The following is a 60,948-nucleotide window of genomic DNA, read 5'->3' on the forward strand; positions in this document are numbered from 1 at the left end:
CGAATGCAACATATACATTTCTCCTCCCATATTCTCCCTAGAGAATGCCTAGCCTCGATTGCATGTCACTGTACCTGTGACATGATGCAGAAAATATAACTGTCTTACAACATCGAGCTCCTCTAGACTATCAAATAACTCTCAGAAACTGTTACTTGAAGAGGTCGGACATTAAAGAGGCCATGCGATCATTGACAACAATAAACAAACCAAATTAATAAGTGAATAAATAAATAACAAATATTTATACTTACTTACAAATGGCTTTTAAGGAACCCGCAGGTTCATTGCCGCCCTCACATAAGCCCACCGTCGGTCCCTATCCTGTGCAAGATCAATCCAGTCTCTATCATTATATCCCACCTTCCTCAATTCCATTTTAATATTATCGTCCCATCTACGTCTCAGCCTCCCCAAAAATCTTTTCCCTCTGGTCTTCCAACTGATATTCTATATGCATTTCTGGATTCGTCCATACGTGCTACATGCCCTGCCCATCTCAAACGTCTGGATTTAATGTTCCTAATTATGTCAGGCGAAGAATACAATGCATGCAGTTCTGCGTTGTGTAACAAATAAGTATACAAGTAAATAAATAAATAAATATGTAAGTGGGTAAATGAGTAAATGAATAAATGAATAAGTAATTGAAGGGTTCAGAGCCATAGTGAGCCAAGCGCCATTTATTGAAAGCGGAGAAAACAAGGGTTAAGGTTAAGTGAATGCCATAGTTTAATGAAGATTGACATATCATTTAGTTTTAATGTGTATATTTTATATTACGTGCTATATGTTTCCATTGAATTATGGTAATAACTTCGTTTTAACTCTTTTTTTCTACGGTTTTAGTAAATGACGCTTGGCCAACTATGGTTCTGAACCCTTTAATTAACTAAGTAAATAAATAAATAAACAAATAATTAAATAAGCTAACAGGTAGATAAATAAGTAAATAGATAAATAAACAAATAAATAAAGATTAATGAATGAATAAATAAACTGCGAATAAGTGTATAAATATATATAAACTAATTAATTAAACAAACAGACAATTCACAAGAAAATGTAAATCCTGAACATTTAGTTAAATTTGACTAGTCAATTGGATTTTGATGTGAAGAACGTTTTTTATGTAATGGCATCACCTCATGTCGAAATCACGAGGCAATAATGAATTTCAGAACAGGAAAATGGGTCTGGAAATGACCTGCAATGGCTGAATGGTCTAGACCAGTGTTTCTCAACCTTTCTGATGATGAAGCCCCTCTTTTCCTCACATTACTTCAATTCGGCCTCCTGGCCTAAGGTGTAGAATTTAGAGCATAATAATGTGAAATTTGAATCAGACGACAATGGCCAATCCTCAACCGGGTGAGTAAATCTTCTTCGTGTCGTGACGCTCTGTGGACGAATCCCAAGCCGGACTGTAGGGTGTCCACACCTGTGGAGTAACAGTTAGCGCGTCTGGCCGCGAAACTAGGTGGCCTGGGTTCGATTCTCGGTTGGGGCAAGTTACATGGTTGAGGTTTTTCCGGGGCTTTCCTTCAACCCTATATGAGCAAATGCTGGATAACTTTCGGTGCTGGACCCCGGACTCATTTCACCGGCATTATCACCTTCATCTCATTCAGACGCTAAATAACCTGGGATGTTGATAAAGCGTCGTAAAATAATCTACAAAAAAACCCGGACTGTAGGTATTCTTTATGCTGCGCAATTTATTTCTCTCTTGTGCATACCATTCTCCTTCCCATTGCCATCATATTCTATATTTCAAATAATTTTTAATGTCCTGCCACCTGTCGCGCCAAAACACCAGAGAGCCATTCATAGCACCATCCCTGGCTGCAGCATCCGCGGCCTCATTAACTGGAATTCCTACATGACCAGGAATCCACACTACTCCAATCTCATAATCAGAGCTAAAGAGAGTGTGGAACAGCTCCTGAGTTCTTAACACAAGCGGATCATCTGAATGGAAACACTGCAGACATTTGAGAGCACTTAAAGAGTCGGAGAAGATAATATATCTGCCCTGAGGTTGTCTAATTAAAAACAATAATGCTCTGTAAAAAGCATAGAGCTCTTCTGTAAAAACTCTAGTATATTGGCTTAGTCTGTATTTAAATATCTGTTTATTTGCAACGAAGGAACAACCAACACAATAATTTACCCGGGATCCATGAGTAAAAACTGAAGAATAATTTGAAAACCGTGATAAAAGTTCACTAAAACGAAGTTTACAAACAAAAGCTGGTGTGAAATTCTTAAAACTTCGGCTCAAACTTAAATTAAACATGGGACATCACATAATCCATGGTGGAGTGGTGGTATATTCCAGTGTGCGAACTGGTGGCAGGTGGATGTCTAGCTCAGAGAGCAGTTCACGAAACAGGACGCCTGCTGGACGAAGTCTCCATGGAATTTCACAGTATCGACCGTAAAGAGACGAATTGTGAAATGAGTCATAAGATGACGGTGTTCTTACAAAACATATTCATTCAGGTATATAGAGTGTGACAAAAGATTTTTGAAGTGGCATCGTATATTAATTTTTACTTATTTTAAATCTCCATTGAATTTTACATATGGATACATAAAAATGTCACTCATGCCATTGAAATTAATAATTAAATTGGAAATGAGATCAAACTTTCATCCCTGAAACTGTGAGAAGGAAAATGGACTGTTTTCGTGCAAGACTAGGACATTGTTTGACTCTCATGTCGAAGATATAGTTTTTAGTGTTTTCATAAAATGCTCCTTTCTATGTTAGAAATTTAATATATATTCAAAATAATCAGGAATTAATGCCTGCGCGAAACTTGACTACTAAACGAGCCGTAGTATAGTCAGCTAGTGTGAGTTAGGAATGCGCTCAACTTGGAGTCAATGTAAACTTTCTTTCAGATGAACGTAGCGTTGGGGTTCGCCATCCTCTTTCAGGATAACTGGTCTGGAAATGTCTCAATTAAGAGTTATCCGCAATAATTAATAAAATACCAGAAACTCAGATGAACCATCTTACAACTATGTACATTGTACTGGTTGTACATTTACACTGATGGATCTCTCATGGATCAAAATGAAGGAGCTGGAGCAGGAGCTACTTGTCAATACTTTTCTCTTTATAAAAATTGTTGGCAAGTACACAACAAATTTTGATGGCGAAGTTGAAGCCATTTATACATCACTTCAAAATGTGTTTGGCTAAACCAGTGCAAAAACATAGTCATCCTGTCTGACTCCAAAGCTGCAATCCAGTCCGTCAGTTCAACTACATCCCTTAAATGGAAAAAGTAAAAGAAATTCATTGCATGGTAAAACAAATTCAAATGCTAAATAAAAAAGTGGTCTTCCAATGGATCCCGGCCCACTGCGGACTGAACGGTAACGAGAAAGCAGATATGTTAGCAAAGAAAGGAACTTATATCAACTTAAAAACAAATTTCAAGTTTCCATATGAATCAATAAAGCGAGTCATAAAAAGAATAAGTTACAGCGAACAGGCAAAACATCAAAATTCAAAATGGAAAGAATCATTCAAAGATCCAAAACTAATTCCTGATCTACCTCGAAAATCTGCCGTGGCCATGTTTAGATTGATTACTGGTCATGATTGCCTCAGTAAACACCTCCATCGTATTGGAGTACTGAATTCACCTAAATGCTTACTGTGCACCAGAGAAGAGGACATGGAGATGGAGCACCTGGCTAATTGTGTAACTCTTAGGACATTTGTGGACCTTCCATCAAAATATTGGGAAGCAAGAAGGATGATGACTTCATTGTTAAATCCAGAGCATTAGACACACACACACACACACAACTATGTACATTGGATTGCCTATCTTGAAGGGAAACTTTACCAGCACAGCCACAAATTATATGCAAGTTATGAGTTCACTCTAATTGTGCGCTCTACTGTAATGTCAGTATTATGATTCAGTTAATCACGGAACATAATTGCACGAATTTATGACACACGAGGCAAATAACACAGATCTCTCTACTTACACATCGCTTAATCTTAATATGACTTCTCTTTCTGTAATGACGCTGTTGCGTAATTTTAATAAACGTGCAATATAACAATTCTCCGTCATTACATGGTAATTCGTTTCTTGTTATGAAACAATGTCTTATGAGGAGAGAGTGCAAAGTTGGCTGCCTAATCTGGAAAATCCAGGTCACTATTTACTGCTGCCAGGGGCGGCTCGTCCATAAGAGCTGCGTAGCTGCAGCACTCCCTGCTTTAACAGGAAAATAAAAATAATATTTATTTTAATTTGTAGAAGAATTGTTACAGATTTTATTGGTAAATTACTTTATATTTCATCTGGCCGGGAATATGTACTATTATCTTATGCATAAGCTTTTTGCGCGTCGACTGTACTGGAATTGACACTGCATTCAAAGTCGTCCTGGGATCTGCAGGGTGGTCAGCTCATAGAGAGTGTGTCTTGCTTGGTCAGGGGGTAGAGAGGTGAAGGGAAGCAGAGGGAAACTGCCGTTGTTTAAAACCCATATCTCGCTGCAGTGACTTGCAGAGCCAGGCCACAAGGGATCTTTCCTCTCCTCCCACACCACTATTGTAATGCTGCGTCAAATGGATTCTCCATTCCCTTGAAACTTAATGACAAAATTTTTATTTTCTCTTCACATACTTATTGTTGCAGAATCTTATCGAGTTAATATAACGAAATTAATATTCTCCTTTGTCTTATTATTACGTATATATCCAGCAGAATCTAATATTTGCCTTAACTCAAAATGATTGCACGAGTATAATCCTTTTGATATAGCACGTAAAATACGAAAGAGACTTCTTTTCCAGTTTTAGAAAATTGTTGATCATCAGTATATCTGAGTGTTGCTTTGGTGTGACGTTTTAGTACCGTAATTTAACCAGTGCAAATGTGCAAGCATGAGTGTGTGTGTGAATTACAGAATATTAATTTTATTTTTCTCAACTTTCCCTTGCGAAGAAAATTGATGTAATGAAGTGAAATTAAAGGGTCGTTCGTTACCTGACTTAAATCTTACTCGAGCTTCATCCAGCCGAAATAGTGCATATATGTAAGAAAGTATAACAATGAAATTTACGCAGAGCATTTGTGGTTGCCTCCTCTTCGATGGTGATACTGCGTGGACTAGGAGTGGTGTAACAGATTTAGGACATTTGCCCCTAAAAATTAAAAAGCACGAATCTTCGCAATCTCACCTGAAAAATGTTGTCTCATTGGCTATGTTAGGCAAAACTAATATTGCTGCGCAATTAAGTGAAACGAACAGAACAAACATTCTCAAACATAATCAAGAAGTGAGAAAAAATCGTGAAATTGTTTTTAAAAATATTGATTGTACCAAATTTTGTGGCCAATATGAACTTCCCCTTAGGAGACATGATGAAAAAACGATTCGAAGGACTCTGGTGTATTTCGTGGGTTGCTACAGTCCGTGACTAATCTAAACGAGCCTCTCAGAATTCATTTGGAACATGCCACTGTTTAAAAGTAATTCTAAGACAATTCAGAATGAACTGGTAGATTGCAAGTTGAGTGTGTGCCGATCATAAATTCAGGCTGATATCGATGGTATTAGTTTTTTTCATTATAGCAAATGACGCCACAGACATCTCCCAACTAAGTTAGAAAGTTTTGGTTTTTCGATATGTAGTGCATTTATTTTTGTCCTATACTTATTAGTAATGGTATCAAGAAGTGAAATTTGTATGTACCGAAATCTACTGCAGCTCTCCCAATCCACAAGTTCACGAGCCGCCACTGACTACTGCCATGGCGTGCAAGCTGACTGGGTGATTTTTAAACGAAACTGATGAATTTCACTTAATAAGATAGAGACACTCAAAGAAATCAATAGACAATGAGTACAAATTTTTCCATTCATTTCAACTGCTTCGTACTTATTACTACGGACTAGATTATTATGCGCTAAATGTAAATGATTTATTTGCATGTGCTAAGAAAACATAAGTCCATAATCGTACCTATCTTTAAGAAGGGGGAAAGACTAACTGTAGTGACTTTCGAGGAATATCACTTTTGTTGACGTCGTACAAAATTTTGTCCAATATTCTTTTGAGAAGATTAACTCCATATGTTGATGAAATTATTGCGGATCATCAGTGTGGCTTTAGGCATAATAGATCGACTATTGATCAGATATTTTGTATTCGACAGATAATGGAGAAAAAATGGGAGTATAAGGGTACAGTGCATCAGTTATTCATAGATTTCAAAAAGATATATGGCTCGGTTAAGAGGGACGTTTTATATATTCTTATTGAATTTGATATTCCCAAGAAACTAGTTCGATTAATTAAAATGTGTCTCAGTGAAACTTACAGCAGAGTCCGTATAGGTTAGTTTCTGTCAGATGCGTTTCCAATTCACTGTGGGCTAAAGCAAGGAGATGCACTATCACTTTTACTTTTTAACTTTGCTCTAGAGCAGCGGTTCCCAAACTTTTTCAGTCACGGAGCCCTTTTTGAAGCAAAAGTTTCTCGTGGAGCCCCAAGAAATTTTTACTTTTTAGTTTTATCTACCAACGTTCTATGAAGCATATTTCACACGATACATAAACGGAAGTATGAATATATATATATATATATATATATATATATATATATATATATATATATATATATATATATATATATATATATATTAATAAAGGAAACAATAGTAAAAAAAGTACTGGATATAATTTATTTAAATCTACAAAATTATATTAACAAGTAGTCAAGATATTAAAAAAATGTTACAATATTACATGTACACCCGAAGTTGAATGGATTATTTATGAAAGGACTTAAGTCGCTAATTTTGTGAAAATTAGTTTTCAATGGAAAACTGCTCTTTGGGTGTAGCTACATCGATTTAGATATGAAGCGAACTATAACCTAGGATTTGTCGTTTGATTTTGAAAGAAACTAAGTCAATAACTTAGATCGTTTCATAACTAAATATAAGTTTTCAGCATTTGCAACACTGAATGTTAAATTTTCGATTTTTTTTTCTCTCTTAAATTGCTGTTTTGTCATTGTTGGGTAAGTGAATTGGCATTCCGTATTGCAGGTTAGAGTTTGTTATATATTGTGCGGAATATTAATTCACAATGAATATTGAGATTAGTAAAAAGAGAAAGAAAGGTGTAACGAGCATTTGTGTTTATGAAGGTGAAAAAATCAATCGTGCAAGGCTGCTGGGTATGGAATATGAGAACTACAAGGGAATCGTTGTGCCTACGAAACGAACTGGAGAATCTTACAGGTTAGAATCTTCATTTTATGTTAATTTTTAATAATAATTTCAACATTAATATTTGGTGAAGAGTAATTATTTATTTTTACAAGAATTTGAGTGAACTTTGAACTAAAATATCTGAAAAATTAAGTTGTGTGTTACAGATGTAAGATCGACTGCTTCTAAACTGTCGACGTGTCATCCCAGGGTAGAATCTTAGACTACTTGCACAGTTTTCACTCAAAAAATGAGCAGGATATATTTCTGAAAGGTCTAATCGAGGTTTCAAAGATTAAAGAAAGGCGACCAAGGAAAGGTAGTAATTCTGGGCAGAGATCAAATTCTTACAAGTTTCATGTTTTGGTAATGAAAAGGTACAATCACTGCTTCACTGTTTATTGGAGGATTTCAACAAGCATTTTTACTTGGTTCACGAAACTGTAAAGCAGTGGTCGGCATTTCGTGATTCGCGAATCAGCTCCTTAATACACAAGCAGGGCGGAGAGGTAAGATATTATCTCCCTACCCTTAGCCATCACCTGTTCATTCAATGTTAAGTAGTCTTGGTATAGCTCGCATAAGGAACGATTATCGAAAAGCAGTGGTGGCGTTACTGTCTGTTTTGAAGTGTGTATGTAGACACGCCGAAGGAGCGACAGGTGCGCCCGATGGAAGTACTGCCTCTTCCAAGAATATAAACAGATGGGGATATCTTCTGTGGAAATAAAGAGCGTAACCAGAGAACAATCAGATGCGAATTAAACGCGCAACATTATGTTTACGAATAAGATAATGATACTCTGCGAGGGGAACGCTCCATCACTACATAATAAAATAAACACACTTGGAACAAGACACGTATTCACATGCAGTGGAACTGAAACTAAAACCGTAACGTAATTATCTCAATGCAAGACTGATTCTATCGATGTCGTTTCTCTTCCGACTGTACTCTTGAATATCATTCAAGTTATCTCGTGACTCTTCTTTATCGAATTGTTTCGTTCGCATTCCTGTCGTCGGTAATCCCTGCTGGCGAGACCTTTTATATCCTCTCCCTACTACCTTCCCCTTAGCTGTGCATTGCAAAATGCATTTTATATGAAGTAATCATGCCGATCGTAACGTTGCCCATTCGGAATGCGTGGGCATTTCAAATGCAAGAAGAGAAGATAGGAGACATAAAGAAGACAGTGAGGTATATAGATGACGAAAACAAGGAATGGTATGAAGAAATAATTGCCTGGAAGCGGTCTTAAGACTGGCCTCATTTCCATCGCAGTATAGATGTACAGATGTACGGAATTAACGTTTAAATTGACACCTTGAGAGAATAAAATTAATTTAATTTGCACAAAAATAGTACATATGTGTGTTTTCCTTTGAAAAAATAAAGTATATTTAAAAAAAAACTTGGTCATTAAATATTTGCTTTTGAAAGGGCCTATGTTTTCAGATTTCAAAAAAAATATAGTCAGCGAAATATTAATATCTGGCTGGTCTAATTCGTTTCGAAGTAGAATTTATGAAAACATTTTTATTTGAGCCTTCATTTGAAATTTTCGGCCTATAAGTAGTTTTTCTTAAATTGCCAAGAATTTAGTATTCAAGACTTAGACCCTTTCATAAATAGCCCATTCAGTTAATGTGAAGAATGTGCCTGTTTCTTGCGACAGAGTTTGTAAATGTGCGGTGTCATAGAAGTCAGTTGAAGCTGTATATCGTCTTCTGTGTCCAACAAGTTCGATATTTTGTTTTTGTAGCCGTGTACCTCGAAAAGGTCGTTTCACTGATGTACACAGTACCAAAAGGCAGTGAGAGAAATTTAGCTTTTGAACTTAATATCAAAAGATCCTCCCCTAACTTAGCCCAAAATTTGGTAAATGGTTTGCTTTTAAATTATGCCTGACAGTGGCTGTTCGAAACCATGTCTATAAGGACCTATATCTGAAGCAGTGAGGACTGCTGGTTTTGGCATTACTGGAAATGAATCTAGAATCCACTCATATTTCTTTAGAATCGATTCCTGAGTGTCCCTTGGAAAGTATGAATTGATATTTTGAAGCAAATTGTCAAGGTGTTCTTTCATTATTGCTATGAATGAGACATTCATTGTTATGTTATTTCCTTCTCTAAAGTTTGAAGTAAATGAGAAACGTAAGATCCTTGCTGTCGACGCTTTCTATGTAGAACGCTATCTTTTTCTTCAGTGCGACAATTTCGTCATCAGCATCGAATATAGTCTTCCATTTACCTTGTATGTAGGGCCTATGTGCTGAATTCATTTTTGAAAAATTTCTGCCAAGTAACATAATTTGTACAACCATTCCTGATCATTCAAATAATCTGCTAGCAAACTGTTCTGGTAATTCAAAAGTGAAGAAACTTACGTTCGAAGTTCATGTATTAATAATCGGAATAATATTACCGCGCGACAACCATCGCACTTCTGTGTGTAATATTACTAACAATGACTTGTGTATACTACCCATATCTTCACACAGGATTTTAAGTAGCCTACACTGCGAAGGTCGTGCTTTAACAAAGTTGATAATTTTGACGGAGTTGTCTAGTACCTGCTTTAATAACGCTGGCATTTTTTCGTTGCGAGGGCGTGTTGGTGTAGTACACAGTGACTACTTGTTCAGTTTTTAAAACTTCCTTGATCCTTGTAACAACGCCAGCAACAGGACCTACCATGGCCTTTTACGCCATATGTGCACACGTCAATGCAATTGTCCCACGGTATCGAGTTTTCAATGAAGAAAAAAAATTCAGCACTGCTTGTAGAGGATGGCAATGGCTATAGAACAAAATATTTCATGAAAGAACCTGGAAATTCATACCGCACAAACATCATTAACATAACTAATCCGGCAACGCCCGTGCATTTGTTAAGTTGTATCGAAAATTTCGTTTAACTGATACGGGAAATCATGATATTTTTTTTACGTTTTTTCATATATTCTGGATTCCATTATGCATAGTGTTATTTGATAAGGGCACACTGGAAATCAAGTTTTCAGTTTTCTCGTCCACCATGCACTTCACTACCTTCACTAATAGTGGTTTCATAAGAGTTTCAGCAAGGGTGAGGTTTACCAGCAAGAGCCTGGTCATGACTAACCAAGTACGACGTTTCAAGTGCTTTCTCGTTGTTTGTAAAATTTTGTCTGAACTGCATGGAGTTCGTCACTTTTTCTTTCGAAGTAGTCTGGAGTTTTATTTGTGAATTTTTGAATTGAGAAACGCCGTCTAAGCTTAGCAGGGAACATAGAACTATTGGGAAAAACTTTGTTACATATCACACACTGTGGACGTTCATCAGCAAACTCAGTGAATCCCATGTCCAAATATAAATCACAATATTTTCGTTTATCACTTTCAATACCTCTACACTAGGCATCGTAGACTCTGAGACAGGATCATGTTCAACATATCCCGAACTCAATTCTCAGGAATTCGCACTATCTTCTTTGAAGTAAGGTTATAGCTGCTGTTATCTCCCTTTGACTGAGCACTGGTTGATGGCTAATGACTCTTAGGTCTTAGGGAGCCCGTCTTAAGCCACAGTTCCGGTTCAATTAAAGTTCAGCTAACACATCTGCTATCAAATTAACATGCAGGTATACAGTAGGCATATATATATATATATAGGTAACGTAACAGTCAATAGATTGTAGATTCCACGTACCACGAATAACAAACGCTGCCTGCCCAGTATATAACAAAAATAAAATAAATTTCGAGAATCAATGAGTACTTGGCAAGCAAGAAAGATCGAGATGTTCCAGTGACGAGTAGATCTAATATTAATGCTTCCGTGTAGCAAGAAGAACGCAAACTACTTTCTCAGAAAGTATTTTTCGCTCGATGGAAGTAGTTTCCATTTTCCCGCTAGAGACTAGATGGAATTAGCAATTTTTGTCATCTTCATAACTTCCGCGGACGGAGCCCCTGAGAATCATTCGCGGAGCCCTAAGGACTCCGCGGAGCACACTTTGGGAACCGCTCCTCTAGAGTATGCCATTAGGAAAGTCCAGGATAACAGAGAGGGTTTGGAATTGAACGGGTTACATCAGCTGCTTGTCTATGCGGATGACGTGAATATGTTAGGAGAAAATCCACAAACGATTAGGGAAAATACGGGAATTTTACTGGAAACAAGTAAAGAGATAGGTTTGGAAGTAAATCCCGAAAAGACAAAGTATATGATTATGTCTCGTGACGGGAATATTGTACGAAATGGAAATATAAAAATTGGAAATTTATCCTTTGAAGAGGTGGAAAAATTCAAATACCTGGGAGCAACAGTAACAAATATAAATGATACTCGGGAGGAAATTAAACGCAGAATAAATATGGGAAATGCGTGTTATTATTCGGTTGAGAAGCTTTTATCATCCAGTCTGCTGTCAAAAAATCTGAAAGTTAGAATTTATAAAACAGTTATATTACCGGTTGTTCTTTATGGTTGTGAAACTTGGACTCTCACTTTGAGAGAGGAACATAGGTTAAGGGTGTTTGAGAATAAGGTGCTTAGGAAAATATTTGGGGGTAAGAGGGATGAAGTTACAGGAGAATGGAGAAAGTTACACAACACAGAACTGCACGCATTGTATTCTTCACCTGACATAATTAGGAACATTAAATCCAGACGTTTGAGATGGGCAGGGCATGTAGCACGTATGGGCGAATCCAGAAATGCATATAGAGTGTTAGTTGGGAGGTCGGAGGAAAAAAGATCTATGGGGAGGCCGAGACGTAGATGGGAAGATATTAAAATGGATTTGAGGGAGGTGGGATATGATGGTAGAGACTGGATTAATCTTCCCCAGGATAGGGGCCAATGACGGGCTTATGTGAGGGCGGCAATGAACCTCCGGGTTCCTTAAAAGCCATAAGGAAGACTCAATTGTATTATTGTATTATTCGAAAACATTTCATTGTATTCTTGGTTTAAATAACATGAAAAATTATTCAAATTCAGAAGAAAATTTATTATGTGTTCTTTTGTGTTAAGATCCAATGTATTATTTCTTCAGTAATTATAACAGCATCATTGCATTGTTGGTGTAATAAACATCAAGAGACATGATGCCATAGAAATAATATTTTCATTATTGTCTGTTCAAAATAGAAGGTAAAAGGTTGTTCAAAATACGTGGGCATAAAGTGCCCATCCTTGGTCCAACATGGAACGGAACAAGGCATGAACTGCTAGGATTAATGGGACTCAATCAAAATAATCCTTTTCTGAAACGGCTGGTGACAGAAGATGAAAAGTGGACTGTATACAACGTCCGAAAGAGAAAATCATGGTGCAAGGAAAGGGAGCCACAACTATCAGTTCCTAAACCAGGACTTCATCCAAGAAAGTTCATGCTATTCATTTGGTGGGATCGGAAAGGAATTCTGTATTACGAATTTCTTGCTACTAGTGAAACCATCACTTAAGAGAAATACTGTTCTTAGTTGGATCGTCTGAAGGCAGATATTGAAGAGAAAAGGCCGGAATTGACAAACGGTGGTGCAGTTGTCTTTCAGCACGATAACGCCAGACCCCAAACTTCTATGGTGACCCATCAAAAGTTGTACAATTTCGATTGGGAGTCCTAACCCACCGCCCTACTGTCCTGACATTGCCCCCTTCCGACTTCTATCTATTCAGATTCCTGCAGAATTTCCTTTACAGCAAACTTCTTGGAGGGATGCAGACTCAACATGGAGCAGCTCAACAGCCAGAAAACCCGCCAGATTTTGGTAAAATGGAATTTAGAAGCTTCCAGAGAAATGGCAATATATTGTCGATAATAATGGTTCATGCTGTACAAACTAAAGTTTGTTTACAAAACCTTACTGTCTTTGAATAACTTTTTATTTAATGTTTAGTAAGGGCAGAAGGGTAAATAGATTCCATATCGTAGCCTACGCCAGATTGTTCGGCAACTTCTCTATCGTCGCTGTGCTGGGGGTAAGCAGTATTCTCAGGCGTTGTTAGTGATTGAAACATAACTAAGAAACGAATTTAGTATAACACAACTACTGTATTAGAAGCTACATGGACGCATGCTGTTCATGTTTAAATTCAATGGCAATTATTGCAATTTGAAAATCAAAATATTACAACTGTGATTCCTTTCATCTCTGGTCTGGCCAGAAACGATATCCATGTCCATGTCCGGGAGTATCAGAGCTATACTCTCTTATTCATGTGCTCTGTAGTAGACGCATGAACGTCTGTTTGAACTGCAAACCAGATCATGATGAAGTGGCCAAGAGTGAAAAAATTCCGCAATTGAATTGCTTAAATGAAGGTACATTAATATGGACATTTAACATATGTTACTTGAAAACCAGGAAATACCGTATATCTAGACATGCTACAACTGTTCCTGGAACCTCAGCTTCAAGATGATATTCTGGACACTATTGTCTTGTAACAAGATGGAGCTCTTCATTTTGCTCATTCTGTCAGTGACTACCTGAACAGAACCCTTCCAGGGCGCTGGATAGTTGAAGGTCACCTTGGCTGTGGGCTTCCCGCTGATTGGACCTTAACCCTTTTATACATTTTTCATGGGGCGTCTTCAAATCCAAGATTTACACTAGCAAAGTGAATTGTTTACCTCATTTGTATGACCATACAGGGCAGCAGCAGCCCTTATTAGTCTGTTGACATTCTACATTTTATTCCATTATGAACGCTGGGGTTTGTGTCTTGACATGGATTACAGTTCATGTATGGTAAAAATAAAGTAGGATGAATGTAGAACTTCACAATATTTTTTTCAGTAAGTGTCTTCGTTGAAATGGATAGGGACTTTAGAGACGTCCTCTAATGGATGGGTCAGAATTACAAGTGATCATTCTGCTATCTCGGCAGTACAACAAATGTAGGCATGAAGAACCACATTAATGAAGTCAAAGGAGCCTTGGCCCAGCTGCGTCCAATTTGGCTCCCAAAAGAAAATTTCAGACGCACTAAATTAAGAATTTTCGAGATTAAAGTAAAATCAGTCTTGCTGTATGGACGCAAAACATGGAAGCTGAGTAAGGATACCATAAGGAACCTGCAGACATTCGTGAATCGACACCTTAGATACACTGTAAGAGTACAGTGGCCAAAAGTCATTTGAAATGAACTACGAAGAATTACAAACCAGAGGCTTAACATATGACTAAGGTCTGGATACTTAAGTTTTACCCTACACTATTTTGTCCCTTGCTAGTTGTGATGTTTTAACATAATAATTATCCATTTCATTATCATGGGAGTCAGTTAGTTGAATCTCACAAAACCTCAAAAAGGCTAAATAAGTCATTAAAACCTAAAAAATGGCTCAAATTTTATTTAAAAATAAATAAAAAAAGTTAGATATACAATAAAAATACCTAACAAATTAAAAGAATACGTACGTTTTACTAAAAATTAGTTTTAAAAATATGGTTTATTTAACGACGCTCGCAACTGCAGAGGTTATATCAGTGTCGCCAGTGTGCCGGAATTTTGTCCCGCAGGAGTTCTTTTACATGCCAGTAAATCTACTGATATAAGCCTATCACATTCAAACACATCTAAATGCAATCGACCTGGGCCGGGATCGAACCTGCAATCTAGAGCATAGAAGGCCAGCGCTATACCGTCTACACTACTGAGGCCGATCATTAGTTAATTTTAAAACAGTAGCAAACATTTGCACCTTCTCCAATGTTAAGGGTGAATTACTCAGTGCTGGTTTTGATGCTAGTCATTAGCTTCTTTTGTCGCCACCTTAACATTTTCCAGTAGCAAATATCTGGCTACAAAATTCACAACACATCCAATGGCCAGCATAAAAGCGAGATGAGAAGATTCTACTTCTTGCAACTGACAGTGGCGGGAATGATATTGAAAAGTTTCTACCCTGACATGCTTCATATCACGGTTTACACCGATTGGCTGAAGAGATTTGGAAGAGTTTCCCAGGAGTGACATTATTCATCCAAGAAGAAAATCTTTTTGAAATTTCCAAGCAGCATTCATATTTTCAAAGAAATGCTATCACAAACATCCCTTTCACTAAATCCATCATCACCCACTAGGAAACTTGACTGATGACTAACACATGAAGAGTGTTGTATAGACGTTTCAACATCAACAATGCAGCCTGCAAAACCACTCGTCTTTATTAAGGCCAATTTCAGTGACTTTCCTGCAGCTATTCAGTGGTTCAAATCCTCATCTTCATCACTAAAAGACGCAATGGAAGTCACTGACACAATCTCAAAGAAAGAAATACCAGGACCAGTGGAAGCAGACTGTTCACCGAAGTTCACCAAAATTCTGCAGCGAAGCCCAGGATTTGCAACGATGACAAATGTATCTGTAGTCGTCCAAAGAGAACAAGTTAAAGATGCAAATCCAGTCTTTCAGGTAAAGCTTCCTGTAAAGCAGATTTGAATAATTTCAAGGGAAAAATTGTTCCGGGGCTGGGTATCCCTTGAAATTATTCAAATCTGCTTTACAGAGAGCTTTACCTGAAAGACTGGATTTGCATAATATATACGTCACTGTGTACGTTAACAGAAAAACCACAATTCCAAGTCACACAGAGTTTGTGTGCACTCGATGTGGGTCTCTGGCGTTTCGTCAGCCCATGCGAGTTGTGTGGATATAAAGGGAAAAGTTGCGACGGTGTCGGGTGAAGTTCCCGGGTAGCTCAGTTGGGAGAGTGCTGGTACGTTCAACCAGAGGTCCCGGGATCGATACCCGGCCCCGGAACAATTTTTCCCTTGAAATTATTCAAGTTAAAGATGACTTACCATGGGGACCAGTAGCAATGGCTTCATTGAAATTTGCTCTGATAACTTCATGTTGTGCAGAGAAAACATTTTCTTCTATGTTTTAAAAGACAATAGAAATAGTTGTTCCAATTTTTACATAGGACAGACAGGAAGATCCTTTCACACAAGATATAATGAACATATTAAAGTTATAATCAAACCCTACATCACATCAAATTATGCACACCACATTATCAACAATAATCATGACTACAATAATATAGAAACAGATATGGAAATTTTACACATCACACCAAAACGTTCACAGTTAAACATCCTAGAACAGTACGAAATATATAAGAATACAATAGCATACCCACAACATATACTTTATACACAATTACAGTTCAATATCCACACATTATTCGATGTCATGATACGTCATAACACACAAACAACCATAAGAGCAACACATCCCCACCCCTACAACCGACAAATGCACATCGCAGAATTCAAGATCACCCGTAGTTCAGGATACAATGATGAAGACGTGACATCACGTCGAAACGGGCCGTCTGTCCAAGGTATATACCTTTTTTAAAAATGTTAACACTTTTCAACGTGTGACTAAACAATTTTATGTTTTTAACAATAGAAAAAGTTTCACCATACAAAACCTAGCAATGTATTTAATACTACAGTGCAACAGTGATTAACTGATTAATTGAAAAATGTTCTAGTTGAGTTTAGTGCTCTATAACTAACTTTTTAAAAAAGTTCAATGAATTGGCATTATAAAGGCTTGGAAATGACAGGGGTAATTCTAAAATTAATTGTTCTATAAACTGTTAAAAATGAAGCAAAAAGTGTTCATATAATTCTGTGGTTCAGGGCCATGGAAAATGTACGTAAAATTACGATAAATTAATTTATTTGTTTCAATGTGTTTATTCTACTTTAGTAAAGAGGAGCCACCATGGTGGTCTAATGACTAGATCCCTGGTGTACCCCCAGTTTATAACTTGTGTTGGGAAAGCCCGTAGTCCAGGTAACTTAGGGTGCTATCCATAGACATTTCGCAGCACGCGCTACGAGCGTACTAAGCTAGCCCCGGCTATCGACTGGTTACTTGTACAGAATTCAAATCATATCCTATCGCTAACACTGGTTTATGAATACGAAAAACGCTGATCATCCACCGGAAACCCGCGCCAAAAATGTCTATGAATACGGCCCATAAGGATTTTCTCCGGGAGCTCCGGTTCCCCTGTGGCATCCCAACAAATCTCCATCATCATCCCTCTCACTGCAGGTATAGTGTAGACCAGCCTGCTATGGTGCAATCTGAGCAACGACTATCGATAAATTGGTCTACACAATTGGCTTTCATAGGGGTGAATGACGAAAAGTCAAGTACCCGCAATTAGCAAAAAAAAAAAAAAAAACTTCAGTAAAGAGAGACTTTAAAAGAAACTATCTGACAATCTTAAAAAAAGAACTTTTTAACATGTTTGAAAAACTAATACTCGCTTTACAAAAACCTAAAAATCTGGACTCTATATAGAACAGAACAAGAGATGGAAGTGGAAGTGGATTGGCCACGCTCTATGCCAATCACAGGAACACATAGAAATGCAGACTTTGAAATAGAACCCACAGGGAAGTAGAAGATGCAGACCGAAATTACGTGGAGACTGACTGTTGAGAAAGAATTGGAAGAAGTGAAAAAGATCTAGAGAGTAGTAAAAGCAATGGCAAAGGTTGAAGTCCATTGGAGGAATTTCGTTGATGTCCTGGCACAGTTTTTATTGTCTGACAGCCTTGCAGAATCCGCTGAGAGTTCCCTCATTATCCACAGGAGTCGAATACAAAGAACGGCTTTAAGAGCCCTCACAGAAAGAAGTGCAATGGGTTGAAATCTGGTGAGCGTGGGGGCCAAGCACGTTTGAATCTCGATGAGATGTCGAGCTGCGGCCTGTATTCAAGGAGGAGGTCAACTTTTTGAGCAGTTCAACTAAGGAAATGTAAACAGAATACATCATAAATCCAGCAAACAAACCTAGTGTAGTGCATTATGATCATACTTGCAAGCCCTACTCAGAAGCCTACTCAGACCCATATTGATGTAACCATTTATTCTTCTATTGGAAAGAAAGAAGGCTGTTCAGTAATCTTATATGAAACTAGTGAAAGTCAGGATAGGAGAAGAAATGTCAGAAGGAAGTGAAATAGGGAGAGGAGTACGTCAAGGATGTCCTTTATCACCTACCCTGTTCAACATCTACTGGAAGGATTTAGTAAAGAACTGTTTTCAGAACATGGAAGGAGTGATAGTAGGTGGAAGAAGAATACACTGCGTAAGATTTGCTGATGGTATGGCGTTGTTAGCAGAAGATGAAATGATACTGAAGGATATGAGCCGTTCAGAGCTAAAGTGGTGTAAATCAAAATTGGGTAATGAGGTTTAAAGTAAAAATTCTGTAAAATACGGCACAAAGAAGCATTTAATATGTCCTTCGTGCTATCCACTGACTATTAATTGTTGAAATAAATTGAATATTAATTATACTTTGCGCTGTATTTTACAGAATGTTTACTTTAACCCATTTTTGGCTTACACCTGCTCTGAACGGGTCATATGCTACTGGAACTAAATGACAGCTGTGAACAGTATGGGATGAAGATAAATGAAGAGTTCGCGGGAAAAACGATGAATGTCACATTTCTGTTAAGGATTAGATAATAATCTAATTGAGTCTGTAACTGCAAGATGTAGTGCTGTTTCTTTAGAAAATAAAGGAAAGGATTACTGTATTCGTGGTGATAATTCTCCTTTTTACCATTTTTCATAAAAACAACATTAAATTTCGCAGTGATCCATTGAATTAGATAATGACATCAACCTTAAGAAAACTGTGATATTCATCGTTTTTCCCGCGAACTCTTCAAATGCAAATAAGACGAAGAGCATGGTCATAAGAAGAAAAATAAAGAAAGTAAACTTGCGAATTCTAAATGAGGCAGTAGAGCAAGTGGACAGCTTCAAATACTTGGAGTATACTATAAGCAGTAACATGAGCTGCTGCCAGGAAGTCAAAAAGAGGATAGCAATGGGCAAGGAAGCTTTTAATAGAAAAAGTAGTATCTACTACGGATCTTTGGAAAAAAAAAACTAAGGAAGACACTAGTGAAGTGCTTTGTGTGTCACTGTAGGGGGCAGAAACATGGACATTAAGACGACGTGAAGAGAAGCGAATAAAAGCATTTGAAATGTGGATATGGAGAAGAAGTGGACAGAGTAAGAAATGAAACTGTGTTGGAAAGAGTGGATGTAGAAAGGATAATGCTGAAAGTGATCAAAAGGGGAAAAGAAATTGGTTAGGTCACTGGCTGAGAAGGAACTGCCTACTGAAGGATGCACAGGAAAGGAATGGTGACCGGGAGAAGAGTTCAGGGTAGAAGAAGATATCAGATGATAGACGACATTACGATATATGGATCATATGAGGAAACAAAGGGGAAGGCAGAAAATAGGAAAAACTTGAAAAAGCTGGGTTTGCAGTGAAAGACCTGCCCTTGGGCAGAACACTAAATGACAACATATGAGGAATCCATACCAGAAGTTTTGCCCACTCTTTTCGTAACACCTTGTATATTAAACCCTACTGTAACATTTGAGTCTCACATAACAACCTGAATAAATTCAACAGGATGAAATACTAACATAGGCTTATACTGTACACCCACACATCCATACTACAAAAAAAAAAAAAATACAGCCCTGCAAAAATCGAGATTCTTGGCATTACTGTACCCAAAAAGTGCGTCGCCATCCTACAAGATCTAGAGTTAAGACATCAGAATTTCAAACATTGGCTCTTCAAGCTTTAACATTTTCAGTTTATATTTTACGACATCACTCATATACTAGAACAAAGATTAATTTTCTTTTATGATTTACTCATTCTATTGTATCTAGTTTTGCTGCACTCTATTTTTATTATTCTTTGTCTATATACAGGCTCTCTATACGGAGAAGGTTTTTAAATACATAGCTATCGTAACATAAAACATTTGAATTTTTTATTAAGTCTTATTTCAGTATTCTGACTACCTATTTATCACCGCCCTAATTGCTAATAGTTCATTTTGTCTCATGTTGGTATTTATGAATTTCCAAATTTTAATACCATGACCTCCAGTTGATGTGTATAGATGTGAAATTATAGCATTAATTTTTTGTATTTGTGGCAAAAATGCTTTTAAAAGTAGCACTTTATGGCATTATTTGAAGAAATAGTGTTTATTAGCTAAATCCTGTTTTATTTTATGTACATCTGAGAGGCATAAATGAAAATAAGGCAAAATGGTAATGGACATGCCCAATCAAAGTTACAATTTTTGATTAAGAAACAATAGTTTCAATTATGTTGTCAAAAAAAAAGACAAAAATAAACAAATAGAAACTGCAACAAAAAAAAAAACCAGTGAAGTTATACATTGAGAAAGATCCATTTTGCTATAACAGTGTATGACCTTGAATGTTCATGTTTAAATTGAATGGCAATTATTGCAATTTGAAAATCAAAATATTACAACTGTGATTCCTTTCATCTCTGGTCTGGCCAGAAACGATATCCATGTCCATGTCCGAGAGTATCAGAGCTATACTCTCTGATTCATGTGCTCTGTAGTAGACGAAAACAAAGATCGCACATGCCTGGTTCACAGATGCCAGACACCACAAAAACGAAGTTCTTGGCTGTGTCCTAAAGAAGTAAACAAAATCTGAAAAATTTATTCAAAACGAAATGTAAAAAAATTAATTCTTTAAAATCGCCCATATTTCGCTGAAAATACAATTAATCACATGATGAAAGAGTGATGGAACGGAGAAAAATTCTCTCCGGCGCCGGAATTTGAACCCGGGTTTTCAGCTCTACGTGCTGATGCTTTATCCACTAAGCCACGCCGGATACAATCCCGACGCCGTTTAGAATCGTCTCAGATTAAGCTCCATCTCTTGGGTTCCCTCTGGTGGCCGCCCTCTGCACTACGTCATAGATGTCTATGAACGCAGGACCGAAGTCCATACATGTGTTGAGGTGCACTCAGATGAGTGACTGATTGGCCGGGATCCGACGGTATGGGCGCCGTCTTAAATCACAAAGTGATTTATTACGCATATCATATATATATTTTTTTTTGATGTACCGAAGTACATATGATATTTCCATGCAGATACTCTGCGTCATCACATGATGAAAGAGAATTTTTCTCCGTTCCATCACTCTTTCATCATGTGATGACGCAGAATATCTGCATGGAAATATCATATGTACTTCGGTACATCAAAAAAAAAAATATATATATATATACAATTAATCACGGTAATATCTATTTATTCATATATTGTGGGTCCCTATCACCACGGTATGGCATGTCCTCAGGTTGCGGATAGAGGAGATGGCCTCCAGATATGGAAGGTTCCTGCGAATATATTGAATAAGCAGTTGATAAGGGGTGGTCCTCCAGCTTGGGGGTTGGGCGAAGGGTTAACAACCCATCGCCGTAAGAAAACTTGTTACGAATCCATACAATAAGCCTCAGAATGGAACTGATTCTCTGGCACGACCACAACAAAGCAATAAGGTTATGAGACCATAATATTGCACGAAATGGAAATACAAAAATTGGAGATTTATCTTTCGAAGACGTGGAAAAATTCAAATATTTTGGAACGACAGTAACAAATATGAATGCCACTCAGAAGGAAATTAAACATAGAATAAATATGGGGAATGCCTGTTATTATTCAGTTCAGAAGCTTTTGTCATCTAGTCTGCTGTCAAAAAATCTGAAAGTTGAATTTATAAAACAGTTATATTACCGGTTGTTCTGTATGGTTGTAAAACTTGGACTCTCACATTCAGAGAGGAACAGAGATTAAGAGTCTTTGAGAATAAGGTGCTTAGGAAAATATTTAGGGCTAAGAGGAATGAAGTTACAGGAGAATGGAGAAAGTTACACAACACAGAACTGCATGCATTGTATTCTTCACCTGACATATTTAGGAACATTAAATCGAGACGTTTGAGATGGGCAGGGCATGTAACACGTATGGACGAATCCAGAAATGAACATAGAGTGTTAGTTGGGAGGCCGGAGGGAAAAACACCTTTGGGAAGGCCGAGATGTAGATCGGAAAATAATATTAAAATGGATTTGAGGGAGGTGGGATATGATGAGAATGGATTAATCTTGCTCAGGATAGGGACCAATGGCGGGCTTATGTGAGGGCGGCAATGAACCTCCGGGTTCCTTAAAAGCCATTTGTAAGTAATTAAGTAATATCTATTTACAGATTAATTCTCAATAATGAAACTTACTTCAAAGAGTTGCAATTGTGATGAAACGTAAATAAAACTGAAAAAAAAAGAACAAAAGCATGCTTCTTATTTTATCACATTTATTGTAACTGCAAAATTTTCAGACTTCTATTGATGTGGTACAGTAATACCTATATATGATATACTGATGTTAGGTTTCAGCAGAGAAAAAGAATCCTACTTCTTCCGCTGTCAAGTGATATTTCCCAGAGAACTGAAGACATGTCTGCAGATATTCCGTGCAATATAGCTAAAAACATGAATAAAAGTTGGATATTTACACTTAGTCAAGCAATACAAGTCAGAAATGTCCATTACAGAGTTGTACCATATTTTTTGATCAGAATTTCATTAATGAATTATTTTTGTAACGTAATAATGAATTATCCATCATGTAAATTAGATAAAAGAATGTATTTGATTATTTTTTTATTGTATTGATTTAGTCACTTTGACATCTGGGTCATATAACGACTAGTTAACATTAAATTACATTTATTATAATTAGTTACTTATACAATTACAAAACAATAATGAAATTATATTGAAGTCCAGTAATCAGTATCTTTGACGAATGCAAATATCTTCAGACAGCGTTTGGGATTGTTAAATGTAGATGATGTATCAATCGGTATTCCATATTTTTGTCTTTCTTTGTTGTATTTTCTGCATTCGTTGAAGAGGTGGCTGATGGTGAGAGCTGTCTGACATGTACTGCAAGTTGGTTGTGGTTGTTCTAAAAGGAGGTAAGAGTGGGAGAGATAGGAGTGACCAATTCTGAGTCGGGTAGGTTTCACTTGTTCTTGGCAGGAAAGGGACTACAAGGTATACGGTGACGTGGATCCTTTTCTTACGAAGTGGAGCTTTCTTGGTGGTAGTTGGTTCCAGTGGTGTTTGTTTATAGCTGCTTTGGAAAGGTAATTCTGTGCATCGGTGTAAGATATTGGGATGTTCATCTCTTCTGATAATAGTGTGGCGTCTTATTTTGATACAGTAAATAATGACAAGTTACACTAAGTTAAAATTGCATTAAAATGATTATGCACACAACCACTTTGTTACTGAAATATGACAACACATATAATGTCTGAGGTGCCACTACTCTACTGCAGGCATGACAATTGATGCCCACAGGAGCAAGCGCGCGCTTTAGAGCCCAGGAGAGCCTGAGTGTTTTACAGCAGAAAGGAAAGAGGCAGACGAAAGAGGTCGAGCTATATTCAGGGATGGCCAGCACTAATTCAATAGATAATGGGAAGAGAACTTATTAAAACTGTATCCATGTTAATTTTTAGATTTTCCTGAGAAGTATAAGTGCATTATAAGAATGAAAGTTTTAATTTTAATGCTCATTTTTCACAAGTTTGGTTTTTTTTTATTCTAAAGAAATATTTTCTCAACTTTTCGTATAGAAAAGTGAAATTTTCAGGTATAGGCCTATTTATTTAGTTGCCTTACAGAATATTTTCGTAACTCTAATATACCGTATATATGTATTACTGAAGATAGTGTATTGAAAATATTCGCATGGAAATTGTTTGTAAGGAAATGAATTAACAAACCAACTACTGTTACATCATAAGCAAAAGATATGTGCCCATGTGTTGTAAAAATGTCAGCTCTATAGCTTCAGCAGATTTTGAGAAAATAATTTAAAATTCTGATGATATGAAGTTGCTCACAAATATCACCTTAAAAGCATAATGCAATAAGAGTTTTGTTATGTAATATTAGTTACACTTAAAACAGATACAGTACCTAGGTAACTTTGCTATGTACTGTAATATTGTTTTGATTAGTTTATTGATTACTTTTGTAAGGCTAAAGATACCATCAATATAAATTCCAACTTATCAAGTCATACGCAATCTCTTTCTTTGGAATATCACTTTCTTTATGAATGATGTGTTTCATCCACTTAATACAGTATAATATTGTACTTCTATGGAATTTAAGTGAATATTCCTTCTTAACTCTCTGTTATGTTATTAACATTTAAAACACAAGTGGAATATTAAGAAATCAGCGTTAGTACTTTTGTTTTACAGACAATATAGATAATATTAAACAGAAAGAAGCCATATAAAAATGAGGACATAAAATTTCACGTTCCATTTGAAGTTTGTGCACCACTGTTTTCTTAATCCAACAGGTTGCTTATTCATATACATAACCCTTCCTCTTTCCATACTTAGCGCTTGCTGCCCGCGCACGACGTCAAAGTCAGAAAAATGCGCTTGCTTTGACATCACTGGTCTACTGGATGGACATCCATTTCTTACACCACGTACAGAACCAGATATATCAAGTGACATGGCAACATCTCCAGTGGATACAGTACTGTATCCCAGATATAAGTCACCACCAATGTTGCACATCCAAACCGAGCTGTGATGTAGCTCAGTTCTCAGTCTGTGATGAATTTAACCCTAGACAGGTAATGGTTAAGTTAAGGTACACAGAGAACCCTGCGGCGTCTGAGTATCAGACTTTCTGTGTCACGCAGGCAGTCCGGGTTCGAGTCCCGATCAGACCTGGGATTTTTCATTGAAAAATCGATAGTGACACTTGTGGCGGACAAGGTCGCTGTTGGGGTTTTTCTCGGGGTTCTCCCTTTCCCAATACTAGGCATCTACATAATTACGTCAACATTTCTACATTTCGTGATTACTCCATAACATTCCCCAAATGTCGGCTGGTGATGCAAGGAGGGGACTGGCTTAGGAATGAAGGGGAAGGGTTGCCTGCTCGAAACCCGGATATGTAGCAAACCTTAATGTAGTCAGCCAGTGTGGGTTTGGGAATGCATTTAGTTTGAGGGTTAGCACAATAGATCTTGAAAGGTCGCAGTGCTGGGCCATAGTGCTCTCCTCCTGAAATTCCATTACATACAAAAGGAACCCGGACGTTCATTGCCGCCCTCACGTAAGTCCACCATCGGTCCCTATCCTGTGCAAGATTAATCCAGTCTCTACCATCATATCCCACCTCCCTCAAATCCATTTTAATATTATCTTCCCATCTACGTCTCGGCCTCCCCAAAGGTCTCTTTCCCTCCGGCCTCCCAACTAACACTCTGGATTAGCCCATACGTGCTACATGCCCTGCCTATCTCAAACGTCTCGATTTAATGTTCCTAATTATGTCAGGTGAAGAATACAATGCGTGCAGCTCTGTGTTGTGTAACTTTCTCCATTCTCCTGTAACTTCATCCCTCTTAGCCCCAAATATTTTTCTAAGAACCTTATTCTCAAACACCCTTAATCTCTGTTCCTCTCTCAAAGTGAGAGTCCAAGTTTCACAACCATAAAGAATAACTGGTAACATAACTGTTTTATAAATTCTAACTTTCAGATTTTTTGACAGCAGACTGGATGACAAAACCTTCTTAACCGAATAATAACAGGCATTTCCCATATTTATTCTGCGTTTAATTTCCTTCCGAGTGCCATTTATATTTGTTACTGTAGCTCCAAGATATTTGAATTTTTCCACCTCTTCGAAGGGATAGATCTCCAATTTCTATGTTTCCATTTCGTACAATATTCTGGTCACGAGACATAATCATATACTTTGACTTTTTGGGATTTACTTCCATACGTATCGCTTTACTTGCTTCAAGTAAATTTGACTGTCTATAAATAATGAAAGTATTAGTAAATCAATACAATTAAATGTATTATTCTTAGCTAGGATTATTAACATAGAAGACAGAAAACTCCTTTAGGAATTTTTTCACTGTTGACACACAAATGTTCTTTGTAAAATATATCATGGACATTCTCCCGTTTTTTGAAGTACATATCGAACACACAATTCTCTTGATGAATTTCTCAGGCACTGCAGGCTGTTCTGGATCCTCTTATCCAGGTTTTCTTCAATTTTTGTCTTGAAAGAGCAATGCACTCCAGGAACAGTTTGACACTGCTCCATCCATGGCTACACAAACTCTTCAGACAGCTAGAAAAGATATTCTTTCCTAGACAGCAAATTTTCATTTAATACCCATAGACTAGTTGTCTGCGATATTTAGAATATTATAATAATATGAAAGACACTCTTTCAGCTTTCCCAATAACGGGACTGCCTCATTGGACAAAGCTTAACACACGGAATGAAAACAAAAACAGATCACAAAAGAGAAATGTGGGGAACGAACAACAAAGGGAAAATTAAGAACAGGAAAGATAATAGCATACATATAATAGGCCTAAACATAGTAAACAAACAAATTAGACATTCGAACAAAATTCTTCCTTTTTAGGAAACAAAAATGAAAACAAAAATGGCAAATGATCCTCTGGTAGCAGTAAGGGAAACATCACGAATGAAGTCGTTGTTCAGCTAGAACTTCTTGCAGAAACTGACAAAGAGGCGAGGTATTGTGCCCTTAGCACCAACCATTAGCCCAACTACTTCAATGGAGGTGAGGTGATACTTCTCCAAATAGAATGGAACTGTGGGCTCATAAATCCTGCATTTTTCAGCATGGACTTCAGCAGGCTGTTGTTCCTGTGCCTTGAACCTGACTGTCGGGTCGATAATGTAGGCAGATTTAGAGCCTGGTGGAATGGTAAGCATGTCAATTCACCGATAGGATAGCTCTTGAGAGATGCCATGGACTTCATGTACAGTGAGACCTTTCTTCCTCAAGGCTTCGGCAATCATGGACCTAATTCTGTGATTGCTGAGTTCCACAGTGTCTCGCTGAAAGGACAGGCACCCAAAACGTGACCAAGAGTTTCAATCTCACTGACGACAATGGTTTCCGTCTCGGGACCTTCTTGGTATAGCACGCAACGGACAAACATTTGCTGTCATTTTAAGAGCTAGTCTCCATTCACTGCTAGTGAGGTGATCAGGTTGTCAGACTGTAAGTGCACGATAAATTGTGATACATTTTGTTCAATGTGTCCACATCTCCTTTTGTACTATTGCAACATTCAACTGTTTCTGGCTTCTTTGAAATTGAATTCACCTTTGGATGCTGGTGGAATGTCGACAGCAATGTTACAATCTTGTTCTTCTTTGGTTTGTTGGAAACTGTCGTCAATTGTTTTTTTGAAACAAAACACTGAAGTTCCAACTTTCTTTGTTTTCATTGATGGAATTTTAGACTTGTTTTATGTAATCTAATTTTAGTTAATTTATCTGAAAAATCAGCCATTCTCTTTCATGACATAGTTAGGTCGGAACGTTATGTTCAAAACATACTGCAGCCATTCTTTGCATGAGCTGGAAAAGGTGTTTCATGATTGGTTAATTAGTCGTGGACTTTGACCTCCTTATTTCGCTGCTTCAAAAGTCTCTGATTTTATGTAAGGGGAAATTTTAAGAAGAAAGTGTATAGAAACATCAATTGACGTACTCTTGAGGCTCTGGAAAATGAAATCAGACAAATTATAAATGAGCAGCATTGGGTGTATGAAAATCTTCTACACTAATATGATATTCACATTCAGAGAGGCAGAAATCATTATCCCGAATTTAAAAGAAAACTTACAAATTAAACCAAACCCTTTAACTCTATTAAATATAGAATATAATCTAAATTTAACAGAAGAAATACTGAAATCAGAAGTAAACACTGAAATAATGAAACAATTGTCTTTAGAGACAATTAATATTAGGTACCCTCAACAAAATTGGCTTCAATTATACACCGACGGATCCTTGATCTCCAGAGAACAAGGTGCTGGTGCAGGTGTTACGTGCTGTCTCTTCTCACTTTATAGATCTCTTGGATATGGAACAACGAGTTTTGATGGTAAAATCATTGCAATAAGTGAAAGTCTCAGGAATCTTCTATGCCATATCAATAAATTTAAGAATTCAGTTATATTGTCAGACTCCAAAGCAGCAATTCTATCAGTAGTCTCTAAACACACACTTTCATCTCAAACAGCAGAAATAACTAAAATGCTCTCTCAATTAATATCACTCAATAAAAGAATTGTATTCCAATGGATACCATCCCATTGTGGAATCCTGGGAAACGAGAATGTGGATGCTTTAGCAAAGAAGGGCAGCACTGCTACTTACAGACCTGTTACTAAATCTACGTATTACTCTGTGAAAAGATTTATTAAATCTACATACTTAGACTTCAACAAACAAAATCTGATAACACAATCGCAAGGGAAAAAATGGAACTCTCTGCATCAAAATCCACAGTTAATTCCCGATTTACCACGAAAATCGTCTGTAGATGCATTTAGATTGGCAACAGGCCATGATTGTCTGGCCAAACACCTGCATAGAATTGGAATATATCAGTCCCCCAACTGCCCATTGTGCAACTTAAACCAAGAAATGGATTCGGAACACCTCAAAATCTGTGCTTCAGTGGCTGGCCATGATAATATCTTTGAAAATATTGGAATGCAAGAGGTCAAATGACTTTATTGACAAACGCCTGGCATTAGAAAACAACAACAACATCTTTGATAAAAGGAAAGATGTACATAATTTTCAATAAGATTACTTACTTATTCATTTTACTGAAGTGCACGTTACATGTTAAACCCTCGCGAATTTACTTTCCTTCAACACACACCACGCCTCCAGCTGACTGTCGCATCTTCACCTCTCCTGTACTGGCTGTTCCCAGCACTTGCCCATGCTACAACTTGTTAAGAGCCAGCAAATTTTAAATGGTCCTCTCTGCATTACATTTCATACGTATACCCACCTCCACAGAAATTGACTTATATGACTTATTGACTTACAGAGTATGAAGAGAATTGTCCATCACTGCGGAGTGACAGCATGTCTAACCATGAAGCCAGTGGAACAAGTTACCTCATTCGGTTTTTTTCGAAGTTTTCTTCCTCAACCAATTGAAGTAGAATTGCTGGCTAAATTTCGGCACTGGACTCAGAAACATTTCTTAGTTACTTACTTACTGGCTTTTAAGGAACCCGGAGGTTCATTGCCGCCTTCACATAAGCCCGCCATTGGTCCCTATCCTGAGCAAGATTAATCCAGTCCCTACCATCATATCCCACCTCCCTCAAATCCATTTTAATATTATCCTCCCATCTACGTCTCGGCATTCCCCAAAGGTCTTTTCCCCTCTGGCCTCCCAACCAACACTCTATATGCATTTCTGGATTCGCCCATACGTGCTAAATGCCCCGCCTATCTCAAACGTCTGGATTTAATGTTCCTAATTATGTCAGGTGAAGAATACAATGCGTGCAGTTCTGCGTTGTGTAACTTTCTCCATTCTCCTGTAACTTCATCCTTCTTAGCCCCAAATATTTTCCTAAGAACTTTATTCTCAAAAATCCTCAATCTCTGTTCCTCTCTCAAAGTGAGAGTCCAAGTTTCACAACCATACAGAACAACCGGTAATATAACTGTTTTATAAATTCTAACTTTCAGATTTTTTGACAGCAGACTGGATGATAAAAGCTTCTCAACCGAATAATAACAGGCATTTCCCATATTTATTCTGTGTTTAATTTCCTCCTGAGTATCATTTATATTTGTTACTGTTGCTCCAAGATATTTGAACTTCTCCACCTCTTCAAAAGATAAATTTCCAATTTTTATATTTCCATTTCGTACAATATTCCCGTCACGAGTCATAATCATATACTTTGTGTGTAAGACTATACAAAGCATTATTCCATTGGAAAGTCGATTTTGAAAAATTATAACATAGACCGTTATTCGACCCAACATTTCAATTTCGCTACTGATCAGAAAGAGAAAAAGAAAATGGCTCGGTCATTGGTTAAGAAAAAACTATCTACTGAAAGATGCAATGGAAGGAATGGTAAACAGGGGAAAGTGTAGGGCAGAAGAAGATATCAGATGATAAGAAAATATTAAGATATGTGGAGACTAAGAGGAAGGAGAAAAATAAGGAAAATTGGAGAATATACAAGATTGCACTGAAAGATCTGTCCTTGGACAGAAAACTATGAATAAAAGAATGGTTATTAGAGGAGAAAAATTTTTTCCGGTGCTGGGGATCCTGGGTCCTTGGTTCTACGTACCAAGTGCTCTAACCATTGAGCTACGCTGAAGTTCAATCCACAGCACCGGACCGAATCTCTCTCCTCCACTGTTTTTCCTTTTGTGGCCTGGCTCCAAGTTCGACATTATGTCGACATTTTTATATCAAGTCAATTGCCATTATACAAGGAGTGCACTCAATTTTGCGAAGAAACTACGTAAAGATTAATAGTTAATCTTTATGTAGTTTCTTCGCTCAACAGTGCATAATACTGTGGAATCCCGGCCACCAAGTCATTCAATTGAGTGCACTCCTTGTATTATGTCAACATATATGTCGAACTTGGATAAACACTAGAGAAGAGCGATTCGATCTGATGCTGTGGACTGAACTTCGGTGTAGCTCAGTGGTTAGAGTACTTGGTACGTAGAACCAAGTACCTGGGTTCGATCCTTGGAGCCAGAACGAATTTTCCTCCTCTAATAACCATTCTTTCCATACCAGATATATTCTGTAGGACGAAAAATGAATCTTTACGTATGAATAAAAGGACTGTACACTAAGAAGACAGCATGGGAAAAAATCAGATCAAGTGAAAACGTGTATATCAGTGAAAATCTTAAAACAGGGTTTTGCAGCATCAACATACTTTATGTTATTTTCAGGTTTATCAAAAGAAATAATAAAACGAAGTTTTTATATTTCAGAAGATATGATACAAAGTTTGAGGACCATAGCTCACAGCTCCCACATCCTGAAACAGATGGAGTATAAGGCAATGGTGTGGCCTTGGTGATGATTTGCATTAACTTTGTCCCATTAAATTAAAAAATTGCTAGTTTAGAGGAATAAATGCTTCCCACAGAACAGAGTTAGATGCGACCAATGGAAGTCTGTAGAATACTGCACAGTCGTTCACATGTCCTCAGTGTCGGAGTCGGACTCATCCTCCATGGCGGCCTTCGCAGACTTCTCGGCCTCCTGGAACACTTCAGGGGGCACACGCTGGAAGATGCCCTTAGTGTCAGCACCCACCCAGCTCAGCTCCAGCTCGAACTGCTTGTCCTTCAGCTCGTCATGCACCAAGTAGATGCTACAACACAGGATAGCAAATCATTGGAGGTTTCACCTGTCATTAGGGTAGCCAACTTACTTTGAAGGAAATACGGAAGACACAGGAATTAACAAAATTTCACACAGAAAATTGATAAATTATTTAATTACATTACTAAAAACAACTTTATTCTACACTTCAGCAGCCAGGCTTAAGTTAAGAGTATTTTGAGACAGATTTTGTCTCACATAATAGTTGAAGTCGACTGCAGTTTGCAGTTCTGATTTAGTTAAATGTGTCATGGTCCTGTTTCGAACATCTGTCCAATTATTGTTACGAGCATTACTACGAGGGTCATACGGAAAGTCATGAATAGTGACCAGATTTTTATATAATATCAAGGTGTGAAATATGTACATATTTATGTAAGAAAAATAAGCTGAATATGTACCAAAATATGTAAAATCATGAAAATATTTAATATCAATATCTGGCAGGTATAGGATAGGTAAAACTCTCCAGTTGTGATTTCATAGAGCACCCGACTTTTTTACCGCATACTTGACACATTACAATTTTTCCATCTGTAGTGAAAGCTTCGTCCATGATTTTATTTTTGTCATTAGGGTTGAAGATAAAGGGGCCATTTTGGTTAGTTAAAAGCAGTAGATAAACTCACTTGCACTTTATACTGTAAGTACTAAAACTGAGAACTGAGTGATATGAATGACACAACAGTACTGCAAGCACTGTTTCGCTTTACTGGATTAGGAGAAAATAAAAGGAGATGTGGGACACAGGCATTTTAGCTGCTCCCTGTAAGAAACAAGTACATACTAAAACCTCAAACTACAGGTATTTACAAACTGTTGTTTGAAAAGTGACATTCCTGTCTCATTCAGAAGGGTAGGATTATTCCAGCCAAGAACCATACTTTCTAATTGCTCGGAAAATCCCCATAGGTCTACTAAATTTAAAGTAAAGAGGTCAAGCAATAACCTGAAAAGCTATTTATTTTAATCTTTCAACATCTTTCCAATTTGTTCCTTTACTCCAGCTTCTTTTCAAAAGTCAGCTACTTTATTGCGGCAGGCCATGATTGTTTGGCTAAACACCTGCATAGAATTGGAATATATCAGTCCCCTAACTGTCCATTGTGCAACTCAAACCAAGAAATGGATTCGGAACACCTCAAAATCTGTGCTTCAATGGCTGGCCATGATAATATCTTTGAAAAATATTGGAGTGCAAGAGGTCAAATGACTTTATTGTCAAACGCCTGGCATTAGAAAACAACAACAACTTTATTGCGGCTCATGTCAGACTTGACACGGGTTTTCCCTGGAAGGATTAGGAAGAGGGTGGGTAAGGTTGCAAAATGCATGGGAACGGCTTGTTAAGACATGTGCAGAATAATTATAGTTCGAGACAAATCATGTCGTCCTCATCCCACTCCACCGCATGAAGTTAACGCTACTTTCTGAGTGATTTTTACAATACAAGGTAGTTGTATGGGAAAGGTTGCCTTTTGTTCACTCATATTTACAGTGGATGGTATGGGATGAGTGCCTCTATTACTTCCTGGAACTAAGGATGTTATGTTTCGTCCCGAAATATATCCTTTCTTGGGTAGGTAAAAAGGCTTTTTAAATCTGTATATTTCAAATTGTAAACTATCCCAGGAGACTTTTTTTTTTTCCTTTTAGAGAAGTAGAAATGAATGAAACCCCTAAATATGTAGATTTATGTAATACCACGCCATAATATGTAATATGGGGTAAATATGTAAAAATATGTAGTATCAAATTTTAATATATTAATGGTAATTACAAGATTCGCAAAGATTTGTTATTTATATACTGTTAGGTTGAAAGGAATATAATATGTAATTACATAAAAATCCGGTCCCTAGTCATGAGCAACCCATTGTTATAAATATTAATTTTTATTTTTTTACACAAATCAAATACATCTTAATCTACAGACTTTTCTGTCACTTTTCAACATCTATATATTAAAATTAAGGGAAATTAAGGGAAAACGGCTGAACGGATTTTAATGAATGACCCCTCATTTTGAAGCGTGGAACCCAAAGATTTTCAGAAAAATAGGAGTTTTCAGTGAAATGTCAATTTTCCAACATAATTTTCCTATTTTCCAAAATCCATCTGTCTTCAGTTTTGAGAACCAATAGCTTTTCAGAATAAGACAAACACTAAAATAAACAATCATGGAGGCCATGACCCCAGAATTGTCAACAGATTCTCTGACATAATGCCAATAGGTCGATCTTCATTTGTCACCTTATCGGTTACTAAAAACTTCAAAACTTATTACCAGGGAACGGATTTATATGGACTAAAAATATATGAAATATGTAAATATATATGTAGTTATTTTTACCAAAATATGGAATTAAATATGGATTTTTACCAAAATATGGAATTAAATATGGACTTAAAATTATAAAAAAATGACTATGTACGTTAAATATTGGTACATTTTAATCAAACTAAACAAAAAATATAATGGACGTACCTTATCTTCCAATGTAGTTTCAACAAAACACAATTTTTATTGTCTGTTACCATAACAATAGGTTACAAACATTTCTTTCAAGTGCTGAAAAGTGAATCTTCTTCTATTGTCTCTGAGGATAGATTTATACTGACTAAAAGAGCGTTCGACGTCACAAGAAGTAACTGGTACATAATTCAATTTCACAATGTCTGCTGGGGATAAGTCCAAGTTAATCTTCACTGTTGATTCACCACTCATCACAGCAACAACCTTTTGTAGTTCTTCATATCCAGGGTTTTTTGAAAGTACAGTGTCCACCTTAGCTCTTACTGCATCTGCAACTTTACCTCTACCACGATTCAGTTGTTCCACAGTACTATTTATAATTTCAAAACTTTCAGATAGTGAAAGGTGCCTATTTTGGAGACTTTTGAGCGTTTTTATGATGCATGAAAATGTATGCTGAATGTGAGCTAAGTCATTCTTCACACTTATGTCACAGGTAACTGTTTTCGCAGTATCAATTGAGACTGCATCTTCAGAGTCCAATGCAAGGAGAACATTGTTAATAGAGTCTATATGTTCGGCATAATATTCAACTGCTTCTAGCCATGTACCCCATCTAGTTAAAATTGGCTTTGGTGGCAATGGAATTTCAGGGTACATTTCTTTCAACACGTTAACTCTACTGGGAGCTTTGAGAAATACTTTTTTCACTGATGAAATCAACAAATCTACTTTAGGGAAATTGTCTCTGACCACTTCTGCCACACGATGAAATGCATGCGCCACACAAGTAAAATGAGTCAATTTAGGATATACAACAGATAATGCTTGTCCAGCTTTGACCATATAAGGGGCAGCATCGCTAATAAAGAATAACACATTATCGTACATAATACCCTTTGGCCACAGGATACCCATAGCTTCGTTGAACAGTTTAACTATAGTTTTGTTATTGCACTTTTCTAGAACATCACAATGTAAAAGAATTCGTTCAGAATATTGTTCACTTAACAAACCGATAACTACATTACCAACAAGTCTACCTTCTTTGTCGGGAGTCTCATCAATGGAAACCCAAATTGAACTATCTTTAATTTCATCTCTTATCTTCTGTATTGTCTCATCGTAGATGGATGGAGCATACGTCTTCCTAAGTGTTGACTCATCCGGGATTGTATGTTGAGTATATTTTTCAAGGAATTCCCTGAAGACCTTATTCTTTAGTTTGTAGAGAGGAATATCAGCAGAGATGAGAGAACGGCACAGGTCGATGTTAAACTCAGATCTTACATTCGATGTTGTTGGTTGTGTTAAAAACAATTGTCTCTGCTTGGAATTTAGTTGTTTGTTGGCCTGATGTTTACTAGTTGTAATGTGTTGTTGCACCAGGAACTTTTGTGTAGATGATACTGCACACTGACACAAATTACAAAATAATATTTTATTGTCAGTTGATAAACCATCTTCTTTAAATTCTGAAATGTAACTTGTTAGTTTTGATTTTAAATTGACTGAATGACGTACTTTTGGCATATTTACCGTCTTTATAGTATGATTTACAAAACTGAACCTATGTGTACTCTGACTGGCATTTAACTGTTGAGCTGCACAACTGAAGTCTGTTAAAAATTTTAAATTAAATTAATACAGTTTTGTAACTTACTTTCCCATTGTTGATAGGACTGCTAATTTTCAAATAACTCTGATGTTAAAGGGATTACTGAACATGTGTTTAAATCTCTATTGTTGAAATGTATTTTTAAAAGTTAATGGAATTTTGTTTTGTTTTATTGTTAAACCTAATATAATATGGACTGTTTTATATGAAATATGGAAAATATATGGAAATTAACGAAAATATGTACTAAACTCTAAAATATGGAAAAATATGGAAAATAAAAGTAGGATTTTTCAACCCTACACATTGTGAAACATAAAGATAATGCAAAATATAAATTATATTAGCTTTATAAGTAAATATGTATTTACATATAAATCCTTTCCCTGCTTATTACGAAGATTATTATCATGAATAAAATTTACAGATCTAATTCTCTGTTGTGTAATTTTCTTAGCACAGCTGTGTAATGTGTATAGGTTATAAAAACTACACAACTCAATAAAGTTTGTTGACATTATTTCCATTAAAAATGAAATATTACAGGTAATTGTATGGTATATTGTCACTAATGATATACATTGATATTATTATTGATGATATGAAAATGAAACCTTTTGGGGTTATGTAAGTAAATGTAGAGAATAACCACTTACAACAGCTCTTCATTTCTAACAAATCTTATGTAAGACATAAATATTATTAAAAATGAAATACTTTTATAGTTATAAATCAAGTGATGTGAGTCTTTTTCAGATATTAATGGCAGTGCGGTGTAGGTATTTATGTGTGATTCGTTAATTATTCTAGGTAGGGGCGTTATTAATTAATTAAGTCATGCTTCCTATTCTGCGTCTTTAAACTATATCAAATTTCATATTTCTTTGGTTTAAATGATCAGATCCGTGAATGCTACCAAGTACACCATTTTACTTCATGATCAGCAACGAATAAAATGCTGAAACAGCTAATGATTTTCGATTAATAATTTTATTTACAATTTATATTATATGATTCTACAACTCTACTACAGCATTAGCCTCATTTTCAGCATTTCAACAATTCATTCCCCACAACAGCCTCTATTATTGAAAATACTCACATTTCGTAACTTACAACTCTGATCTTCAGTGACTACTCATTACGAGCTTAAGGTCAATAAATACGTCACTGATTGAATATTATTATGCTAGCATTTTAACGTTGCCAAAATGATGTTCAGCATTTACTGGTAGCCTATCTAATACACTCCAAAATGTCATATTCTTGCCAACAATCCGCAATGACTTGAAATAGCTACTACTTTACTCCCACATGAAAAAACTGCTGATCGTCTTGACATTAATATATAACGGACAGTATTTATGGCCTATCCAGGTTCAAGAAATTGCATTCCGTGGAGCCAGTTCGAGGGAGACCGCTACGAGGCTCATCTTGGATGCTTGTGTTTCCATCTTCAAAATGTTTCACCCATCTTCTAACACTACTGGCGTCTGTATGCACGCTGAAGTCTGAGGTGAATTTCAGCAGCAAATTTTTCTTCTTTAACAACGAATTTAATGACAGCATGCTGTCGAAACGAACCATCGTTGTCGACCATTTTGCAAACACCACCTGTGGTCATCTGATAGAAGTTAATGCGGTCACAATATGTCAATACATATTGCGTGTTCAGTTAAAAGTGTGTCATGACTCACTGTATGCCATCATGTAGCTAGCCGATGAGCCTAGAGAATTCAATCTTCCTACACTTCCACAGAGGCGTATTACTTATGTGCCAGAGAAGTTGCATGGCAAGTACGGCGTTCATTCTGAAGAGTACTTACTGATATGCATGGTAACGCCAGTAGTGGCAGGAATGTGAACTGTTTGGAAACACAAACTGAGGTGAGTTTTTTTTCTTACTGTCGGGATATGGCGAGAGGGTTAAGACGATTGCTTGACAATAACTTGGATGGTCAACGGAGCATTTCATTTGTATTGTGGAATGTTGCCATACGCAACTGATGATAACAAATACCCTGCGTACAACTTGCCTGCGCAAAACACAGTTCGAAAGAGATTATGGTAGCACACAGACCGTACAGACTGCCATCTGTTGCTACGACGTTCAAGTTATACTGTACACGTTCTCAAGTTCAGACTGAACGCCTTGAATAATAAGCAACTTCTCTGACATAAAAGCTGAAACTCGCTTCAAATCGCGACTCACAACAGTGACGTCATGACACACTTTGAAATGAACACCCAGTAGTGTAAAGTCTGTAGATTATGATCTTATAATCGTTTTTGTTATATTGTTGAAATTTAAATTATAGCAATGTGTTGCTCATGATTTTCAGTACGACCCTCTGTACTTTGTGTACTTTGAACAAAACTTGCCTGTTTTTCCAAACTTATAACATTAACATGCCTTGACAGACAGAATAAGAAATGAAACTGTGTTGGAAAGAATGAGTGAAAAAAGAATGATGCTGAAACTGATCAGAAAGAGGAAAAGGAATTGGTTGGGTCATTGGCTGAGAAGAAACTGCCTACTGAAGGATATACTGGAAGGAATGGTGAATGGGCGAAGAGTTCAGGATAGAAGAAGATATCAAATGATAAACGACATTAAGATATATTGATCATATGAGGAAACAAAGAGGAAAGCAGAAAATAGGAAAGATTGGAGAAAGGTGGGTTTGCAGTGAAAGACCTGCTCTTGAGCAGAACACTAAATGAATGAACGAACATGGTTTGATTTTAAACAGGTGAGCACTAAAACCTGTTTCTGGCAAGCATTACCTTTCTATAAACACTGCACATTTCAACACATTTCCTGAACAACAAAATTCATCACATACTAAATCATCATTCAAGGCAAAATCAAATGTTTAGAAATATATATTTTTAATAACATGCAAAAATAAGGGAGAAAAATGCTCGAAGGGAAGAAAAATACAGAAGCTGGGAGTCTTAAAAATTAGGGGCAAATACGGGAGATCCCGGGAAATATGGGAGGGCTGGCAAGCCCACCTATCATACACAAAAAAAAAAACTCACATCCTTGCCGCTTCCTTCACAAGCTCCTTGCATGACATATCAGCCAGTTTCAGTTTCTCGATCTCTGTCTTTGCTGCCTGCTTCGCTTTGCCAACTGCACAGCCAAAATATCCCTGCAAGAAACACCAACAAATAATCATCAATTCATGGAACAAGTGATTACATCACAGAACAATTTTGTGGGGTTTTAAGAAGAAGTGTGGTCTGCTATACAGAGACGAAATAGGTGGAGATGGATATGAATATTACACGCAACAATTTCTCCAGATTCAAATACAAAACAGAAATAATTCTTCTTATTGGTTCACAACCAATAAAATGGCACTAAACATTAGTAACACTAACATAATTCAATTTAAAACCACTTTAAATTTAATCCCTGAAACATTTGATACACTTATCAACTGGAAACAACAACAATCAAATTCCTTGGTTTGCATATTAATAATATATAAAACTGGAAAAATAATATTAAAAAATAACTCCCAAACTCAGCTCAGCATGCTTTATGATTAGGTCGTTACAACAATTTCTAAAGAATACTATCTTAAAACAATATATATATATATAGTGCAGTACGAGTCCATACAGAGTCTAGTCTGACAAAGGACATATCAACAGTACCCCCTAAAATTTGTTTCCAACTACAGCACTGGCTATATATATATATATATATATATATATATATATATATACTGTTGATATCTCCTTGGTGAGACTAGACTCTGTATGGACTCGTACTACATTCTTTTCCCAAGTTACTTCTTCGTCATGCAGATCTCCTTCCAGATCAGAGCCACAATTGCACATAAGGCAAAAAATTAAATACTAACACTGGTGGCCCAACACTTTTTAGAAACAAAAGTCTAGGAACTCTTTTACGGGAAGAGTATTCCTTTTCTTGGTGCAGATATCGTTCATTACAGTAATGTTCATTCACATTTTCTGGAATTCTTCGGATTTCTTTTCGGATGTAATCCTTCAATTCTTGAATTGACTGAGACCAATGAGCTAGACCTTCTCCTTCAATTAGCCCCATAGAAAAAATTCGCATGCCGATAAATCGGGTGAGCGCGGAGGCCAAACAACATCCCCGAAACGAGACATGATATGTTGCAGAAATATTAATTTTGAATGGATGGAGTTTCAAATCCTCGTGCAAAATGCGTCCAATAGTTCTAGGCGTTGAGTGTATGGTGACTGAATGGCGACAAGAAGAATGTTGAGGATTGCACTGAAATGCGGCTGCCACTTGGTGTTCTCTTATTGTTCGAAGATGAAGGAGATGTTTGTTGTGAACAGAAGTACTAATTTTAAACTGTCTGACCCAATTCAATATTGTTTCGCATACAGAAATCTTTCCATTCCTTCCAATTTCAAAATGTCGTCTAAAGATGCGTTGTGTAATATCGTCATGGAATCATCGTTTTTAAAAAAATGATTTCACAGTAAATGCCCTGTGCTCTTTCCACCAATGTTTCATCGTTAATGAAGGCTATTAACCACTCTACCGAATGGCATGTGTTTCGGCACGCCACCTACTAACATGGCGACATGGCGCGAAATTTAAATCGTCTAATTCTTTCTGTCATCACCTTTGCTTTTTAACTTCGCTCTAGAATATGCCATTAGGAAAGTTCAGGATAACAGACAGGGTTTGGAACTGAACGGGTTACATCAGCTTCTTGTCTATGCAGATGACGTGAATATGTTAGGAGAAAATCCACAAACGATTAGGGAAAACACGGAAATTCTACTTCAAGCATAGTGATAGTGATAGGTTTGGAAGTTAATCCCGAAAAGACAAAGTATATGATTATGTCTCGTGATCAGAATATTGTACTAAATGGAACTATAAAAATTGGAGACTTATCCTTCGAAGAGGTGGAAAAATTCAAATATCTTGGAGCAACAGTAACAAATATAAATGACACTCGGGAGGAAATTAAACGCAGAATAAATATGGGAAATGCCTGTTATTACTCGGATGAGAAGCTTTTGTCATCTAGTCTGCTGTCAAAAAATCTGAAAGTTAGAATTTATAAAACAATTATACTACCGGTTATTCTGTATGGTTGTGAAACTTGGAGTCTCACTTTGAGAGAGGAACAGAGATTAAGGGTGTTTGAGAATAAGGTTCTTAGGAAAATATTTGGGGCTAAAAGGGATGAAGTTACAGGAGAATGAAGAAAGTTACACAACGCAGAACTGCACCCATTGTATTCTTCACCTGACATAATTAGGAACATTAAATCCAGACATTTGAGATGGGCAGGACATGTAGCACGTATGGGCGAACCCAGAAATGCATATAGAGTGTTAGTTGGGAAGCCGGAGGGAATAAGACCTTTGGGGAGGCCGAGATGTAGATGGGAGGATAATATTAAAATGGATTTGAGGGAGGTGGGATATGATGACAGAGACTGGATTAATCTTGCTCAGGATAGGGACTGATGGCGGGCTTATGTGAGGGCGGCAATGAACCTCCGGGTTCCTTAAAAGCCATAAGTAAGTAAGTAATTGTTTCTGTCCCACCTCGTATTAAAAACGAACATGATAAAATATTAATCTCCATTAATACCTACCTCTGGACATGATCCTTCAAGAGGTGAGTGTTCTGATTTGTAAAAACAACCCTGATACTTACTATTGATTTCGAACCGAACATACATATCAGTTTAATAACAGCAGGCAGTGAAGCTTAATCTATCAATGACTCAATAGTTAAGGATGCTACTCACATATGACACACCAGAAGGGTCGATCATATACATGACAGGACCATCAGCCTCGTATGCGCCTAGGATGATACTGCAACCAAATGGGCGGACTGCACTGTACAGCGTGTAAGCGTGCATGTACATGGACACACGCTCGTTCAGGAACTGAAGCGGGATGTTGGAGCCATACTGTGCTCTGTAGTTCATAGCTTCCGTGCGTGCCGTCTCCACAATCTGCCTCGCATCTGAGATCAGTCCTGCCACTGCCTGCAAGCAAAACAGTAGATGATAGTGGACATAACTCAGTTTTGCTGGGAGCAGCATAAGAATCTAAAACCTATGTCTAGAAATAAAATTATTTAAGAAATAACACTGAACAGCTTATGCCCAGTTTCTTGAATGTGAGAAACTGATTCTATAATGCTATAAAATGGACAATTTTTTTGCATTGCACGAATATGAGGCAAGCCTATCGATTCAAAGAAGGTTCACTGCTGTGGAGTAATAGTTAACCTTCCTGACCGTGAAACAAGCGGGCCCAGATTCAAATCCTGGTTGGGACAAGTTACCCGGTTAGGGTTTTTTCCGAGGTTTTCCCTCAACCACTTGAAGCAGAATTGCTGAGTAACTTTCGGCGCTGGACCTCAGACTCATTTCGCCTTCATTAGCATCATTCCATTAATCATCTTAATAGTTACAGGTTGACCAGGAGGACATGACGAATGTGATTCCTAGATTCACCTACAGATGACATCTATCTGTGGGAGAGGAATATACCCCAGAGAAACTGCAGGGACTGCAGCAGACAGGGGGAGTGTAGCTCCCTCAGACAGATGGTGTCTTGGTGAGTCATGGAATCGACAGTGGCATGTCCCTCTGGTTAAAGATGCAGCAGATTCAACTACATGAATTGCAAACAGATGCCGTCGATCTGAAGAGGCTGCAGAGGAACATCACAGAGAGATGGAGGGGAGTTCCTGTTCACGCAGACTCAATCAGACCTGGATGCTGTGACCGAATTGATAAGATGGCACCAGACAGTGAAATCATCCCAATATAAGGAAGTTGTACAATAAGCCTAAGGCTGCAGTGATTGCCTACAGGCCCTCCTCCGAAGGAAAAAATAAAAATCTCAGAGAACCATACCAAGAAGATCTCCATTCTGTAAGCTTGCGGGCACATGCAGTCTTCTGTGTGTCAACAGCTGGGATATTGTGTTTATGTTAATAATTTTAGTATGGCATTGTCGTCATCATCATCAGATGAAGAAGTTACAGACATCAGTGGCGACTCGTGATACTTTTTGTATATAGGATATGAGAATGATGACTGATGACCAAGACAGAAACTAATATTAATAACAATAGATGGGATATGATGGTAAAGACGGGATTAATCTTGCTCAGGATAGGGACCAATGGCGGGCTTATGTGAGGGGAATCTCTGGGTTCCTTAAAAGCCAGTAAGTAAGTAGTAGTAGTAGTAATAATAATAATAATAATAATAATAATAATAATAATAATAATAATAATAATAATAATAATAGACCATCTCTGTGGTGTAGGGGTCAGCATGCTGGTCTCTTACGCAGAGGGCCAAGGTTCGATTTTCAGTCGGGTTGAATTTTCTAGTTGAGGTTTTTCTAGTTCACAATAGAACCAGTCTCAACAATAGTACAAAGGCCTTCGGATTTCATCCAGAAAGATTAACTCGCGATATTACCAAAGATGTTATAGCAAGTATAAATAACAACGAGAAAAAAAAAAAAATAATAAAAAAAAATAAAAAAAAATAATAACAACAACAACAACAGAGAATGCAAAATCAATACAAGTAGGTCTATGTTAGTCTTTGACTCACCATCCTTGAACTGGCATTTTATTAGTAGTGAAGTTCGATTCTCGTCCCCTTTTTAGTTGCGAAGATGGCTCCTAAGCCATTGTACTGCCCAATATTTACCGACGCTCCATCGTACATTTGCGCAATTAATTTTTTGCTACAGTTAAATTCTTCTAAACTATCAAATACAACTTCAGATATTCTTTCAGCTGTCCTGTCATCTGAAAGTCCTGTTAATTCTTGTATTATAGCTTATTTTATTTATTTTTATGCAATTTTATTTTTTATATTAGGTATATCATTTTAAATTATTTATTATTTCGTTTATTCTATTCTTTTAAAATGACCAATGAACTGCATTTAAGAAGGCTGTAAGGATACTTGAAAATTCTTATTGCAGTCTCTGACAGGGTCTCCATCAACTAGAAAGAAGGGGCGTAGTATTAGGATATATGAGCCATTCAGAGCAGAAGTGGCGTAAGTCAAAAATGGGTAATGAGGGTTAAAGTAAATATTCTGTAAAATACAACGCAAAGTAGCAATTAATATTGAATTTATTTAAACTATTGGTAGATAATGGATAGCACGAAGGACATATTAATTGCTACTTTGCGCTGTATTTTACAGAATTTTTACTTTGAACCTCTTTACCCAATTTTGACTTACACCACTTCTGCTCTGAACGCCTTATATGGTCACATCCTCAAACGCGGTTATAGTCAAGCCATACCTCGCCCTCCGCACCCTCCCCTCTCCACTAACTTCATTGCTAGAGAAGACGTTTGCTGTAAGATATTTGGATGGTTCCTCAGAAAGTGGAAATTATTATTTTGGGACGCATTGAAAATCAAAATCTCTAATTATAATGTTCTCTATCCTCAGAAGCATGAAATTAAAGTGTAGGATCATCCTCACATCCTTCATGAAGGAATCGCCACTGACAGACATGTTGAACGTTCTAGAACAGTCACGATTATATCAATATCAACCTAATACAGTAATATTCTATACTGATATTGAATTCAAAGACAGATTCAGGTTACAAAGAGATAGTGTCGTGTTTTTTGTTAAGATTATTGATAACAATTTGCGTTCAGTGACTAACAAAACTTCTCCACTTTCTCTTCATGATCACAAATTAATATTTCTAAATTTTATGTCACAGGTTCATAACAGATTATTGTTGGTGACTGCATTTATAACCATAAAAGTTGATTTTGTAGAGTAATTAAAAAGATTAACTTACGAAACTGCAAGTTTAGGAAGAAGGATGGGTGGAGCGGAGAATACTTGAACCCGGGTTTTCAGCTCTATGTACTGACGCTTTATCCACTAAGCCACACCAGATTTCAGTTCCAATGCCAGATTGAATCCTCTCAGTTTTAAGTTCCACCTCTTAGTTTCCCTTTAGTGGCCAACCCTCATGCACTGTGTCACAGATGTGTGACAGTGGCACAATGTCCAACACACTATGTGCAGAGGTGCACTCATTACAAATGACTAAGTGGCCAGGATCCGACGGAATGAGCGCCGTCTTAAATCACTAAGTGATTATTTACGCATATCATATTATTGTGATGTACCGAAGTACATAATACAATATTTCCATGCAGGAATTCTGTGTTATCATATGATGAAGGATGGGTGGCTTAGTGAATAAAGCATCAGCACATAGAGCTGAAAAGCCGGGTTCGAGTCCCGGTACTGGAGAGAATTTTTCTCCACTCCACCCATCCTTCATCATATAGTAATGCAGAATACCGGCACGGAAATATCATATGTACTTCGGTACATCACAATAACATTATCTTTTTTGTTTTATGTTAGCCTACTGTAATGAAATTGTACACATTCTTGTTTTGTTTGAATTAATGTTATTAATTTTTTTTTTGCGGCATGTAAACATATTTCTAGTAATCCAAATATCTTGGAGTTATTTTCGATAGTAAGTCAACATGGAGCAATCATTTAAAATACATTTCTGAAAAAGCTCATAAAAGATTCTCCCTTCTAAAAAGACTAGCAGGAAAGAAATGGGGATGCTCTAGGAATACTTTGAAAACTACATACAAAATGTTTATACAGCCAGTGCTGACATACCGCGGAGAAATTTTAATTACTTCACCTTTCATAAACGAAATAGAATATGTTCAAAACCAAGCTCTCAGGCTCATTACTGGTGGAATCAAAACAACTCCAATAGATTCTATGAGATTCCTCACTAATATTAACAGCATCAAAATGACAATAGAAGAAAAAGCACTGATTCAATATGAAAAACTTATTAGATTACCAGGAAACAATTGGCATTCATACAGTCCTCTCTGTAGATTGAAAACTCAAAGCAGTTTCATATCCATGGTTCAAGAATTAAAACAGAAAATCAATATCCCGAATTTGAACGAAAACTTACAAATTAAACTAAACCCTTTAACTCTATTAAATATAGAATATAATCTAAATTTAACAGAAGAAATACTGAAATCAGAAGTAAACACCGAAATAATGAAACAATTTTCTTTAGAGACAATTAATATTAGGTACCCTTCACAAAATTGGCTTCCTTTATACACCGATGGATCCTTGATCTCCAGAGAACAAGGTGCCGGTGCAGGTGTTACATGCTGTCTCTTCTCACTTTATAGATCTCTTGGATATGGAACAACAAGTTTTGATGGAGAAATCATTGCAATAAGTGAAAGTCTCAGGAATCTTCTATGCCACATCCATAAATTTAAGAATGCAGTTATATTGTCAGACTCCAAAGCAGCTATTCTATCAATAGTCTCTAAACACACACCTTCATCTCAAACAGCAGAAATAACTAAAATGCTCTCTCAATTAATATCACTCAATAAAAGAATTGTATTCCAATGGATACCATCCCATTGTGGAATCCTGGGAAATGAGAATGCGGATGCTTCAGCAAAGAAGGCAGCACTGTTACTTACAGACCTGTTACTAAATCTATGTATTACTCTGTGAAAAGATTTATTAAATCTACATACTTAGACTTCAACAAACAAAATTTGATAACACAATCTCAAGGGAAAAATTGGAACTCCACAGTTAATTCCCGATTTACCAGGAAAATCGTCTGTAGCTGCATTTAGATTGGCAACAGGCCATGATTGTTTGGCCAAACACCTGCATAGAATTGGAATATATCAGTCCCCCAACTGCCCATTGTGCAACTCAAACCAAGAAATGGATTCGGAACACCTCAAAATCTGTGCTTCAATGGCTGACCATGATAATATCTTCGAAAAATATTGGAGTGCAAGAGGTCAAATGGCTTTATTGTCAAACATTTGGCATTAGAAAACAACTACAACAACAACAACATATTTCTAAATTTTATGCCACAGGTTCACAACAGATTATTGTTGGTGAAATGCATTTATAACCATAAAAGTTGATTTTGTAGAGTAATTAAAAAGATTAACTCACGAAGCTGCAAGTTTAAGATGAAGGATGGGTGGAGTGGAAAAAAATTCTCTCCAGCACTGGGACTCGAACCCAGGTTTTCAGCTCTACATGCTGACGCTTTATACACTAAGCCATACCAAATTCCAGTTCTGATGCCAGATTGAATCCTCTCAGTTTAAGTTCCACCTCTTAGTTTCCTCTTTAGTGGCCAACCCTCATGCACAGATGTGTGACAGTGGAACAATGTCCAACACACTAAGTGCAGAAGTGCACTCATTACGAGTGATTAAGTGGCCGGGATCCAACGGAATGAGCGCTGTGTTAAATCACTAAGTGATTATTTACGCATATCATATTATTGTGATGTACCGAAGTACATAATATAATATTTCCATGCAGGAATTCTGTGTTATCATATGATGAAGGATGGGTGGCTTAGTGAATAAAGCATCAGCATGTACAGCTGAAAACCAGGGTTCGAGTTCCGGTGCCGGAGAGATTTTTCTCCTCTCTACCCATCCTTCATCATATAGAAATGCAGAATTCCTGCACGGAAATATCATACGTACTTCGGTATATCACAATAACATCATCTTTTTTGTTTTCTGTTAGCCTACTGTAATAAAATTGTACACGTTCTTGTTTTGTTTGCATTAACGTTATTTTTTTTTTTTTGAGGTATGTAAACATATTTCTAGTGCTGTGGAAGAGAAGCCCTCATGGTAATGCTTGTAAAATTTACGAGGGATTTTATTTTTGCCCATTGTTAGCCACTGCTTCAATGGAGACTTCTGGTTTTCCATGTACGTTATTCACATGTGTTCAGCTCTCCGATAATGTGCTTTCAGCTGTCAAGCAGATAACATGTGTTGTAATTTCAGAGGTCCCATCGCAATAATTACAATCGTTTACTTTCAGTGAGATTCTACTTGGAAAAACTAGTACTATATAACAGTAGCGGCAGGTGATCCAAATCCTCGGTGAGGCCAGATGCAACTAGTTTAAGTGCTTCCGATAGAAAATGTTTATTTATGATATTAATTATTATTGTTGTTATATTATTAATATCATTATTACTGTATTATTATTATTATTATTATTATTATTATTATTATTATTAGTCTATTATTATTATTACTAGTAATGAAAAATAATAATTTCACTCGCCAAATAAGCTGTTATGCTCTGAGTTTCAGTGATTGTTTCAGTGTGATGAAGCAACCCATATTATGTGTTGAAATTCCCCTTTCTTTCTTTCCTTTTTATTTTTTTCCTTTGACAGCAACGAACAAGGCAAACAGAGAAGTTTATTTTGCACCACATTACCACATAACCATTTATGTTGCCCATACCAGGATGCAATAGAAACTCGCGTTTTAAGATTATCTGTCAGAAAAATTGTCAGCGATGTCGTAGGTATCTTGGTCGGCTCTCTCTTTATTTAAAACTTCCTTTCTTTCAATATTATTTCTTCTCGAAAAAGGACACTCTAACAATGAATTAACTACACCAGCATTATTTCTGGCATTTGTTTCTGTTTATATTTTCCCGAAATACATTAACAATATTGGCCCAGATTCACTACACAAAGTACAATAGTACAACAACCTCGCTTAAGTCATAAACTAAGACATAAGAGGAGAGAATAGTGTGGGTCTCTGCCTGCAAAAGAGCTGGAATGTTTGTTATTTATGGCCTATTTAGGAAGACAAGTCACCATTGCTATTCCCACCCCACTCTACCCCTTGAGGCCGGCCCATGCTTGAGAGAAGTGAAACCTGACCAGGCCAGACGAATTGTGCCTTAGTTACAACGTTTTAAGCGCAACCTCAAAAGCCCGCGAAGACAAACGAAAATCCAGAAGCAGACCCGGCACGAGCGATCCTGGCCTCATGAACAAATTTTACTGCAAAACAGGTCTATCTACATCACAAATTTTTCAAATGCTTCTACAGCAATATATGCTTCATTCAAATAACTAATACATTACATAAAAACAAAATTTGATTTCAGTTAAGCCAAGTGACTGAGGCCCGGCCTCACTTGCCTCAGTCAATCAGCCGCCACTGCTATATAATAAGGTAAGGTTTGCCTTTATTTCGTCCAACACCATAAACGTAATGGTCTAAAGACTAAGACATCATATCTAGCTGCGTCTGTGGTTCATGTATTAGTGTGCTGGTCTTCCAACCATGTGGCGTGGGTTCGATCCCTGGCCAGATCGTGAATTGTTCATTCAAAAGGGGGTTTCAGAAAAATTTGACACAGAAGAAGAAGAAGAAGAAGAAGAAGAAGAAGAAGAAGAAGAAGAGCAGTGTCCAATACTTCAGAAATACGAATAACGTACTGTGTGCACAATATGCCCTGCAAAAAAAGAGGGGAATAACGCATTCTATTGCAAATACTGCAGAAAACCATTTTGCGAAGAACAAAGGGTTTACTGCGTCTTAAATGTAAGGAACTCAAAATGTGAATTAATATTGGTAGGATATTCATGTAACATTAAATTCAGTAGAAAATAAATTTCGGAATATGTATTATATGTCTTTCTCATGTTAAATTTTATCGTACCTGGTTAACATATTTTGGCCTGTTATTGGCCTTCTTCAGAACTGGTTGTTGCTGGTCTTGGTGCCTTTTGTTTTGTTGCCTGTGGGGATGTGTTTGTGTAGTGTAATGTGGAGTCAAAGAGTGTGTGTGTTCTGAAATTGAGTTGTGTGTTGAGAATTTCATTTGGATGTGTTTTTGTGTGTCTGTATATTTCGTATTGTTCTAGTATGTTTAGTTTCTGGCTTTTTGGTTGGACACACCCCCACAGGAAACAAAACAAAAGGCGCCAAGGCCAGCAACAATCAGTTCTGAAGAAGGCCAATAACAGGCCGAAACATGTTAACCAGGTACGGCAAAATTTAACACGAGAAAGACATATAATACATATTCCGAAGTGATATAGTGTTAAAAGTTGTTTAATCAAGATGTACTGTACCGTATATGTAGAAAATAAATTTTCAGTGAACAGAATGTTTTAGTTTTTAGGATGTGAAAACAGGTAGTAAAAATTACGACCATTTACCTTTTGTGTACAATGAGGGTTAACACCACCAGAATAAATAAATTTATTATTATTATTATTATTATTATTATTATTATTATTATTATTATTATTATTATTATTATTATTATTAAATGGCAGTGTATTTCTTCATTCTTACACCTTACATTCAACATCTCATCTCAAGAGTTGTATTCAGACATAAAACTCGTAGCTATGTCTGTAATACAACCTACTCAGATTTTCCTGTGTCTAGATCCATTAATATTTAATTCCTAACTTTTGATAATAGACATCACAGGAGTAATTATTGAGAAAACCTATGATTCATAATCTTGCCGGTCCAGGGAACCCAACAAAATAGTATGAGGTGCACCAATTGAAAGTGAGTGTTAATTAAGTCGATATTGACTGAGAAGAACCAATGACTTAGGGCCGAATTCATAGTCAACACTTATCGTAAGGAAACACTTAAGCAGTTGCTTATAATAATTTCCAATTCATAAATCCCACTGAAGTGAACACTTATTCAAATAAGGTAGCTTGTCAGCTTACTCAAGTGTTTCCTCATATGCATTGTAATTAGCTGATTCGGTATACAATGGATGATGATTATGATTTAATTTAATTTATTGCGTTCTGTAATTAAAATGAAAATTAGTTTCAGCAAGCAAAAGATATATCAGAGATATGGAAAACCCTTTAGAGAAGTATAATGATCAACAACTTAAGAGGAGATACCGTTTCGACAAGAACACTGTTGTGAATATTCTGGTGTCTCTCATTTCAATTCACAATACAATAGTGATGGGCGAAGTTGTTCTTTTCCCGGAACAGTTCCGACGGTTCCGGTTCCGAAAAAATACTATGTTCCAAATAACAGTTCCGAAATAACAGTCACCAGTGGTGATGAGTCGGAGTCGTTGAGTCGTTCGAACGAACGGTACAGCACCCTCCCTCTTCACCATAGACAAATAACACCATGCAGCTCACACTGGAGCACTCATAGGCATGACATAGTACACATTCTTATCTATAGATGGCACTGCAATGCACATTCGAATCGATTTTGGAAAATTGCTGTGCATGCGGACAGAACTCAAAAGCTTAATGTTAGTAATTACACAGCTGTTGACTACAAGGACAGAATACAACACTTTGTTTTCGTACATAAAGTTATAAAGACATGGTTGCCAACTAAAAAAAAAAACATAACATTTAAAACATATGGTATGTAATTTCTGTTCTCTCTATTACATAATAAAAAAAAAACAAATCATTAATTTTTATTTTTACTTTTCTTAATGCACAGTTATAATAATAATAATAATAATAATAATAATAATAATAATAATAATAATAATAATAATAATAATAAATATTACAATTTCATAAATAAAAAAGATATATATTGGCAGTACTGAAACCTGGAAACCCCGCAGTGGGTTAGTAAAATGTTGGAATCGCATCTTTACCAAAGTGTAATTTAAACTTCGCATTAAACCTCGCTCTCCAAATCAGTACTTATATGGGTAGTTTCTAACAAATAATGCTACAACATTTTTGTCGTTCTTTGATAACAGAGAAGATAGCACAAAAACTTGTGCTTGTCAGACTTAACCTCAACAAACGACATACAGACATTGTAACTAAACCACTCATTACCATTTACGACTTTAACCTTTGTATAGAATCAGCTGATCAATGAATTAATAATAGTATGCGTACTTTATGACTTTGTAGAATGTTTATAAAACAATTAGTCAACTAATGGTGAAATAAACCATAAAGCGGGAATCAATATTACAGATTATTGAATACTTACTATAACATTACAGATGATTGGCCAGTCTTACAAATGTTGATATTAAAGTTCGCGCCACCGCAAGGATTTCAATGTCCATGCGCCCCCCTCCAACCACGTGAGAGTTTCAAGTACAGTGTAACTGCAGCTGTCGTTGGTTCATTAGAACAAGCTCCGACGTTCCGACTGTTATCTCGGAGTCGGAACATACCCTGTGCAACGCGGTACTGCGAGCCCGCAACAGTTGGCAAGTGAGCAGCTCGGAGTCGGAACACTGTTATTTCGGAACAGGAGGTTCCGACCTACTGTTCATTTTTGCAACAGTTCCGAGACCGGAACAGTTCCAACATAACTGTTGTGTTATTTTTTACCCATCTCTACAATACAACCATGAGGCTTACCGATTTCGCCACTGCTGAAAGTACTGGTTGCTTTGAGATTTTATGATACAGCAGCATTTCAGGTAGATTTAAGTGGCATTTTTTTTTTCGAAAAGTATTCACGTCCCAACAAAGTGTTATTTGCATTTTTTGTTTGTATTCTACCCAAGGAATAAGCTGTTAAAATTTGCGTAATTACATCATTTCCACTTTGTTTAGAACAAAAATAACTGAAAAATAAATGAAAATGATTTACTTACAGGAATATTTCCGGAGTTTGCATTAAGCTCAACTGAAATTATGTTCCATGTCAATTTCTTCTTTTGGAGAGAACAATTATCAATTTTTTTTTTTTACTTTCGACAATATCTCCATATTTCATAACTAGTTATCTTAGCTCACTTCTTTCTTTTCTGTAAAATGCTTTCTGGACATCTTGTATAATTTTTAGCTCTATAATATTTACTTTTATATTTGTGTATGGTAATAATGCCGATTTAACAATTTGAAGGCGCTGGAAAACAATTGCATGTAGGAAAGCGCTCACGTCTAGCCATGTTGCCATATTTCTTTCGATGTCAAGGGAATGCTCAAGGCATATGAATGAGTAGCGTCTCTGCAATACGATCTGAAATAAGTGCTAAGGAAATCCTCATTACTTAAGTGTTTCCTCATTTTATAAGTGACGACTATGAATGTATTGCAGAGACACTAGTCATTCATATCCACTGAGCATTCCCTTGACATCGAAAGAAATATGGCAACATGGCTAGACGTGAGCAATTGCGCACATTCAATTGTTTTCCAGCACTTTCAAATTGTTAAATCGGCATTATTATTGTAGACAAATACAGAAGTAAATACTATAGAGCTCAAAATGATATAAAATGTCTAGAAAGCATTTTACTGAAGAAGAAGTGAGGTAAGAGAACTAGTTATTAAATAAAAATAAATATAAATCCGCACAAACTCTGCAAAATAATAATAAAGCCAGAATAGCTTTATGTATTGTCAAAAATAGATTATTACATTATTATCAGTTATTACTGTATTATTACATAAACCTAGTAAGTTAACATGGAGCAACCATTTGAAATACATTTCTGAAAGAGCTCGTAAAAGATTCTCCCTTCTAAATAGACTAGCAGGAAAGAAATGGGGATGCTCTAGGAATACTTTGAACACTACATACAAAATGTTTATACAGCCAGTGCTGACATACTGCGGAGAAATTTTAATTACTTCACCTTTCATAAACGAAATAGAATATGTTCAAAACCAAGCTCTCAGACTCATTACTGGTGGAATCAAAACAACTCCAATAGATTCTATGAGATTCCTCACTAATATTAACAGCATCAAAATGACAATAGAAGAAAAAGCACTGATTCAATATGAAAAACTTATTAGATTACCAGGAAACAATTGGCATTCATACAGTCTTCTCTGTAGATTGAAAACTCAAAAAGGTTTCATATCCATTGTTCAAGAATTAAAACAGAAAATCAATATCCCGAATTTAAAAGAAAACCTACAAATTAAACCAAACCCTTTAACTCTATTAAATATTGAATATAATCTAAATTTAACAGAAGAAATACTGAAATCAGAAGTAAACACTGAAATACTAAAACAATTGTTTTTAGAGACAATTAATATTAGATACCCTCCACAAAACTGGCTTCATTTATACACTGACGGATCCTTGATCTCCAGAGAACAAGGTGCCGGTGCAGGTGTTACGTGCTGTCTCTTCTCACTTTATAGATCTCTTGGGTATGGAACAACAAGTTTTGATGGAGAAATCATTGCAATATGTGGAAGTCTCAGGAATCTTCTATGCCAAATCAGTAAATTTAAAAATGCAGTTATATTGTCAGACTCCAAAGCAGCTATTCTATCAATAGTCTCTAAACACACACCTTCATCTCAAACAGCAGAAATAACTAAAATGCTCTCTCAATTATTATCACTCAATAAAAGAATTGTATTCCAATGGATACCATCCCATTGTGGAATCCTGGGAAACGAGAATGCGGATGCTTTAGCAAAGAAGGGCAGCACTGCTACTTACAGACCTGTTACTAAATCTACGTATTACTCTGTGAAGAGATTTATTAAATCTACATACTTAGACTTCAACAAACAAAATTTGATAACACAATCCCAAGGGAAAAAATGGAACTCTCTGCATCAAAATCCACAGTTAATTCCCGATTTGCCACGAAAATCGTCTGTAGCTGCATTTAGATTGGCAACAGGCCATGATTGTTTGGCCAAACACCTGCATAGAATTGGAATATATCAGTCCCCTAACTGCCCATTGTGCAACTCAAACCAAGAAATGGATTTGGAACATCTCAAAATCTGTGCTTCAGTGGCTGGTCATGATAATATCTTTGAAAAATATTGGAGTGCAAGAGGTCAAATGACTTTATTGTCAAACGCCTGGCATTAGAAAACAACAACAACAACAACATAAACCTCCCTGAAATGATGCTGCAGATAAAATCTCAAAGCATTTTCAAATTATTTTCAGCAGTGGCGAAATCGGTAAGCCTCTCATGGTTGTATTGTGATTTTCAATGAGAGGCACCAGAATACCCACAACAGTGTTCTTGTTGAAATTGTTGGTCATTGTACATCTCTAAAGAGTTTTCCATATCTCTGATATATCTTTTGTTTTGCCGAAACACATTTTAATTTTCGTTTTAATAATAATAATAATAATAATAATAATAATAATAATAATAATAATAATAATAATAATAATTATAATAATAATAATAATAATAATAATAGTAATAATAATAATAATAGTAATAATAATAATAATAATAATAATAATAATGTTTTACTTTCGATGGCAGAGTTAGGGCCATAAGGCCTTCTCTTCCACTCAACCAGCCTTAATCAATACAATACATATTTAAATTACGAATATTTACACTACACTTAAAAGGTTCTCCAGCAATATTCTTCAGTTAAGTTAACGACTAGTAGACTACATGTTTATTTAAATTTAGATAAGCCTATAAGGTAAAGTAGTAACTTAATTTATGAGCTAATTTAATTCAATCAATTATAATTAATTTGAGATTTGAGATAGCTAGTAAAATGATGAAAATTAATTTAATATAAGCTTACTAGAACTATGTTACAGGGAGAAAAAAAATATATATAAATCTAAAATATATTTCTATAATGAGAATTATAGAACTCAACAAAGTCATGATCATCATCTGTTGTATACTGAATCAGCTGATTACAATGCATATGAGGAAACACTTGAGTAAGCTGACAAGCTACCTTATTTGAATAAGTGTTCACTTCAGTGGGATTTATGAATTGAAAATTATTATAAGCAACTGCTTAAGGGTTTCCTTGTGATAAGTGCTGACTATGAATTCGGCCCTTAGGCTGTCAAGTGCTCAGCATCCCAACAAACAATCCTTACTTGACGCTGGAGGTAAATCCAACAATCTCATGGCCACCATTTAACAAGTTTACAGCAATGGAAACCCCACCTAAATAATAAGACACTACTACTATTTCTATCTAAAGTTTTAAATTTTAATTAATTTGCGGCCATCTCACCATGCCAGTATTTTTGTCAATGTTGAATATCCTTCTGTTTGCACCAGGCTCGTATAGCTTAGAGGTCACTAGCTTCTCCACGGCAAACACCACTCCATCCTTCCCTCGAAGACCAATTACAGTCCTGCAATGAGAATAGCCACAATACTGTACAGCATACATGGGCACAATTTTCGGTTACGTGAGGCACTCGATTTGAAATAGTTTGTTTACTAGGAGAGGAGACTGCAGAGTAGGATGGGAAATATAAACTGCTGTGACCTGCGTCACCTTATCGTAATCGCTAAGGCGGTCAGTGGCGAATTATTAGGAAAGCGCTTGGTTACCGTGAGAGACTCAAAACTTTTTTTCAATTTGGCAAATTAATTCGGCAACTTTAATCATAAACCTCTTTATTATTTCTCCATCACTGAATTGATTTAAATCACAGGCGATAAATTGCGTAACTAGCCAATAATATTCCATCACGTTGTCTACATTTATTTTCTTGAATATTCTGGCATTTATCAAGCTTACTTAATAGATTTGCACGTTCTCGACCTAAAATAATTTCAGAAAATCATATTTCGTTTCCTACGCACATTTGATATTATTTTTATAAATTTCTTTTGGAAATAATACATACAAACAACATTTAATTCCTCGTAGGCTACCTTTTAATGCAGCGTGTTTAAGGTATAATGTTGTATTTAGTATACTATGCAAATGTTAAGATCATAAATAAATTTTCTTCGGAATAGTACGAAAAATAACATTTAATTTGTCTTACCTTCTAATTCAGCATGTTCTTTATGACATAAGGAGTAATGTCGTTGTATATTAAATTTATTAACGCCTAATAGGATTTTCGAGCATAACATATATCGTATGTTCTCCCCTTCTAAACAGCAAAAAAACTCTTCTCCCCATTTCTCATGAAATAATCGTTTTCTAACGCGTACACACTGCTTTGATTATGCCATTATGCCACCACTGATATTGCTTATGAAACTGATATAGAATCTGCCCACGCCTAGCAGCTACGTGAGGGAGGAACGGGGACTGTGAAGATGATGTCACTCAGAGTGATAAGCTCTGTGAAGGTCAGTGAGGCATTATTTCTCAAGTGAGGCACGATGTCCATCCATGCTGTACAGGGTGATTCAGACCACCCGTATCAGTAATTTATTTCGGAAACTAGTGCATTAAAATTTTCAAGAAAAAAATATTTATGACTAAACCACATGTGAACTTTCACTTGAGCTTAATTTCATCAATCAGCTCTAACAGGAAGTAGGGTCAGTGGCGTATCACTTTAAAATTTCAAATGGGAATATGGGTCAAATAGGGTACCATTTGATAGAGCTCTTCAAAACAAACAACTTTCATAGGAAACGTTTTTTATTAATTCCTATTCTTTCAATGAGAAAATGTACGAAAAGGCAATGGGTGATTCGGACCACACATGTCATTTATTTCGGAATCTAGTGCATTAAAATTTTCGAGACAAAAATATTTATACTAAACCACACGTGAACTTTCACTTGAGCTTGATTTCATTAATCAGCTCTAAGAGGAAGTAGGGTCAGTGGCGTATCACTTTAAAATTTCAAATGGGAGTCCGGGTCAAATAAGGTACCATTTGATAGAGCTCTTCAAAAACAACTTTCATAGGAAACGTTTTTACCAATTCCTACTCTTTCAATGAGAAAACGTACAAAAAGATAATGCCATCAATACTGAGAAATGTTTAAAGACGAAAATGTAAACAAGACAATTAATGTTGACATTTTACTGAAAGACTGGACAATTCCATTAATTTTTATAAATGTTCAAACTGTCTGCCATTCTGAGCAGCACACACCCGTACTCTTCTTCTAACACTGTCAGTGACTCGTAACAATTAATTTCTAGGCTTCCTTCGTAATTTTCCTAGTATAGATAGGCCTATATCATTAAATAGCATAGGCTAGGTTAAATCTTTAGTTAGTACATATGTAGATTTTTTTCGCACTGTAATTACATGAAAGCACACAGTATAGGCATTGTAACTATCATTTCTATGCTGACGATATTCAATGCTAAAGCTCTTCCTGCTTAGACAGAGTAAATGACGCTATAGACAAACTGAATGAAGATATTGACTCGATTGTGACATGGACAAAGAAACTCCATCTTAAAATCAATCCTGAAACGACACAAGAAATTATATTAGGACACAAGCAACAAACTGATGCTGTAAAACAACTCGACATTTCCCCGTTAAAGTAAGTACAGTGCATATCCCTTTCAGTTCTTCAGTAAAAAATCTTGGCATTCACATGCATAATAATTAGGGACCGGATTTTTATGTAATTACATATTATATTCCTTTCAACCTAACCGTATATAAATAACAAATCTTTGCGAATCTTGTAATGACCATTAATATATTAAAATTTGATATTACTACATATTTTTACATATTTACTCCACATTACATATTATGGCTTGGTATTACATAAATCTACATATTTAGGGGTTTATTCATTTTGACTTCTCTAAAATGAAAAAAAAAAAAAAAAAAAAAAAAAAACTTCTGTTAGGGAAGTTCACAATTTGAAATACACAGATTTAAAAAGCCTTTTTACCTACCCAAGAAAATATATATTTCGGCACGAAACATAACGTCCTTAGTTCCAGGCAAACAACAGTTTGTAAATGCCTATAGTTTGAGGTTTTAGTAGGTACTTTGTTCCTTACAGGGAGCAGCTAAAATGCATGTGTCCCACATCTCCTCTTATTTCTTCCTAATCAGTAAAGCGAAACAGTGCTTGCAGTACTGTTGTGCCATTCTTTTCACTCAGTTCTCTAGTTTTAGTACTTACAGTATAAAGTGCAAGTGAGTTTATCTATTGCTTTTAACTAACTAAAATGGTCCCTGTATCTTCAATCCTAACGACAAAAATAAAATCATGGATTGCAATGGACGAAGGTTTCACTACAGATGGAAAAATTGCAATGTGTTAAGTATACAGTAAAAAAGACTGGTACTCTATGAAATCACAACAGGAGAGCCTTACCTAACCTATACCTGCCAGATATTGATATTAAATATTTTCATGATTTGACATATTTTGGTACATATTCAGCTTATTTTTCTTACATAAATATGTACATATTTCACACCTTGATATTACATAAAAATCCGGTCCCTAATAATAATCTAAACTGGGACATGCAAATCACAGAAACCTGTAGAAAAGTATATTCTATTATCCATGTGCTAAAAAGGATAAATGTTCATCTTTCCTCTTGCTTAAAAAAGTCCCTTGTGCAGACGCTTGTATTACCCTATTTTGACTATGCTGACATTTTACTGACTGACCTTTCCAACGCCAACAAAACGAATCTTCAATGTGCTCATAATTTGTGTGTACGTTTTGTAAGCAATGTTCGCAAATATGATCTTACCCCATCCCTGGAAGCATAAATTTACATTCACTTCTCCTTCTCTTCAAAATCTTGAACTCTTCTATTCCTTCGTACCTGTCGTCTCGCTTCACTTACCTTTCTTCCCACCACAATCTGAACACACACTCTCGCCATGAAACAATACTAACAATATCATCCCATCGCACCTCCTCATACTCATTCCCTTTCACAATAGCCCTGCTAAGACTCTGGAATTCGCTACCTGCTAGCATCAGAGACTGTCGAAATAAAATTGAATTCAAACACAAACTTATTAGGCACTTGGTCAGTAATTGAGACTCGTTCAGACATGGCTTCTTGCAAATAGTTCTCTTATTATAGCACAAAATATTTCAATATCCGGTAATTTCACCACTATATAATTTTATTCTAAGTTTAATTTTTACTTAAGTAAAAAAAAATCTTTCTTTGTTCTTAACTTCTACAATAAACTGCCTAGCCTTTATTAATCAGTTAATCTTTTAGTACTTTCGATTTTTATTGTATTTGTAAATTTAATATTAATCGTAATAAAATTATAATTGTAATTGTATGGTAGAGTTATCTCTACCAGGTTATAACTAATATGAGTTTCAACGTTCTGTAATTAATCGTATCCCTCATTCTACCAGACACAACTGACACGGAAAACTGCTCATATATTTAAGGAACGACTTCAGAATATCGCGTAAATACATAGGTATGTCTTTATTGCTTTATTGAATTATTTATTTATTTTTGGTCCAGGGGACACATCTTTTTACGTATTTATTTATCTATCCTTGTGCCATCAATAAAAAAACATGTTTTAATTAGTACTTTTAATTTGCACAGTATTTGTAGGTACGGTACGTAAGTACTTACGCGGTATTCTGAAGTATAGCGAGATTTAAAATAAGAATGTTGTTAATTAGTATTATAACTCATCATTTTACGCGAGAACTTAAAAGGTGGCATTTGGTGGGAATAACTTTCATATCGGTAATTTTCAGATTAGTATATGTTACTAGTCAGCGATGTATGCTATGAAGGGGGGGGGGGGGGAGAGCTGGATACTCTATCCCATTATCACCTGGCTTAGTTGTCTTAGGAATGATGCCTCATAGATATCACTTATAAGATTCCAACCTGCCTTCGGACAGTTTACTAAACAACCGTGAAGTTATATATCTTACCCGCTATTCTCCACAGCTTTCTGTGCATATTCTACTTGGAATACCCGACCATCCGGCGAAAACTGAGATGCTGACAGATCATACTGAAAAATGCATAGATAAATTACAATTCATACATAACCTTACATACCAACAAATTTCAAAAGTCATTCATCAAATGACAACTGCTGTGAAATTAAATATTTTAAAATATAAGATACTTACACCTGTACCAATTGAACTCATTTTTAGGATTAGAACCTCGCGTCCAGTACTGAAAAATGTAATGAACAGACACCAATGACACAACAACTCAACAATTCACACGATGAGAAGCAACATTCGCACACAAGTAAAAGTAGTCACGGTTCGGTTTGAGAGTTTATCGAATTGTTCGATAGTCATTCACTATTATTTCGATTTTAAATCTCAAGTGTCTTGACCTTTGAGCAACTTAGGTGGTTTAAAATGGTTACGTGTGTGCTTGTAATCCCGTACAGTACCAAAGACGTTGTATATAGTTATATAGTTATGTACAGTACATTTATATATTTCCAATTTTTGTTTCACTTATGAAATTGTTATTATTAGTAATTTTGCCTGCTATAAAATCACTGAATGGAAAAGGATAATACTCCAGAACATTTAATCTTAATAACTGATAAAGCAATGAGAATTTTTATTTGATATTTTGAAATTAAGCACCTATTTACTAAACCTACAATAAATTGCCTAATAGTAAACTTTGCAATAAAACTTACAGCTTCATTAGTATGTTAAAACATTTCCCCCTCCCCAGAAATTAGGGTTGTTTAGTCAACTGTCCGAAGACAGGTCTGAACCTCACAAGTAATACCAGGCAGGCACCACTTATGAGGCAACTAGGCCAGGAGATAATGGGGTAGGTTG

At 36.3% G+C, this 60,948-nt stretch overlaps 1 protein-coding gene across 1 annotated transcript; it reads right to left on the reverse strand.

Annotated features, from left to right (window-relative positions):
- Positions 1-31,072: 31,072 nt before the first annotated feature.
- Positions 31,073-60,423, reverse strand: Prosalpha7 (proteasome alpha7 subunit). Its single transcript, XM_069815425.1, has 6 exons — positions 60,265-60,423; positions 60,061-60,143; positions 55,454-55,577; positions 41,374-41,619; positions 38,633-38,745; positions 31,073-31,482 (listed from the first exon to the last, which is right to left on the reverse strand). The coding sequence occupies exons 1-6, from the start codon at positions 60,283-60,285 to the stop codon at positions 31,305-31,307; spliced, it is 765 nt and encodes a 254-aa protein (XP_069671526.1). The 5' UTR covers positions 60,286-60,423; the 3' UTR covers positions 31,073-31,304.
- Positions 60,424-60,948: the final 525 nt, after the last annotated feature.

This window comes from Periplaneta americana, chromosome 16, assembly GCF_040183065.1.
Source record: "Periplaneta americana isolate PAMFEO1 chromosome 16, P.americana_PAMFEO1_priV1, whole genome shotgun sequence".
In the NCBI taxonomy this organism is placed as follows: domain Eukaryota; kingdom Metazoa; phylum Arthropoda; class Insecta; order Blattodea; family Blattidae; genus Periplaneta; species Periplaneta americana.

Excerpts from the sequence above, each read along its gene's own strand:
- Prosalpha7 (XM_069815425.1), bottom strand. The coding sequence starts at position 60,285 with ATGAGTTCAATTGGTACAGGT. Across the intron at positions 55,578-60,060 it reads AAAGCTGTGGAGAATAGCGG|GACTGTAATTGGTCTTCGAG; the intron begins GTAAGATATATA and ends TTCTCATTGCAG. Across the intron at positions 38,746-41,373 it reads ACCCTTCTGGTGTGTCATAT|GGATATTTTGGCTGTGCAGT; the intron begins GTGAGTAGCATC and ends TGTTTCTTGCAG.